The sequence below is a fragment of the Pleurodeles waltl genome, chromosome 3_1, assembly GCF_031143425.1.
Source record: "Pleurodeles waltl isolate 20211129_DDA chromosome 3_1, aPleWal1.hap1.20221129, whole genome shotgun sequence".
Taxonomy (NCBI): domain Eukaryota; kingdom Metazoa; phylum Chordata; class Amphibia; order Caudata; family Salamandridae; genus Pleurodeles; species Pleurodeles waltl.
In genome coordinates this window covers 1,304,207,516-1,304,279,604 of record NC_090440.1, presented here as the reverse complement: position 1 = coordinate 1,304,279,604, position 72,089 = coordinate 1,304,207,516, and the positions used below count along the sequence as shown (strand labels likewise).

General features: G+C 42.7%; 1 protein-coding gene across 1 annotated transcript; it reads left to right on the top strand.

The window, feature by feature from the left end:
• The first annotated feature begins 12,048 nt into the window (after nt 1–12,048).
• LOC138283574 (CD63 antigen-like) lies at nt 12,049–57,821 on the top strand. The gene is made up of 7 exons (XM_069221512.1): nt 12,049–12,177; nt 19,565–19,753; nt 23,394–23,468; nt 43,912–44,007; nt 44,766–44,921; nt 50,948–51,031; nt 57,627–57,821. The coding sequence occupies exons 1-7, from the start codon at nt 12,049–12,051 to the stop codon at nt 57,690–57,692; spliced, it is 795 nt and encodes a 264-aa protein (XP_069077613.1). The 3' UTR covers nt 57,693–57,821.
• The last annotated feature ends 14,268 nt before the right edge of the window (nt 57,822–72,089 follow it).

The window sequence follows — 72,089 nt, the reverse complement described above, 5'->3', positions numbered from 1 at the left end:
TTTTTCTTTCTTTCCCTCAACTATGCACATGGTGTCTTTCTTTAATTTTACTTGACCTACGCACTCAGCCCGACTTGTTTCTCTAGTGGCTAGGTAGAGGTACTGAGTTCTTGGCTTTGGTATCAGCTCATTTGTACCTATGATGGCGAGGAAGACAGGTGAGGGGATAATGACAGTTACTTAACCCCTTCGCTGCTAGGCCTTTTCCCCCTCAGGTACCAGGACTTTTTTGGGCTATTTGGGGCAGTTCGCGCTTAGGCCCTCATAACCTTCTGTCCACATAAGCTATCTATGCCAAATGTGCGTCCTTTTTTTCCAAAATCCTGGGTATTCTAGAGGTACCCAGAGTTTGTGGGTTCCCCTGAAAGAGACTAAGAAATTAGCCAAAATACAACGAAAATGTTGTTTAAAAAAAAAAAAATGGAAAAAGGTGCTGCAGAAGAAGGATTGTGGTTTTGTCTCTGAAAATGGCATCAACAAAGAGTTTGCGGTGCTAAAATCACCATCATCCTAGCTTTCAGGAACAGGCAGACTTGAATCAGAAAAACAAATTTTTCAACACAATTTTGGCATTTTACTGACACATACCCCATTTTTACAATTTTTTGTGTGCCTTCAGCCTCCTTCCAATTAGTGACAGAAATTGGTGTAAAATGGATCCCAGAAAGCTAAACATTTCTAAAAAGAAGACAAAATTCTGAATTTAGCAAGGGGTAATTTGTGTAGATTCTACAAGGTTTTCCTACAGAAAATAACAGCTGAAATAAAAAAATATTGAAATTGAGGTGAAAAAAAACAAAAAAACATCTCCACGTTTTACTCTGTAACTTTTTCCTGTCATGTCAGATTTTTTAAAGCAATATACCGTTACGTCTGCTGGACTTTTCTGGTTGCGGGGATATATAGTTTCATCAAGAACCCTAGGTACCCAGAGCCAATAAATGAGCTGCACCTTGCAATGGGTTTTCATTCTATACTGGGTATACAGCAATTCATTTGCAGAATTATAAACAGTGAAAAATAGGTATCAAGAATACCTTTGTATTTCTGAAATGGGGACAAGATAAGGTGTTGAGAAGCAGTGGTTATTTGCACATCTCTGAATTCCAGGGTGCCCAAACTAGCATGTGAATTACAGGTCATTTCTCAAATAGACGTCTTTTTTACACACTGTCTTATATTTGGAAGGAAAAAATACAGGGAAAGACAAGTGGCAATAACACTTGTTTTGCTATTCTGTGTTCTCCCAAGTCTCCCAATAAAAATGGCACCACACTTGCGTGGGTAGGTGACAGGAAACGCAACATGGACCCATCACATTTTTACATTGAAATCGGACATATTTTTTGCAAAGACCATAGCTGTAGATTTTGGCCTCTCGCTCATCCGGCACCTAGGGAAACCTACCAAACCTGTGCATTTTTTAAAACTAGACATGTAGGGGAATCCAGGATTGGGTGACTTGTGGGGCTCTCACCATGTTCTGTTACCCAGAATCCTTTGCAAACCTCAAAATGTGGCCAAAAAAACACTTTTTTCTCACATTTTGGTGACAGAAAGTTCTGGAATCTGAGAGGAGCCACAAATTTACCTTCCACTCAGTGTTCCCCCTAGTCTCCCGATAAAAATGGTGCCTCACTTGTGTGGGTAGACCTAGTGCCCATGACAGGAAATGCCCCAAAACATAACATGGGCACATCACATTTTCCCAAAGAAAACAGAGCTGTTTTTTGGAAAGTGCCTAGATCTGGGTTTTGGCCTCTAGCTTACCCACCACGTAAGGAAATCTACCAAACCTGTGCATTTTTTAAAACTAGACACCCAGGGGAACCCAAGATGGGGTAACTTGCGGGTCTCTCACCAGGTTCTGTTACCCAGAATCCTTTGCAAGCCTCACAATTTGGCCCAAAAAACACTTTTTCCTTACATTTTGGTGACAGAAAGTTCTGGAATATGAGAGGAGCCACACATTTCCTTCTACCCAGCATTGCCACAAGTCTCCCGATAAAAATGGTACCTCACTTGTGTGGGTAGGCCTAGCGCCCGCAACAAAAAATCTCCCAAAACACAACGTGGACCCATCACATTTTCCCAAAGAAAACAGAGCTGTTGTTTGGAAAGTGCCTAGCTGTGAATTTTGGCCTGTAGCTCAGCTGGCACCTAAGGGAACCTACCAAACCTGTGCATTTTTGAAAACTAGACACCTAGGGGAATCCAAGATGGGGTGACTTGTGGGGCTCTGACCAGGTTCTGTTACCCAGAATCCTTTGCAAACCTCAAAATGTGGCCAAAAAAACTCTTTTTCCTCACATTTTGGTGACAGAAAGTTCTGGAATCTAAGAGGAGCCACAAATTGTCTTCCACCCAGCGTTCCCCCAAGTCTCCCGTTAAAAATTGTACCTCACTTGTGTGGGTAGGCCTAGTGCCCCGAAAGTAAAAGCCCCAAAACACTATCTGGACACATCAAATTTATCAAATACAAAACTACCTGTTTTTGCGGGGGCACCTGCGTTTTTGGTCCTGGGCTTAGCAGCCATACAGGGAAATGAAGTGAAGAGGCAAAGTCAGCAGCTTACTTGCGAGCGGTGAAACCATTTATTCAAGAACGCTTCTCAAACTCGGTGCTCTCTCTCTCAGTCAGCAAGCAACTGCCAGGAGAGAGAACACTGGTTACACATTCTAGCACGTTCGGCTCGAGGCTAACACTACAGAGCAGCCTCGAGCCACATTACAACACATCCCTCTCTGTTAACAACACAGAAAGGAAAACAGTTTAAAATAAATCTAAATTCATTTCACAATAAAAAAATTAAAAAATTAAACATTATGGAAAACAAGTTAAAACAAGAACTCTCTAAAAAAACAAAACTTTTAATATCACATTAAAATAAAGATTTATACATCACGTTACAGAATCATTCAGAAACGTGGGTGGTCCCCTGAATCAAGGAGTCCTAGCATTCACACCACAAGGGGTTGCTCCCGTGGAACCCAAACGAACAGATGAGTCGACATCCCCACAACCCACATTAGCATCACCACTTCCCCTACTAGCCTGATCACTGTCACCACCACGAATCCCACGAGGACCTACAGCATCTTCATCCCTCATCAACATATAACCACTACAATTATTACGTCTCTCACCATTCCTCCCACTCCACTCAGAAGCAAATTTGGCAACACGCCTGAAATTCCAGCGTTGACCATTTGCAAGCAACACATACCACTTGTGAACTTCCTGAACCCTGAAAGGACCTAGAAACTTGCACAAACCTTTTTTAACTCTTCCTGATTTAATTTTCACCCAATCACCTGGCTTAGTTCTCATATTAATATGCACTGTTTCACTTACCAGATCCTCATTGAATACACCACATCTTCCCATCAATTTCTCCATCCATGACGGTTTGAGTTTACAAATGGGTTTCCTACCTCTCATAACCTCAAACAGTACCCTACCAGAAATTAGATTCTCTGTGGTTCGATACGCCCAAACCAATTTCTAAATCACTGATTCCACATCCAAACCATTAACCGTTGCTAACTGTAGCCCACCTTTGATCATACGATTAGCTCGTTCCACAGTTCCATTGGCACGAGGATTGTACAACGCCGTACGCACATGCTTTACACAACATGAGTCTAAAAAGACTTTCATATCATCAGATGTCAACTGCGTACTATTATCAGAAATCAGAACTATGGGAAACCCTTCCTCAGTAAAAAATATCTCTAAAGACGTTTATGGTCGCAGACGTCGTGACCTAAGACATAAATTTGACAATTAGCCATTTAAAATGTACATCTACCATGACCAGGGCAAAACTTCTACCTCTGCCTGTACCTGACAAAGGTCCGATTAAATCCAAGCAAACACTATGCCACGGCTTACCCGGATCAGTTATGCTACCCCCATCAGACTATCCTCCCACTTTTAAACGTTTCTCACTCTGTATACACACGGAACACCTCTCAACCCATCTCACAACATCATCATCCATGCCAGGCCACCAAAACTCCAGTCTCAGTCTTCTTTTGGTAATCGTCTATCCCAGGTGACCCTCATGGGCAATATCAAACAACCTTTTATGTACACCCACAGGTGGAACAATTTTTTCTCCACACAAAATCATCCTACCATCAATTTCTGATAGCTCATCCAAACCTTTGTTGTAAGGTCGTACAGAAACTGGAAGAGTGCTGTCTCTCCTCCACCCCTCCTTTATCAAATTTATAACCCTCTTTAAAACCTCATCATCTTTCATCGCCAAATCCCAGTCAGTTTCATTCACCACTCCTTTACTCCAATGCGTGACTTCACACACAGATGCTACTGCTCCCTCTGGTTCGCTCTCTAACACATTATCCTCATCTACCAATTGCCAATCAAGAGCCAGACGAGAAAGGCAATCAGCCTGTACATTCTTCCAACCAGGAATGAACTAAATTTTGTAATTAAATTCTTGTAGACGTGAAGCCAATCTGGCCAGTCTTGCTGACCCTTTGCCAGTCCCACCAGGTGAAAGGATTTTTAATAAAGGCTTATGATCAGTTTGCAGCATGATATTACTGCCCCAGATATACGTGAGAAAATATTCCACACCCCACGCTGTAGCTAAAGTCTCACGTTCAATGACTGCATAATGTCTCTCTGCAGTTGTCAAGGTCTGTGAAGCAAAGGCAACAGTTTTCTCCACAGCCCCATGCATCTGGGACATGACAGCTCCAATACCCATAGCACTTGCATCAACAGTTATAATTGTTTTTGCCCTTGTGTCAAAAGATACCATGATGTCAGCATTACACACTTCTTCTTTTATCAGTAGGAAACATTGTCGTTGTGCCTTTCCCCATACAAAATTTGCTCCTTTGCGTAAGAGTACCATTAGGCCTTCTGTTTTGCTGGCAAGGTTCTTCACAAATTTGGAGTAATATTTGATTAAGCCCAAAAAGGATTGCAGTTGGTCTTTGTCCTTAGGAGCAGGAGCAGACCTAATGGCATCTAACAAGTCTTTTTTTGGTTTTATACCATCCTGCGACAAGGAATGACCAAGATACTCTACTTCCTTCCTCAGGAACTGACATTTTTCCTGACGTAAAGTTAGTCCAGACTCCAACAATCTGTCCAACAACATTTTCAAGGTGACATTATGATTCTCAGTGGTATCACCAAAAACAAGAATATCGTCTTGAAAAAACAATATATTATCCAAACCCTTGAAACTATGGCTCATCATCCTCTGAAAAACGCTGGCAGCGGATGCCATGCCGAAAGGCATCCGGGTAAACTGATATGTGCCTTCCACAGAGATGAATACCGTGAGAGCTTTAGATGCCGGGTGAAGTTTTATTTGATGATATGCATGTTTAAGATCTAACTTTGAAAACTATTTAGCATCTTTAATAAGCAAGATTAACTTGTTAATATTTGGGAAAGGGAAATAGTCAGTTACAATATTTTGATTCAACCCCCCAAATCTACAAAAAAACTAAATTTCCCATCTTTATTCTTCGAAATAACAACAGGCAACAACCACTCTGAGGCCTCCACAGGTTTGATGACTCCACTGTCTAGCATTTCTTTGAGAAGTTGTTTGACTCCCCCCTGACCAACACTGGCACTTGCCTGACCTTGTGCTGAATGGGAAAAGCCCCCAGCTTCAATTTAATTTCATGCACATAGCCTTTCAAGTCACCCATTTCCTCCCTAAACACATCCTTAGCTCCATTCAAAACATCCGTTAGTGAAACATCATCAATAACTGCGACCTGACTAGAAACACACGGATTGATGACAATACAAAGATCGTATTGATGTTGCCAACCCAAAATAGGGGGACCAGATTCCGACCACATAAACTTTGCCTAACACCTTCCTTCCTTTAAATGCTTTCTCAGTGAGCATATAACCAAAAATGTCAATTTGTTCACCCTGATAACCCCCAGGATTGACGTCCTTTAGCAATAATCTAGTTGAAGGCCACTTCTGAAGGAACAAATCTTTAGGATCAATAGTGTATAAGGAGCCAGAATCTACCATTAGCTCCACTGGCATATTCTTTATAATACATTCTGCCTTAGGCCTCTGCATACTCCTCACTCGTACCACAGCATTATCAGACACCCATAAAACCCTCTCAATTCTGTCGCCCATGAACATGTCACCTACTGCGTCTACAACCATGGCCAATTTCCCTTTAACATGTTCTCTCTCCTTACAAACTCTTGCAAAATGCCCTTTGCGCCCACATCTCCAACACTCTTTTCCCAGTGCAAAACAATTCTTAGATTCAGAACTGTGATACCTACTACCACACTTGGTACACATCTTGCTGTTAACCCTACTACTGTTGAGAGAGGTATTAATGAATCTTCCCCACGATGATTTATTCATGACAGCTACATCACGCTCAATCAGTGATACGTCCTCGGAACCCTTAACCTCTCTCCTCTCCATTTGTTTCATACAAAATTCTGACTCCTCAACCACCTTTGCAATCTCTATAGAATCCTTCAACTTAGGGCCCTTCACTGCCCACAACCTTTTCTGCATTTTCTTACTCCTACACTGTACTATGAGTTGGTCTCTGATTAACTCCTCGGTAATCGCTCCGAACCTGCATTTAACAGAAAGCTCTCTTAAATGAGCAACAACTTCATCTACAGATTCACCCTCTCTCTTGGGTTGTGTGTGAAACTTAAACCTTTGCATGACCACATTCTCAGTCTTGGCAAACCTCAGTTCCAATCTCCGCCTAGCCTCTAAAAATACATCAATAGGCTGCCCAGCATGATCAACAGCCTTTGGCAAATACTTGAACACATGCTGACCTTCATTGCCTAAAGAACTAAGTAAAATGGCTTTTTTCCTATTGGAGGGGAAACCTAAGCCATCTAGAGCTTCAAGGTAGTTATCAAATATGTCTATCCACTCCTCCCATTGTATTGGTGGTCTCCCAGGTTGTACCAAAAAATGAGGTGGAGAATATACTGCAGTGGTCGCAATATCCATAGTTTACTATGATACAATTGATAAACAAACTTGTTGTTGTTTCTTTTTTTAAATGTACGAATGCATATATATATATATATTTATATATATAAATATTTCTCTCTTTGAACTACCAAGAAAGAAAAAAAAGGAGAGTAAGTTTATATATATACATTTCCAGTTTACATTCCATTATACAGAAGATAAGAAAAAAAAAAGAAAAAATGTTCCTCTTTTTTTTTGAAGTTCAGGTGTGCCTATCACCGCAGAAGGCACATTAATTAATATGCTCAGTTCAAACAGTCCATCACAAAATAGAAGAAAAGAAAAAAAACTAAAATTCTCCCTCTCGTTTTTTTTTAAAGTTTAGGTGTGCCTATCACCGCAGAAGGCACATTAATTAGTATGCTCAGTACGTACAGTCCATCAATACAGCTCGTTTATTTCCCACTCAAATGCCATGTTGCCAAATGAGAGTTTTCCCAACTCTCCAAAATGCCCCCTAAAGACGTGAACAAACGTGCGCCTGACTCACTAAGATGGCCGCCAAAATCCCAATAATGTGCGCCTGACGTCAGCACACCAACGCTTGGCATCAGCGTTGCTAGGAGATACAGCCAGGAGAGAAGCAGCGGCACAACAGCGCGCGCCAAGGAAACAGCTGATAACGAAATAACGAAGAACTCACAGCCGATCAAAGTCCAAATTAGACCAGGTAAGTGCAAATGTTTAAACAAATGTTTCTCAAGGTGCCGATCGCAGAACAGCACAATGCGTCTTATGCCGAAACAGGAAGCCGTGGATCCGAAGCATCCGTTTTGAGAGTGACATTACTTGCTGACGCTCGTCGCCAAAATGAATTGAAGAGGCAAAGTCAGCAGCTTACTTGTGAGCGGTGAAACCATTTATTCAAGAACGCTTCTCAAACGCGGTGCTCTCTCTCCCAGTCAGCAAGCAACTGCCAGGAGAGAGTTCACTGGTTACACACTCTAGCACGTTCCGCTCAAGGCTAACACTGCAGAGCAGCCTCGAGCCACATTACAAAAGGAAAGCTACCAAACCCAGACATTTCTGAAAACTAGACACCTGAGGGAGTCCAAGGAGGTGTGACTGCTTGGATCCCACAGTGTTTTCTTACCCAGAATCCTCAGCAAACCTCAAATTTAGCTGAAAAATCACATTTTTCCAACATTTCTGTGTGGGATCACCTCACCCAGACAAATTTCCTACCACCCAACGCTCCCCTCAATCTCACGGTAAAAATTATACCTCACTTGTGTAGGTGGGCCAAGTGCCTGTGACAGGGAAGAGCCAAAAACATGTCAAAATTGAGGGGGAACTAAAGCGGGTCCAAAATGGCATTTTGAAAAAAAACATTTTTAGGCTGACAAGTGGGTCAGAATTTTTATCGGTTAGATGAGACAATGCTGGGTGGTAGGAATTTTGTGGATTCCTGCAGATTCCGGAAGGTTATCACACATGACCAGTAGAAATTTGGCAGCTTCTCTAATTACTCTGGACAATAATTGGTAACGGTGCCTATTATGGCACTGGACATTTTCAACCACAGGATTTTAAAACTGGCGAGGACTGGTATTTAACATACGGCAATGAATTGCAGTTTTATACTAGTGAGCTCAAGATGTCACATGTCAGGTGAGAGTACTTTACCCAGTCCTAATTTTTGACTTATAATTAAACTCAAAACACAACTACAACTGGCACAGCACAAAGAAAAATCTGGAGTAGTCCTTCTACTCACACTTGAAAAGGAAGGTTGTCTAACAGAACCACACATGGCAGAACCACACATGGCCTAACAACAAGGTCGGAACCACAACGCGACTTAACCATGCATGCCTTTGCCATGCATGCCTTTTTAACGAATTTTGATGTAAAGGCATGCTTAGTAAAGGTATATTTGGAAACGTCATGCGTGGTTGTGTGATACAAATCACCCCAACCCCCTCGCCCCACCCTAAACACTACCCTGTCCTTAAAACTACCCCACCCTGTCCTAAAAACTACCCCCACCCTAAACACTAAAAGCTACAATGCCCTGTTCTAAAACATCCCCCATCAAGTCCTAAAAACTACCCGACCTCCTCCCCGCCCTAAACCCTACCCTGCCCTAACATTACTCCACCCTGTCCTAAAAACTACCATAATCCCCGACCCCTGCTCTGAACCCTAAAACCTACTCCGCCCTGTCCTAAAAACTAACCCGCCCCACCCTAAAACCTAAAAGCTACCCTTCCCTGTCCTAAAACCTACACTGCCCTGTCCTAAAAACTACTCGACCTCCGCCCTAAACCTTAAGACATACCCTGTCCTAAAAATAACCCCATCCTGTCCAGGAAACTACCTGACCCCCCACCCCTGCCCTAAATCCTACCTTGCCCTAAACCCTAGATGTTTCCCTGTCCTGTCCCAAAACTACCCCACCCTGTCCTTAAAACTACATGACCACCCATCCCCATCTAAAATCTTGCCCTGCCCTGCCCTGTCCTAAAAACGACCCCAACCCCTTCGCCCCACCCTAAAACCTGAAAGCTATCCTGCCCTGTCCTAAAACCTACCCCCTCCATCCTAAAAACTACCCGACCCCCGCCTTAAACCTTAAAACTTACCCTCTCCTAAAAACTACCCCACCCTGTCCTCAAAACAACCCAGACCCCCACCCTGAACCCCAAGACCAACCCTACCCTGTCCTGAAAACGACTCCAACCCCCAGGCCCTAAACCCTAATATCTACTCTGTCCTAAAAACTCCCCCACCCTATCCTAAAAACTATCCCAACCCAATGCCCCCACCCTGAGCCCTAAAACTTGCCCCACCCTGTCCTAAAAACAACCCGACCCACTGCCCTGAACCCTAAAACCTTCCCTGCCCTGTCCTAAAAACTACCCTGACACCCCACCCTAAAACCCACCCTGTCTAAAAACTCCCCCACTCTGTCGTAAAAACTACCCCAACTCCCTGCTCCAAACCCTAAAACCTACCCCACCCTGTCCTAAAAACTACCCAACCCCTACCCCTGCCCTGAACCCTAAAACCTACCCTGCCCGGTCCTAAAAACTACCATGACCCCTGACCTGAAAACTAAAACCTACCCCGCCCTAACCCCTAAAACCTACCCTTCCCTGTCCCAAAAACTACCCTGACCCCACACCCCACTCTAAACCGTAAAACCTAGCCTACTTTGTCCTAAAAACTATCCCGCCCTGTCCTAAAAACTACCTAGAGCCCTGAACCCTAAAACCTACCCCCCCCTGTCCTACACACTCCCCCACCCTGAACCCCAATAACTATCCAGCCTGTCCTAAAAGCTACCCTGAACCCCGCCCCTCCCTAAATCCTAAAAGCTGCCCTACCCTGTCTTAAAACCTACCCTAAAAACTGCCCCAACTCCCTACCCTAAAACCTATCCATCCTGTCCCTAAAACTACCCACCCCTCCACCCTTACCCTAAAACCTTCCATCTCCTAAAAACTACCCCACCCGGTCTTAAAACTACCCCGCCCCTGCCCTAAACCCTAAAACCTACCCTGCTGTGTCCCAAACACAATCCCACCCTGTCCTAATAACAACCAGGACCCCCACCCGGAACCCTAAAACCTACCCTACCCTGTCCTAAAAACTACCTGACCCCCTGCCCCACCGTAAACCCTAAAACCTACTCTGCCCGGTCCTAAAATCTACCTGACCCCGCCCTGTCCGAAACCCTAAAACCTACCCTGTCCTGTCCTAAAATCTACCCTGCTCAGTCACAAAAACTAACCTGAACCCCCTCTCCCTAAACCCTAAAACCTACCCTGTCCTATAAACGACATAGCTGCCAAATTTTCTAAGCGCATGAATGATGAGTTGCTCCAGTAGTTTTTTTTCTTTGAATTCTGGTACTTGTAGTCTTGATTTATACCAGCATTAACAAGACTACAAAACATAGCTTTCAAAGAAAAAACCTGGACTGGAGCACCACCCCACAAACGGACCTGGAAAACTTGGCACGAGTGAAAAAATAATTATGGCCATTCCTCGAAAAAAATTGATTTTCTCTATGCCCTCATCTGCCCCATTCCGAAGGCTAACTCAGTGCTCCACTTTCAGGCTGCGTCCAACAAAAATAAACGAGACTACTTTCAGTCCTGCCAGTTTCGCTGTTGCACCTTTATGCACAATTTACAATGCTGTGTGTAAGAATGCGATCTACAGGAATGGAGTGACGTACTTTTCATGCCATTCTCTGAGAATAGGGTGACTGGAAGACCCCATGCCATTGACACACCTCTTTTCCAGGGTTTTGATTTAACATATCAGTGCATTTTAAGAGTTGTAGTCTTGGTTCATTTTAATTGATGTGGAAAAGCAAAGTCCTCGAATGGGAAAGAGGTGACCTGATGACATGGAGCCTTATGATCACCATATCTGACAAAGCATGCTGTACCAATATACTGCTAAATAAATGCATTGTGTTCCATGGACAGGTCGGCTCACGTAAAGCGATTATGTCATATGCAACACTCCGGTGCTCTCAGAGATCCCAGGTCCTTCCATGAGTAGCTCATGTCAGTCACAATTGTTTTCTGTGCAATCTGGTATTTGTAGTCGTTAATTGATAAAGCCATCAATAAGACTACAACTATCAGAATTTAAAAAAAGAAATTTGGAATGGATGCGTCCCACTGGGAGGGACCTCGGAAACCTGCCTGCTCTCGGCCATTTCATATAAGGGTTTTGAGCTTATGTTCATTTTCAGAGTTAAACGTAAAACTAAAAGTCCGAGAAAGCTACCTGCTATTGGCTAAAAAGCTGACCGTGCACTTAACGAATGGAGGCTCTTAGTAGCTGTGAGACAGGGCCGAAAAGAACATGATATTGGCCTGGAAAAACATTTACTTCACTTTTAAGTTAATTTGATGGCATGTCCTAGTTGAGCAACCAAAGGCGCACCTTAAATGAAAAAATCCAATGTACCAGGTGGGATTACATCTGTGTTTATATGCCATCCAAAATCTATAAAAGGGAGGAGGGGAAGTCTGTTTTCCTTCTCGATGCTTAAAGGAACAAGTTCAGATGCAGTAAACGTTAACCGGATCCAGGAGCAAACTAACGCAATGGTATCAAAGGGCAGGCTGCTTGCCACTAAAGTTGGCTTGTTGCTTGTCACCTTGTTCTACTTGGTGAGGGTGTCTCTAACATTTTAATACGTTTTTTCACGTTGTGCTAGATGATTTTGTCGAAAGTTAATTTGCATTTTGGGCATGCATCAGCTAATGGTAGAATATAGCATTGTTTGCGAATTAAGCGGATGCTCAAAAGAGGAAAGTAGCGGAATTTCCCAGCTTATCGCCTTCTCCTCCCTCTAAAAAATAAACAGTTTAAAATGTGATCGCTTACGCTGGCGCTGAATGTTTTTTTTTAAATATTTTTGAAGTGGCGGGTGACTGCTACTGATATATTTCAAAGCAGAGCAGTGTTAAACGGTTATATTGTCCCACCCAGCTTGGTTATATGGTGTGTATGAAAGCGTCGCGCTACTCGTCCTTTCAGTTATCTTGGTGCTAACTTAACCATGCTGTTTAGGCGCTGGAAGTAGGGGTGTTGTGTGGGGGAAAGGGGGCTGCACCACCCTATGGACAATCATGCTGAAGTTCGGAAGGTGAATGAGCAATAAAGATTCCTTTAATCTTCGTTTTCCTCATGCCCCATGCCCTGCACCTTCAGAGACAGAGGTCAAACGAGTGGCTATGTCTTCTGACAAATTGCCAATTAGTCTTTTATCGTGGAGATTGGTATTTACTTTTCATTCTCTGACTTCTAAATTAGAGGACTTTGCAAATTGAACTATCTGACAGGGAAATTAAAAGGAAAGGCTGTAGATTTTTTTTTCTTCTAACGCATAACATTTAAATACCTGTAAATTAACTGAACAAATATTTCAGGGTATATCAGTAGTTAGGTGGGCACAAGTAAAGCACATTTTTGCTATTAGAAGTGTCATGCAGAGTTTTTAACCAGATTGAAACAAAGCTAGACACTTGCTGAAACCAGTTTTCACACATCTTTTGTGCGCCATATATTTTTAACAGTAAAATTGAATATCAGTTCATATTGTGTTGCTATTTCAATGGAAAATGAGTGGGCAGAAAATAGCAGTGCAATACCACAAGTTGTTACAAGTTGGCTCATTTGCTTTATTTGTTCTTTCTGCAACTTTTGGATTTTTCACAATCCCTATGATTTCAGTGATGTAACACTAGTGGCAGCATCCCCATGTGAAAATTGTTCCAGCACCAAAGTCATGCTGCCAAATAGAAAATCTCCAAACTTTGTAATAGATTAAATTTGCTCTTCTTTATTCAGTTCATTCTCATTTAAACCACCAAACGTGTTTCACTCTCACAGGAGGATCATCAGGACTCTCGGACTCATCAGTTTGCATACTCATTACACAGCCAATAGTCTGCTTGAAAAACTCCTCCTGGCTAAAGACCTTATTAACAAACACACTCTTTGTGTCAGTTACCAAATGGGCAGATCATGAAACCTCAGTGTCATGGCCTCCACTATGTACAGCATCCATTGCACCGAATACATTTCAAACTGCTGTTTAGTCTACAACATATTTCTCGCTGGCCTAACTTGCTGTGTTCTTCTAGCAGCTCGGTCACGGCAGGTCTGGTCTTTAAACATTTTTATGGTCCCAGTTTCAATTTCCAGTGGGTCCACACAGCCTTTTATCATTGTTTAGTTGATAAAAATGAGTACTAATAAACATGCTACTCCGAGACAAGATGTCTTCTGGGTGAATGTTCACTCCATGAATACAAGTTGTGATCATTCAGACCTTCAGCCAATTTTTTCGAAATTTGACTGAAATCGATGATGCAGCATGTGTTGTGAAGGTTTTGGTAGTCCTCCAAGTAGTCGTCTTCACTGCAGCACGACCACGCAGATGGGGAAACAGCTTCTCTGTCATAGTGTGAGGCTGTTTTCCGCTACAGAAGTCTCATTGCACTTGAGTGACCCCACGTACTGGGTGACACGGAGGACCTTTCACTAACGTCTGACAGTACAGACGGTCCTTTGAAAAGCATGGTCAGATGCAGTCCCCTTGATTCTGTGACCAGTCAAACAACGCTTTTCCATGATGTTTTAGATGATCCCATTAAGAGACACGTATGATCTGGACTCTTCTTAAGGACCTGCTTCCTTTCAAAGAGTTTGTTCTCATGTTACCACTAGAATGAACATGCTTACTTTGAGGACCAGCCAAGATAACAAAATCCTAATAAAAGGCAGAAGTGATGCGATAGTTAATGTGTGTCAATTCAGTAAATAACTTAACAAGTCACATTTTACCAATGGAATGGGACCTATAATAACAGTATACTGCGACTTCAGAAAAAGTAGCAATGGCTTTGCCTGATCAACCCACACTAAAATGTTTGACAAAATAAATCTCTGCCTAGAATTCCCTAGGGGTGTGGAGGCACCTTTTTCTTTGTATTTCAATTATTTATATTTTTATATTGGCATAAACCTTACATTCAGAGGAATGCTATACTATTAATCATGTGTACAAAACATGTTACGAATTTTTTAGATGGCATCAATTTCCGGAAAATGTATGAGCTTGCAAGATAAAATGCTGGAGAATCGTTAAAAAAAGATTCTCATCCCGACAAAGAATGTATGAAAATAGTTTAAGCTCCTAACAGCTAACCACATGCCTAAAAGACGAGTGCTGGTGACAGGCAAGATATACCAAAACTAATCTGGCTTTTATGAGATAATAGGGGCCACTGATATTCCAGGATCTTCTGGGTTTGGACCGATTTATTTTGTGAGGCTAGTTAAGGTCAACTCAGTAAATTAATGAAATCGGATTGTGGAGACCATGGGATGATAATGGGGAAGTGTGCTAAGCATCTGGTTTTAATGGACTATCAAAAGACTGGATTCACCCCACACCAACCCTTCGCCCACACAAATGACAAAAAAAAAATCAGTGAACAATGCTCATCCATATTCAAAATAGAGCATGTCAAAAGATAACTAAAGTGATAAACACAAGAGCTATGGTGTAGCTCTAATCATCTACCAGTGGCTGGTGTGGTAAAGAATGGGAGCCCAAAATAACACAAGATAACCAGAAGATGAAATTAAAAGTGGGTGGTATTAAGCCAGTTGTGTCTCACCTCCCCAAGTAAGTGAGTGAGCATCCACCTACAGGAAGACCACTGTGCTCTGTCTGCTCTTATTACTGGTGAGGTCGTGGTCCTCCTTAAGATGTTATTTGGGAACAGGAGAAAATGGGTAGGTCCTCTCCTTTCACCACCCCTCACTGCAATGTAGGTGGTGGCGTCTCCCGAAGCTGATTTTCTGTGTTGTATTGAAAATCTAACTGGCGATAGAATATTTGATATCCATTGTGTTGAGTCATCTATTCACCGCAAGGAAGGCGCGTCTTGCATATTATACCACAGATATGAAGTCGGGGAAAAGAGTAGGAAGTGTTCAGGTATTCACATTTGTCTTAGTTTCTTAACCAGATGTAGCACTGCCTCGATTGCTGTAAATATAAACTGAGCAATGATGGCTTTAGATGCTGTGGTGTGGGAGTCAGTAATGCACACGTTCTGCAACTGGAAGTTCAGGAAACTTCAACGTGCTGTATGGTTCTGACAACAGATTCTCAATGAATTGCTCACCTTTCCTCATATCATTAAGATGCTGCACCTGGAGCGTGTTTCAAGGTCTTTAGTATTGGCTTTCCTCGCAGCAAGAATCTTTTTCATACACAGCATAGCTTATGATTTTGTGGTCCCATGGATGTCCCAATTCTCGTCTTGTGGGAGAAGAGACCATATCACAGGTTCACAGCTGCTAAATCAGGGTGCCCGCCTTAGTGCTAGTGTGTATGGTCCGGCTCCCTGGGTGCATCAGAAATTGCAGTCTGCCCTGGTCCCACCAACACAGTTGGGGTGCCAGATAACCAGCTGCATCCTATTTGAGGAGAGCAGTAGCCCACCACTGAGAACTGGGAGAGGATGCATTCAATGGAGGGGGTGCCAATCAGTACACACAGGCTAGAGATGACAAGAGTCGGCATGTTGGCCACCCCTCAAATCAAGGGATTCAAGATAGCTGCAAATGGTGCACAGGGTCACAGAAGTTCTGCGGTCACAGCAGCAATCAGAAATGTGGCCAAACACGCCCCTGCTGAAGATCAGCCCTCACCTATGTGGTTCACACTTGGAATTAGCAGCCAGAAGGTCAAAAGACTGCAGTTCATGAAACTGCATTACTGCATTTGGTCAGGGCCTGCTTACCAGGTCAGATAGTAGCACCAGAGTTCTGGAGAATTTCCAGAAGTGAACACTGCTGCAGAGGCCCTCAATGTTGGCGAGATGTTGAAGGATTCCCAGCAGAGTTTAAGTGCTTAAGTGTCTAACTCTGTGTTTAAGTAGCCCTCTTGTTTGTCAAACACCGCACCCCTGTACCTTCTGATCTGTATGTTCCAAGCTTTGCCAATAATTAATAGTTTGCATGACTAGAGGCCCGGTTTCTTTAGCTGTACTGTTACCATTGAGTAGTATGTTTTTTTGTATTAACTTAAGCTTTTTGAATCGCCATTTATTAGGTAACTATTTGCATAGTTTTCAGAACATTTTCAAAAGAGTTAAGACACATGTTCTGTCTAGACATTCTCAACTTCATTTCAAATGTGAGAATTGTGTCCTCTATAGCTAGACTCTGTTTGCAACATCACTTTTAGAGTGATTGGCTACCAAAGACTGATCTCGATGGCCTGATTCTGTGGTGTTAACATCTTTTCTCCAAATAATTTGTTTTAAGATTCAAGTGAACATTCAACCATCTAACTTTGCAGTTGAGTTCAGTCTGTAAATCATTGCATTTGCGCTTCTACCTCATTGGATTAGGATTCTAACCATGGTAACATAGGGCAAAGAAAACCGAGACCCTATTGTTCACATGCCACGTTACCTCATTTGAACACTGCAAAGCAATACAAATGTTATCTGGTGGCTCATACTAGGCATTTCTATATAGCTGGTTCTCCCGTAGCCATGAGTTTAGATTATGATGCAACTAAGTATTTGGAGTTGCTGCTGAGTAATCTGGCTGGGTGAAGGACTCTTGCAAGCAGTCGAGCAAGAAAAGATCCAAGGAGGAGTCTGAATAAAGGTAAAGGTCCTTTGGAGCAAAGGTGCTGCTGCTTGCCTTTTACCAGTAAGTGCAGTTCACTTTAGTCCGCTCCACAGTACATATTCTACTGCAGCATGCTTGTGAAGAGGCTGTGTGAGAAAAATAACTCTAAAGACATGGACTTCTGAAGAAACCTTCAAGTCCATAGGAGTGACGGCACAGCATGCCCACCTCAAGGGACAAGCAAAAGAAAGATCAAGATACTTGGACCCTGGAACATCATAGTGAGAGAGGCTGGGCTCAGTCTGCACCAAGCCATCAAGTGCTTTTCGCTCTAAGGTGGTAAGTCTAGTCCTCCATGAACAGGTGATGAACATCTTTCTAAGATGGTGTGATTCATATCACAATTTCAAGATCTTCACATAAAATAGGTTTGCATACAATGACTCTAAAAGTTATTTTGCATGGACCCAGTCCATCTAGATGTTGGACCACCCTATTGAAGAAGTACATGATGACATCTTACACCAGATCATTTGTCTTGGGAAATTTCAGTCCTTCAGCTCACCAGCCATACTTTATTCCATCTAGGGGTTTAGAAAGGGGGTTAAAAAGTGAACCGCTCAAGACCAACTATTTTGAGATCTGGGCCCCTTTATCACCAACTCCTCACTATTACACCATCCTTTCATTTTATTGCAAGCAGACACTTGATCTATGGTTAAAGTATGCCAACCACAGTACAGGCTTCGACCAATCACCTTCACCAAGCTTCACCACATAGTTGTTGTTGTGTTAAGTGAATTTGTAGAGCGCAACTTATCATCCATGAGGATCAGGTGCTACAGCAGTGGTGTAGGCCCAGTGGAACTCCTAGTTGAACAGCATGTCAGTTTCTTTCAGAAGTGGAGTAGAGAGGTGGAGGTCCTGATGCATTGGGGACAGTCATTCCAGGTCTTGGCGATGATGTAGGAAAAGAATTGGCCTCCTGTTTTGCTTCTGCAAATGAGGGATACGTGTGAGGAAGAGAGGCTAAGTAGCGTTGTCTGGATAGTAGAAGAAAAGACAGTGGATGAGATAGGCAGGTCTGGCGTTGTGGCTGCTTTGTAAGTGTGGATGAGCAGGTTGGTTGGGTCCGAGGGTGAGAGTCCAGTTTGCTTCCTTTATCTTTTTCTAGCTGCGTCTGAAGTTGGTGTCTTGCTTTGATATTGTGGAAAGGGGTGTGTTGATGTGAAAGTGTAGAGTGGAGCTGTCAGTCCAGGTGAGCTGGGTTGAGGTGGCTGAAGGTAGCTTTGTTGCTAGCTGTAAAGATCGGGTCGAGGGTGTGGTCTGTGTTGTCTGGCCTTGGATGCATTGGGTGAGTTCGAGGAGTACGATGTCGGCGCTCTAGAAGGGTAGTGGAGTTGGGGTCTGTTGGGTTGTCGAGGTGAAAGTTGAGGTCACCGAGCAATAAGAAGTTTTTGAAGCAGATGGTGTTGGAGGCAATGAAGTTGGTGAAAAGGTTGCTGAAGGTGGTGTGCACGGTCATAGAGGTCAGTAGGCATGGGTGCCTTTGGTGGTGGTGCTGTACTGACTTGTAGTCAGAAGTGGATGTGCTCCATGAATGCCATGTGTTTGTCAGTAGAGGTGGTGCAGATGATTGCCTCTCTTTGGATGATGGTGAGGCCACCTCTGGCATTGTGGGACTTGTCCTGCCAGTCTTTCTGTAGCCCGACAGGGTGCCATGGTGATGGCTGAGGTGGATGAGGGCTTGAGTAAAATTTCTGTGAGAAAAACAATGTCGGGATTGCATGTCGATGAGGTCCCACACGTTGGTGGTGTTTTTGCAGAGAGATCTGGTGTTGAGTAGCATGCATGTAAGGCAGAATGAGGCGTGTGTGGTGAATGGTGTAGATGAGTTACTGGACAAGTGGCATTGAGCGCATGGGAATCATCCTGCCATGGAGTGAGGTTTGGTGCTATTTCTATTTAACGGAAATTGAGAGCAAGAACTGTGACTTGATGGACTAAGTTTTCTTTTGGGGTGTTGGAGTGACTTTAAGCTGAATCCTCAAGTGAATTATTTTTAATTATTTGTGAAATTTAGCTTCCTGTTGTGTTTAACATTGCCCATTATTTAGGAATGTACAATAGAAAACGGTATGGTAAAAGGCCACACTAGATTCTCCATCTGCACCACAGTTTTGAGCCACTCCTAAAAGTGTTTTGCCCTGCCCTATTTTTAGGTTTTGGGTGTATTTTCACCTGAATAAATGATCAATAATATGTATTCTCTTAAATGATTCATGCAGTGGCTGCTTAACGCTAATGTTTTTCTAACTGGAAGATTGTCTACAAAGATTTACTTTACATGTTTTGCTCTTAATTATATTCAACTTGTATCATGTGATCTAGGTGACTGGCATTGTGTTGATGGGTCTAGGAGTGGTCAGCCAAATTAAACTATTCGATATTAATATAGTCATGGATGATGGGTGGTCAGGGGCCCCTCTGGCCCTCTCTGCTGTGGGCTTCCTGATTTTCACGATGTCAACTTTCGGAGCAGTGGCCATTTTCAAAGAACATCAAGGAATGATACGGGCGGTAAGGTCAATATTTGTTTTCTTCTGCTATAATGAAGTGAGTCGTACATGTCTTTATTATTTTGCGCTTCAATTTGTAAATTCCAATTTCTGACTTGGAGTATATAGAGAGTCATCCAGAATTAAATGAAAATGTCCTTTCTAAGGGCGTACTGCAACTTGCTTTTGCCCATTTTAAAGGTAAATTCCGCCCCCCCCCCCCCCCCCAACCACTACATCGATGCCCCTACATCAATGTAACAACTACATTAGCAGCCATAATGGAGATTACTATTGACTTGGATGGGTAAAACTATCATTTTTTAGGGCAATTTGAGTTGAAATACTTTAATAACATTAAGACGGATGAGGTAAACAAATGTATAATGTTTAACAATTTTAAATTGGGTTACAGCATTTGGGTTGGGTTAAGGATAATTAAAATTCTATTAAAATTAGAAAACTGGCTAGCGTGTTGGTCACAGTAAGAAAAAATTATTTAAGATAAGATTTGGGGTTTCTAATATGATTGGGATAAAAAAAATCAATGCCAAGTAATGTGTTGTAGATATTGTTGGTATAAGAATAATGTTAAATATAACTAATTACATTTAACTTAATGGAGGGGCTATGGGTAGTATTAGAGATAGGTTAGGACAAATTCATGTAATTAACTTTACTAGGAATTAAGGATTTTGATTACTTTTAGACATAGGTTATATAATAGATATACATTTATCCAAAATTCTTTATTTCAAATATGTAGATGTTGTACACTGATTGTGGTGTGGTTGAGGCAGAAACTAAATACAGAAAAAACTTATATGTAGCAGCATTGATGTAGTTGTACCTTGCAATAGTAATAAGCCTGTTGCAGTCAGATTCATCTCAGTGGTGGATCTCGCCACAAATGAATACTGCTATTACAAATTATTTGGTTCAAATGAATAAAAATAAGATTTAATGCACATTGAGTTAGTGCCTTTCCCTTAATGATAAAAATAATTAAAAATGCATTGTTGAAGGAAATAACCTAATATTGCAGTACCTGGAGAATGAGATAACAGGACCATGTTATTTTTGTGGGGTAAAAATAACAGATTACTCTCTGGATGGAAAATGCTATTTGTATTTCGAAAATTAGATTTTGTACTCTAACCACTCCAATGAAGGCATTGTACACAAAGTATTCCCTCATGTGAAATAATATAAATCACATGTTGTGTTAAAAGCAGACTAGCACACCACTGGAATAAGATACTAAGGAATGCTGGACTTTATCAGCTTATGTATCCCATCACTGCTGCAATATTTACATTTTACCTGGATGGGCCTAAGTTAATTTACTTACTCATCCCTCGTATATGGTACCTGGAGTATCCAGTGCCTCTCAGTTATTATCCCTCATGGGCTGCAACACTTATTGTTCCACCCTGAGTGTGCCAAAGAAACCCGTCTCCCTACCTGCCATTGCACACTAGTGGATCAGGTTTAAACTACTAACTTGCAGTTTAAACTAATGACAGTCCAGACCTTCCCTTTTAATATGTTACCCCTACGGTAGGCCTGTTGAGCCCTAAAGTCGGATGCTCTATATTAAAAAGTATGATTTTTAGTTTTATGTCCTAATACTAAAAATAAAAACCAAATTGATTATACTGTAAAGACTAGTATACCTCTTGGTAAGTACAGGGTTAAACACAGACAACTCAGCTGTGCTAACGTCGCATTGGGATTACTAAAGTTGGTACTTATAGGTATCAAAAGAATTGTTACATAAAATGCGACTTTGAGGCCCAAGTCAAATTTAATATTTCTTTTGAGTATAAGAAACCTTTACAAAGTTGCCACTCTGTTGCCCCTGGTTTACAGTGGCCATTTACAGTTGCTGACCATGAGGCAGCCTCTTGTCCTCTTGGGAAGAGGTGTCGCCAACTCCAGGAAAGGACACAATAGAGGCCTGCCATCTGAAGAGGTGTCATTTCTCCCTTGCAGGAAACTGCACTGGATGTGAGCTCAAAAGGCAAGCATCAAAAGGGAAGCTGCCATTGAAGGGCATATGGTGGAGACACACGAGGGACTGAACTTTTTTTGTTCTGGTAGGCAGGTTAGCATTGGGGGCAGAGGAAAAAAAGTTGCCAAATCAGTTTTCCTCTAGACATGGAGCCCTCACCTAACCATACCTCTAGGGTGGGCTATCAAGCTCCAGATACCGAGAGAAGGGTTCTGCCATCTTGGGAGTGGGCAGAATATTGCACTTTGGGATGGGTAGATGCCTCACACTGCAGGAAGTTGTCATGAGGCAGAAGGGGACCTCGTAGCCGATTGGGTAGTTGATGCATCCCACAAGGGCTAGTTGTGGGCATGAAAGTGGTACCCCTGGAACCCAGTCCTCTGATCATGTCTGTCCTGGAAAGAGGACCTAAGCAGTTCCTTGCTGTTTCCCAGAACTGTCAAATGGAGGCTGCACCAAAGACCGTATTGCACCTGCTGCTCTCAGGCCACCAAAAGAGGACTCTGCAAGCTCAAACACTCAAAAATTGCACCAGAGTCTGCTGGACCCAGGAAAGTCATCAAAGTGCAGTTTGGTCACAGAAGATGGACACTAGCCACAGTCAAGGGAATCGCTGGTCTCCTGTGACAGGAGACCAGCAGACTAGTGGCAAGTGGCTTTTGGATGGAATTCACTGGAATTTGAGGGACATCGCCCTCTTTGGCCACAGTCACTCCACCATGTTTGTGGACCAAGGAGTGCCCCACAAAACCCCGTCAACCAGATCAGCACCCTCCGCATCCTTTTGATCAGGACCACTTGACTATGGTGGCTTACCCACAGACCTTGGAATTGGCCTGGAGATGGCTTTGGCTGCAAGATAACTGTCCTACTAAGCAATATTGGCCACCCCAGACTTGCTACCTATCGGAGTTGGTCACCCAAGGCGAGCTGGAGTAGTTGAACACATTTTTACAAAACTTTCAAAGTAACCGCTAACCAACTTAGTTGCCAATGTTCATTAGCATTTTGAGTTAAAAGCATTGCTTTAGTTTGCTTAATTTATACTATGAAATCCTCAAGTGGATTTTGTTAAGTTTAGTGTCTAAAAATTAAGAAAATAACTATTTTAATAAATTCGTTTTTAATATTCTATGCCACCTTTTTGGTACTTTTAAATGCATTCCATTTGTTCTTTTGTTCGAGCCTAAAAGCTCGAAGCCACAGTACCCCAGGAATGAGCTGAAATTTCACAACCACACCATATAATAAACCACTTTCCTCATAACCTCCATATGAGGAAATTGTGCTTTGTCATAGCAAAAACAATGACCAATAACAAAACTGTAGACATGATTTTATACATACTCCAAAATCCTAAATCATTTAAAATTATATTTAAAACAAGCAAATGCCTTATGGTACAGGTGTGCCCTATTAGATAGTTTCAGTATTAAAAAAATAAAATGCTGATCCAAATTAGCTTGTTATTCTACATGTAGCAGTTCGCTCCCAATATTAAGTAGAAATTGGCTGATGTGACTTTAGAGCTAAAGAATGATTAAATGTTGCTTAGGTTTATCTTGCATTTTTTTGCTTTACTGTTGTCTTTATCAAGTATTAATGTTTTTAACTATTACCAGAAATTAATTTTGTTTCTTTATACTAGTTCACTGTGATGCTGGCCATTGTTTTCTTGACTGAAATTCTTGTTGGTTTATCAGCCTTTGTTTTAAGAGATAAGGTAAGTACATTATGCCATGTATTTTTTGTTTTTTTAAACTGTCATTGTGCACTTTTCTGGGTGAGATGGCTACAATTTCATGAGTGGTGAACCTAGAGGGAGGGAGAAAGAAATGATTGTTAATTCACTCTACGGTAAAGGTTCAATATGTACCAGTTGTATGACTGTAGAACGATCTTGCTTTTTTTAGGTCAGTGGGAGACTGTTTGGTGTTTCGCTTGTGTGCCTGGATTAGGATCACAAGCATTCTTGATCTTCCTGTAGAAAGTTTTCTAGACTCTTAATTTTTCAATAATATTACTTAAGCTACCGCTGTTGTGTTCTGCGCAGCTGACTGTTTACTGCCCTGGCTTGGTGTCCTATTTCAGGCTGCACCATAATTACTGCTACAGATGAATAATGTTCCTTTTATCAAATATATCTGGAAAATGGTGCAGTAAAATAAATAATTGTGGCCACATTTTAAACAATAATACTCTGCGAGGAGTGTGGGAAAATCTTCCCAATTTGCAGAAGCAGCAGGCCTGTTTACTCAGTTTTTGTGCCATATGGTGCTGATATTAGAAAGGTTTCTAAGGCTGTCTTTACCTCCCAGTTTAGCCTGTGTGAAAGGCAAGGCATGGTTCCTAAACTGAAACATGTCAAGGGATTTGTTGTGGTTCGATATCTTAAATTCTTTTTACAATATTACCACAATCCACTACTGTGTCTAGAATTTAGGATGCTGGACGATAAATTCGATTGCCTCATTCTTTTCTTTTTACATACACCACTGTGTGACTCCTACCTTTGTGATAGCCATGCCTGTCGCCGAGGGAAGGTTGCTGGGTCTGTAGGATTAGTAGTGAGACTGTTGGATTGGCTCACTGAGTTGAAGGATTGGTGTTGAAATTAGGAATGGACTGCTGGTCTCAGAATTTAATCCTTGGGTCTGTGGTTGGCAGTAAGTTTGCACTCTGTCCAAGCAGGACTCACTCTAGTCAGGGCACGGCAGATACACACTTACATTAACCCCTGCTCGCCCCCTTGGTACCTTGGCACAAGCAGTCAGGTTTGTCTCAAAGGCAATATGTAAAGTATTTGCACCAAAACGCACACTGGAATACAGTTTAAATACTACAAAATGGACACCACACCAGTGTAGGAAAATAGCCAATATTTATCTAAATCGCACAGGAACAAAATGACAAAGATCATAGATACACAAGTCAAGTTATGAATTTTTAAAGTAAAAAGAGTCTTACTCCATAGAAAACAATGGCAGCGTTGTTACACAAAGTACCTGGTTCGCGTCAAAAATAAAGCTGCACAGGCGAGCAAGTGTTGGAAAAGTCGGCAATGCATTGACTTCTTACTCGCAAGTCAGGCCGTGCGTTCTTTCTTTGCCAGTTGGGTAGGCGATATGTCACTTTTCTCTCCCGCAAGAGAGTGATGCATTGATTTCCGGATGGGGCACCTCAGATCCGGGCAGGTTCACGATGATTCTGACCTCCAGCGATGATGCGTGTGAAAACCAGCTGCACAGTGATTGAAAAAATGTGCTACAAGGGGTTCTGTCATTTTTACCTCCGCATTGCAGGTGGTGTCTAAATGTTCCCTGCATGACTTCCTGTGCAAGGATTTCAGTCCTTTTTTCTACCAGCTTCACTGTTCAAGGGCCTAGGGACAGGATGGGGCACCACTTGGCAGGGCAGGAGCCTCAGCAGAGCGTCCAGATGCTGCCAGAGGAAGTCTTTGATGGCCCTGAGACTTCAAAACAGGAGGCAAGCTCAGTCTAAGCTTTTGGAGACACTTCACAAGCAGGAATTTACCACAAAATCCAGTCTTTGTCTGCTTTCAGGCAAAAGTAGCAACTGCAGGCTAACCCAGCAAAGCACACTCACCCGGGCAATACTCCTCCTCCAGCTCTTCTTCTTGGCAGAGGTTCCTCTTGGGTTCAGAAGTAATCTGAAAATCTGGGGGTTTGGGTCCATTACTTATACCCCTTCATGCCTTTTAAGTAGGCAAACTTCAAAGGAAAGTCTGTTGTTCACAAGATCTTGCCTTGCCCAAGCCTGGCTCCAGACTCACACCAGGGAGTTGGAGACTACATTGTGTGATGGCAGGCATAGGCGTAAGTGACCACTCCTCCCTCCTCTGTAGCCCAGATGGCCCCTCTAGACAGGATTTGTGTCACTGTCTAGATCAGTGGTCTTCAAACTTTTTAATGCCGCGCCCCCCCAATTGAAAAATAAAAATCATTGGGCCCCCCCTCAGAATTTTTCACATTTATTTTAGAAAGATGGCAATGTTTAAATAGGTCTAAACCTACTTAAACATTGCAGTTAAGTATTGTTACCTTTTTAAAACTGCAATAACATGCTTTTGCTTAAAACAAAGGCATGTTATCTATATAATATTTCTTTTGGCCGGAGTTTGGCGCCCCCCCTGGGATCACTTGTGGCCCCCCAAAGGGGGCCCGCCCCCCAGTTTGAAGACGTCTGGTCTAGAGGGATTCGCAAACAGCCCGACTGTCAGACCCAGACAGGGAATACTCAAGCAGGCAGAGTCACAAAATAGTTTAAGCAAGAAAATGCCCACTTTCTAAAAGTGCCATTTTCAAACTGACAATCTAAAAACCAACTTTACCAAAAGATGTATTTTTAAATTGTGAGTTCAGAAACTACACTTAAAAGATATTTAAAGGCTGCCCTCATGTTAATCTGAGAGAGGTAGGCCTTGCAACAGTAAAAACTGAATTTGGCAGTATTTCACTGTTAAGACATGTAAAACACATCAGTACATGTCCCAACTTTAACATACAGTGCATCCTGCCCATGGGGCTACCTAGGGCCTACCTTAGGGATGCCTTACATGTATAAAAAGGGAAGGTTTAGGCTTGGAAAATGGGTACGCTTGCCAAGCTGAATTGACAGTTTAAAAACTGCACACACACACACTCTGCAGTGGCAGGTCTAAGCCATGTTTTCAGTGCTACCCCTGTGGGTTGCACAACCAGTGCTGAAGGCCCGCTAGTAGCATTTGGTTTACTGGCCCTGGGCACCTCTAGGGCACATAACTAGGGACTCACTAGTAAATCAGTTGTGCCAATCATGTAAAAGCCAATAACGCATACATTTTGCACAGGAAGCACTTGCACTGTAGCACTGGTCAGCAGTGGTAAAGTGCCCAGAGTAACAAAACCAGCAAAAACAGATTCCAGCACACAGTCAAAACATGGGCAGCAGAGGCAAAAAAGACAGGGAGACCACGCCAAGGATGCCAGGTCTAACACCTGCCCCCATCCCCCCCCAGCCGAAAGTTGAGAGAATTACCCAACCTCATGGGAGTTTTCATCACTAAGGCAGAATACTCTGGACAAACCATCAGCATTGGCATGTTCTGTTCCAGGGCAATGTTCTTCTGTAAAATCCATTCTCTGTAGGAAGATAGACCACCTCAACAGGTTTGGGTTCTCACCCCTCATCTGAATTAGCCATCTGAGGGGCCTGTGGTCTGTGTGAACCCAGAAGTGAGTCCCAAAAAAGTATGGCCTTAGCTTCTTCAGCACTAAGGCCACAGCAAAAGCTTCACCCTCAATTGCACTCCACCTATGTTCCTGGGGAAGTAACCTCCTACTAATGAAGGCTAAAGGCTGGTCTAGGCCCTCTTCATTTAGCTGTGCTAGTACTGCTCCCACACCATGCTCTGAAGAATCAGTCTGCATGACACATTCCTTAGAGAAGTCAGGTGCCTTCAGCATGGGTGCCATGCACATGCCTACCTTCAGGGCATCAAAAGCTGTTTGACAATCCTCAGTCCACATCACTTTCTTTCATGTTGCTTGGAAGTTAACTCAGTTAAGGGAGCATAGAGGTCTCACCTTGCAACTGCCCACCTGGTGTCCCAAAAAGACAACAGAACCCTGCCCTACTTGGCACTTGCTAGCCTTCAGAGTGAAGCCTGCCATCTGCTGGGCCTCTACCCCTTAATAGAGGTGCTGCAAGTGTTCCTCCCAAGTGGAGCTGAACACAAACGTGTCATCTGGATAGGCTGCACTGAAATTCTTCAATCCAGCCAACACTTGGTTAACCAGCCTCTGAAAGGTGGCAGGGGCATTTATCAGCCCAAAGGGCATCACCCTAAACTGGTGGTGCCCATCTGGAGTAGAAAACACACACCTCACCTTAACCCCCGCAGTCAGAGCAATCTGCCAATATCCACAGGTCCTATCAAAAGTACTTAGATATTTGGCAGCCCCTAACCGATCAATGAGCTCATCAGCTTGGGGGATGGGGGTACGCATCAGTATTCATGACTGCATTGAGTCCCCGGTAATCCACACAGAACCTGAGTTCTGGAGTGGCACCAGGAGCAGCAGCTTTTGGGACTAAAACCACAGGGCTACTGGAAAACTCAACCTCAAGAGCTAATATTTTGGATAACTCATGCTTAATGCTGGCTCTGTCAGTCACCCTGTAAATTTTATGCTTCACAGGTGGACTGTCCCCAGTGTCCACATCATTGGTGCACAGATGAGTGACCCCTGGGGTCAAGGAGAACAAGGAGGCAAACTATCCCAGCACCTGGCGACAGTTCCTCTGTTGCTCTGAGGTCAGTGAGTGGGAGAGGCTCACACCCTCTGTGGACCCATCCTTCTGGGAAGACAGGAGGTCAGGAAGCGTCTCACTCTCTTCCTCCACCCTCATCTGTTGCTAGGAGCATGGTCCACTGAGATGTCTCAAAGTGAGGCTTGAGACGGTTCATGTGCAGGACCCTTAAAGGGTTCCTTGGATTCTGCAAGCTCACCAGATAGGTGACATCACTCTTGCGCTCCACCATCTTAAAAGGCCCAGGCCACTTATCTTTCAGTGCGAGGCTCCACTGGGGCCATTACCCACACTTTCTGGCTAGGCTGAAACTCAGGCCTTAGTGGCATTCTGGCCATACCACGGGTTCATAACTCTGGCTTGCTTCCAGGTTCTCTTGAGCGAGCTTCCTGAAGCGGGCAGTCTGGTTCCTAAAAGCCAGCATGTAACTGAATATATCCTGGGGGTGCTTATTGGAGGCCTTCTCCAATCCTTCACTAAAATGACATAAATATAGCTGCACGGGTGAGTGTGCATTTTAAAAACTCAGCGATGGGTTGATTCCTCCAGTAGACTTGTTAAAGGGGATAACACTGAACTCAACTCTTTAAAATTGCACTCTCTCAACAGCTTCTCTTACTAGACATGGTGCATCTAGAAGAAAAGGCTGTTCTTCCTGGGTAGTCAAGATTGCTTTGCATTTTAAGAGCCATTCTGAGATTCTGATGGGCTACCAGTTAAGGTATAGCCTTATTCCACATGAAAATGTGTCATTTCTTAAGTGTTAAGAGCCAGAAGAACCATTTTGTGGGAAGCAGAAGATCTGACAATGTGTTACTTAGTCAATGCTGCATTTGTTTTCCAAACATTGCACAGTCCGGTGTATACTATAATACTGCAAGGCGTACTCTGTGTTAGACCTGGCATCCTTGGCTTTACACCTGATATCCTTGGCATGGTGTCCCCTGTCTTTTTTTTTTGTGCCTCTGCTTCCCATGTTTTGAATGTTTGTTACTCTGGGCACTTTACCACTGCTGACCAAATCTAAAGTGCAAGTGCTTCCTGTGTAAAATTTGTGTTATTGGCTTTTCCATGCTTGGCACATTTGATTTACCAGTAAGCCCCTATTACAGGGCACTATTTGTGCCCAGGACCTGTAAATCAAATGCTACTAGCAGGCCTGCAAAACTGATTGTGACACCCACATGAGGAGCCCTGTAAACATGTCTCAGACCTGCCACTGCAGTGTCTGTGTGGGCATTTTTAAACTGCCTCTTCGACCCGGCAAGTGTATCCACTTGCTAGGCCCAAAACCTCCCTTTTACTACATGTAAGGCATCCCTAAAGTAGGCCCAAGGCAGCCTCATGGGCAGGGTGCTGTGTTTATAAAAGGTAGGCCATGTACTGGGGTGTTTTACATGTCCTGATAGTGAAATATTGCTAAATTGATATATCTTTTTTTTTTTACTATTGCAAGGCAATCTGTCCCATAGGATAATATGGGGATTGCCTTGAAATATCTTAAGTGTAATTTTTCCATTGGGAGCAGATAGAGATTTGGAGGTTGGGGTCTCTGAACTTCTAATTTTAAAATATAAGCTTTAATGAGGTTGGTTTTTGAATTGTACGTTTGAAAATGCCACTTTTAGAAAGTGGCCATTTTCTTGCTTAACCATTCTGTGCCTCTGCCTGTCCTTAGAATACACATCTGGGTCAGGATGACAGTTGGGCTGTTTGGGAATTCACTTTAGTCTGTCACACAAGGAGCAGGGGTGTGCCCTGCATTCCCTGATGGGTCTTCCTGAGCTAGAGTGGTGGGAGGAGCTGACACTTGGACCTGACTAGGGCTGTGCCTGTCCTCACAAAGCAGTCCCCAACCCCCTGTAGTGTGTCTGGGGGTTATCCCAGGGAAAGGCAGGGTCTTGTGCTCTACAAGGACATCTCTCTGAAGTTTGCTTACTTCGATGACAGAAATAGGTATAAGTACTGGACCTCTGACTCCACAGTGTTAGAATCCTTCTGGACTGATGACATTCTGCCAGGAAGAACAGCTGGATGCTTAGGAGGGAATGCCACTCTGTCTGTTGCTTTGTTGTGCGGCTGCTGCTTTCTGCTTCTGTCCTGGGAGTGAACAGACTATACTTTGTTTTCTACATCCTACTTCCAAAGGTTCTCAAAGGGCTTGGACTGAGCATACCTCCTGTTAAGAAGTCTCAGGGACATCAGACTTCATCTGCCAGTGCCTGGACACTTCTGATGAGTCCTGACTTGCCAAGTGGTGCCAAATTAAGTGGGAAGTGGTTTCCTGAGGAAGAAAGTCTGCTCATTGGCTCGCCACGGCTGAAGAATCGACGCAGATCCTGCCTTGCGGTGGAAGGATTGATGCGGCGCCTGTAGTACCAATGCAGCGCCTGTTCCACTATGGCTCTATCACTCCTGTGCATCTGGATTTTCCCAGGCATTGTCCCTGGGCATAATTTTCGCATTAACTCTCCACTGCAGCAAGTAACAGAGGCTGCGTGACCGGAAACAGATGCATCACCTCTCCTGCTAATAAAGAACCGAAGCATCACCTCTTCTGCGAGGACAGAATCGACACATCACCAGTCCTGTGCATTAATGAACCGATGCATCACTTTGTTTTCCGATGCCTCACCTCTTCTGTGCCCTGCGTTGTCTTTGGCACTTCCCAGGTACTGTGTTAAAAAGCGGCAAACATTGATTCGCCTGGATTAAGACACTTTGCAGCTTTTCAAAAGTTATATCTTTGCTTGCGTATGTTGGATGTTTGTAAATTTGGTCTTCAGATAAATATTGGTTATTTTTCTAAAGTGGTGTGAAGTCCTTTTGTAGTGTTTTAACGGTTACTGTTTGTGTGTGTTCATACAAATACTTTACACATGCCTCTGAGATAAGCCGGACTGCTTGTGCCAAGCTACCAATGGGATGAGAAGGGTTTATCTTAGCTGTGTGGCTCCCTTATCCTGACTAGAGTGAGGGTCCCTACTTGGACCAGGTGCAAACCACTGCCAACCAGAGACCCCATTTCTAACAGTATATTTGTGTGTTTGAGTTGTTGTATGTTTGTTTACATGTGATTGAGCTACTTGTCTGCTGGAGTGGGTGCCTGCAAAGATGTGAGTGTGCTTGGGATTGGTGTGGGAGCTAGGATTTAGAATGCGGAAGGAACCTGAGGTAAGGCGGGAGAGTGGGCAGAATGAGAGGCTGGGGTGAGTGAGGAGGCTATTTTTGAGGGCGCTCTCTACATGCCAGCCATTGAACTGTGAATGGCATCTGGAAATTCAACCATTTGTTTCATTTGGCAGCTTAGCCCCTGGATGACATTCACTATCGCAGCCTGGCCTACAGAGATGCTGCGTAAGAGGTAAGTTGCCTCCTCACTATGTGCTGCAGGGGTGTAGGAAAGTACCATATTTCTTGGCATGTTACCCCCAGTTTCTACCTGTAAGTCAGTGTGGTTTTTACTGTCTCACTGGGATCCTGCTAGCCAGGTCCCTAGTGCTCAGTTTGTGGCCTATATGTGTTGTCAGTATGCTTGACTGTCACTGGAGTCCTGCTAACCAGAACTCCAGTGCTTATGCTCTCTCTGTGTACCAAATTTGTCACTATAGTTTAGTGACTTCATCTACCAATTCTAATTGGCACATTGGTCCCCCCTTATAAGTCCATAGTATATGGTACCTAGATGCACAGGGCATTGGGGTTCCAGGAGATCCTTATGGGCTGCAGAATTTCCTTGGCCACCTATAAGGAGCTCATAGAAACACTCCTTCGGGACTGCCAGTGCAGCCTGAGTGAAATAGTGCACAGACTATTTCACAGCCATTTTCACTGCACCAGGTAACTTATAAGTCATCTATATGTCTAACCTTTAGTTACTGAAGGCTAGGTGCAAAGTTACTGTGTGAGGGCACCCTTGTGCTAGCAAAGGTACCCCCACAGTGTCCCGGGCCAATTCCCCGGACTTTGTGAGTGCGGGGACACCATTATAAGCGGCACTACATATGTCAATACATATATGTAGCCTCACAATGGTAACTCTGAATATGGCCATGCGAGGTGTCTAAGAAGGTGAAATTGAACCCCCAATCCAAATCTGGTATTGGGGGGCCAATTCCGTGCACCCTGGGGGCTCCACTATGGACCCCCCGTACTGCCAAACCAGCTCTCTGAGGTTTCCACTGCTGCCTTCTCAGACAGGTTTCTGCCCTCCTGGGGATTGAGCAGCTCAACCCAGGAAGGCAGAACAATGCATTTCCTTTAGGAGAGGGGTGTTACACCCTCTCCCATTGGAAATAGGTGTTACAGGCATGGGAGGGGTATCCAGGGGTAACCTCCCAGAGCCTCTGGAAATGCTTTGAAGGGCACAAACTGAGCCCTCTTTGCATAATCCAGTCCACACTGGTTCAGGGACCCCCCCAGTCCCTGCTCTGACGCGACAAAGGAAAGGGGAGTGACCACTCCCCTGTCCATCACCACCCCAGGGGTGGGGCCCAGAGCCGCTCTAGAGTGTCCCTGGCATTGGCCATCTTGGATTCCAAGGTGTGGGGACCCTCTGGGAGCATCTGAGTGGCCAGTGCCAGCAGGTGATGTCAGAACCCTCCTGATAGGTGCATAACTTGGTAGGTAGCCAATCACCCCTCTCAGGGATATTTAGGGTCTCTCCTCTGGATGTTCCCTCAGATTTGGTTTGCAAGACTCCCCCAGGACTCCTCTGCATCCTCTGCTTCAGCTTCTGACCATGGGATCAACCGCAGACTGCTCCAGGAACCGCTGTAACTGCAATAAAGTATCCAGGAAGGCTACTGTGACCTGCAACTGCAACAGTTTCCAGGTTGTGCATGCTCTCATGACTGCCTGTCTTCACCCTGCACCAGAAGAACCGAAGGAATCTCCTGTGGAGTGACTGAGTCACTTCCCTGCTTCAGCAGGCACCTCTCTATGACACGCCCGGTACTCTGGAACTCCTCTCCTGTCGACGAGCGTGATCCCTAGAACACAGGTGGTAGACTGAAGTGATAGTGACTGTCCAAAGGTCCACCTGTCCTAATTTGGTGGAGGTAAGAGCTTGCTTCCCTGTGCCAGACAGTACCCCTGTGCATTGTGTCCTCTGCAGCTCCTTGGGCTTCTGTGCATTTCTTCCAAAAGTTCTTTGTGCACAGCATGGCCCAGGTCCCTAGCACTCTATCCTGTGACGCACAGCTCTGAGCTGTTCTCTGGCTGCGTGGGATCCTTCTGTGTATTGCTGCGATAACCACACTTTGCAACTCCTTTATCCCTGTGTCTTGGGACTCCCGTGGGTGCTACCTGGTTTTCGGAGGGCTCTCTGAAATGCTGAGAGCCCCTCTGTCTTCTCAATATGACTTGATACCCCCAGGTCCCTCCTGGGTTCGGGCAGCTCCTCTTTGACGCAAAACACATTCTTGTGTGAACCAAGGCTTGTTGGCGGCATCCAATGACTCGACGTGGGACATCTCTTGCACCAAGCAGGAACCCGCAGCTATCTTCTTTGGTGGATTTCTGTACTTTTCTTCCAACTGGAGAATCCACTTTTGCACTTTCTTCCAGGTGGGCAGGGGCTCCTGTTCTTCTTGGACTCTTCATCGACTTCTGGATTTGGTCTCCTCTCTCCACAGGTCTTCAGGTCCAGGAATCCATTGTTGGTTGCTTGCAGTCTTGCTTGGTTCTTGCATAATCCTTCATTACAACTTGTAGTGTGTTCTGAGGAAACTTGCTGTACTTTACTCCTGTTTTCCTGGGCTCTGGGATGGGGTACTTCACTTACCGGTGGTGTTTTTTTTTGTTGTTTTTTTTTTAAACACTCTGTGGCCCTCTACACACTACATATGCCTAGGGGGGAATCCGACTTTCACATTCCACTATTTTAGTATAAGGTTTGTGTTGCCCCTAGGCCCATTGCAATCTATTGTGTTTTTCACTGTTTGCACTATTCTAGGATTGTTTACTTACCTGATTTTGGTTGGTGTATATATTGTGTATAATACTTACATCCAGAAGGAGTATTACCTCGAAGATATTCTTGGCCTTGTGTCACCAAAATAAAGCACCTTTATTTTTGATTACACAGAGTATTGTCTTTTATTGTATATAAGTACTGTGTGACTATAGTGGTATTGCAAGAGCTTTGCATTTCTCCTAGTTCAGCCTTGGCTGCTCTGCTACAGCTACCTCTAGACAGCCTAAGCTGCTAGACAGTGCCTACATTTCACTAATATGGGATAACTGGACCTGGTATAAGATCTACGTACCTTAGGTACCCACTACAACCCAGGCCAGGCTCCTACAAGGGGTAACAGGGGGGTGGGGTTCCTGTGGCAAAAGAGACCCCAGCACTTTTAGGAGTCTGGGTTTGGCCATCTGGAGGGGGAGCAGGAGGAAGAGTGGAGATGTGTTTCTGGGTGGTGGACAAGGATAAGGCATCAACAGCTTCAGTAGGGTCCACCACCAATAGACACTGGTCACTTGCGGAGGCCTCTGATATTACAGCCTCCATTTCAGTCCCCTCACCCTCCATGCCACTGTGTCCATCGGTGTCCTATGTTTCTTCACCTGATACAAAGTGGCCAGCTGCTTCCCATTTTCAATTTAACTATATTTTTAACAATGTCAAAATGTAAAAATAATATTCTGGCTTTCAGGTTATTCAAATATTGGTACAACATTACAGTTAAACATAACTCACATTGATTCATATGAAATAAAAAATAATTTAAAAAAACCATAGTTTTTAAAGTTTTATCTTTGATGCATTTAAAATATTTTAAATGAGCACGTTTTTGTGACTTATTTTGATTTTTGAAGACTGGATATTCCAATATATATTTGATGGAATTTCCCTTCATCAAATTCCAAGTGCATAATAAAACATTGCCCCTGGAATAGATAAGACAAAATGTTTTGATTAACAGACCTTGCCATGTGCAAAAGTACCTTTAAGGAATCTTGTTGTTGTTGTTGGTGTTTTTTTTTTTTTGTTTTTTTTGTTTTTTTTCTTGTTTTTTTTTTTAATCTGGATGTAACAAAGGACATTAATGAGTTTTTGCATATGCCACCCTGTCACAAATGTGTTCACATTTCTATTTTTTTCTTTTTAAAAGTAATGCTTCTAGAATACATTTTTCTAAATGCACATTTGTGAATAAATAATACCTCATGCCAAATTGCCATATTCAACATAAATGTTTTTATTTTTTATTAACATTTTTAATATATTCAATTTTTTTTACTATTTCGTCTGATGTATTTGGTCATTTTGGCTCACATGTTTAATATTGATTGTTCAAAATACTAATTCACAATTGTGAAGTGAATTCGGACACATCCACTGTATCATGAATGCATTTTATGCTTTGTCACTTGTAATTTAGGGAACATAACCTTCACAACTGTGGCGAAATATCACACCTGACACAAAAAACCTTTGCCTTGTTTGGTACAACTGTGCCTTATAAAATGAAATAAAATTGTTACATTTATTTTAAGCAGACATGTTTTTGCTTAAAACAGTCATTTATAGGTGATCAAAAATATAATGATATCCTTATTAACTTCTTTTCAACTTTTTTAACATAATACACCTTCTGGAAAATGTATACCTTCAAGAACACTTGTGTGTTGGTCACATGTCACCCTTAATGTTAAAGCCAAATTGTGTTGCTGTTATCAAAATTAGTTATTTAGCATGAAAAATCGAAAGTACCCCCCTTCATATTGCGGTCTGTCCTTCAACTGCTAATCAAGGTGAGGATAGGCCACCCCAAGAATGTGAGCTATTTAGGGAGGAGGTGTGGCAGGGTGCGGTACACAAGCTTGGTATGTTGGGAGGACTGGCTGAGCTGGACTTCCGCTGACTTTTTGGTCCAGCGTTTTAGGTTTTCACATCGCTTCTGGCAGTGGATGGTTTGCCACTTGTGGACCCCCAGGGTCCGCACCATATTCCGATGGCCTTAGAGATCTCCTTCTGATGGGAGTTTACCTACACAGATACAAAAAAGGAAAGAACAAAACATTTGAGTGACATCTTTTTGGGATTTTGATGTAACACATTTTTGAGATCAGTCACATTTCTTAAACAATAAAACAGCATAGTTTTTTTTTCTCTTTCTTTTTAAAATGTTATTTCAATGTTACCAATTAAAAAAAGTAGTAGTAAAATGTGGTGTAACCTTATCTCTTATGTCTGCATTTTAAAAATCCAGGCCAGTGACATCTAAACTGTCATTTGTCAATTTTTTTATATTTTTTATCTGTTATGTCTGTCAAAATGCTCATTCATTATATTATAAATATATGTTTGTGTTTGAATCAACATTGTATTTGTTGGGAAATCAAAAATATTTTTTAAAGCTACAAAAATATATATTGAAATACACACTATAAAATATATAACTTCACAGCACATATTAATGTTGTGGCGTTGTATATATAAAATGTGTTTAAAAATACACTCCATGATTTCCTATCTAATTAAAAACAGACAAACTTCAATCGCTACACTTCATTCAGGAACTAAACTTTACATTCTGCCTGTATGTAAATAAATAAATAAAAGTTACTCATAATTAGCCATTTTAAACATGTACCTGTTCCTCTGGTGAGCCATACAGCTCACTGTACAGTGACAGGACCTCATCTCCAGCTCGTCTGGGAACAACTTTGGGGCCCTGTCTCCTGACTTACCAGGCATTGTAGCTGTCAGAGGCATTTAACAGCAGCAAAGTTGAGGTGGTGTTGGCATTGGCACTGCTAGGAAGCAAGTGTTTTTTTTTTTTGTTGTTTATGCTGTGTACATGTATACGATGAGTGAGACTGTCAATGGAAATACACATCCATTGGTGTTCATACATTGCTTTCATACACTTTAGCCTTGTCAGCCATGAAGTTTCACACCCACAACATGGTCAACTTCTCTTTACTTGCAAATGTCCTGACTGTGAGGTCAGGAGTCTGCCATTTTAGATTGTTAAATAGTGTAGTTGTGAATGTTAAGTGCGTCACCACCACTCAAAATGGTGGCTTTTTTTTTATAAATATACTTTTTGTTATTCCAAAAATGTAGTGTGTTACTGTGGTAAAATGTGATATTTGCGCAGTTTTTTTATACTTCCGTTGATGGAATTTTAGGTAAATAAATAATTTTATTATGGCTGAATATTTTTGAAATCTCTTTACATATTCTTTAAAAAAAATCAAAAATAGACGTGTAAAAAAATATAATCCCAAATGGTGTGTCAAATATTTTTAAAAAACACTCTTTGAAACCTACATTTTGTATTTTATTTAAAAAAGATGTCTTCTAAAATGTAAGCAATTTTCACCTTTTAAATGCAGACCTAGGAACCCAGGGAGAGTGAGAAGATTACTGCCTCAAGTCACGAGGCTGTTTCCACACCTTGTCACCATGGAAGAATGGGATATTATCTAAAGAATCAATCCGATTAAATAGGCAAACTATTGTTGATTTGTCATCAGCTGGAGCCACATCTTCTGCCTCACAATATGAATCCCACATCAATAACACCAATAGTGAATATAATAGCAGTACTTCATTTTTGGACTGGGTCATTCCAATACACTGTTACAGTATCTTGGGGGAGGAAATGTCCCAACCAACTTTCAGTGATGTGCTGCAAGCAATACTTCAACGATGAGACACATCAATGGCTTCATACAGTTTCCCCACAAATGAGGATTTTTGGCAATGTGAAGGGAGATTTTTATGCTTTGGGTTCACCTATCACATGTGACTGGAGCAATTGATGGCACATATTGCCTTGGTGCCGCCACACAACAGAGAAGCAGTTGAAAAAACTTCTGTTCAATGTGCAAGTTGCATGCTTACATGATTTGTACATCACTAGCGTTTGCGCATTTTCCAAGATCAACACATGATTAATTTTTTTATTTTTTTTTGTATTCTGGAACAGTGATATAGCTCTGCAAATGTCACAACTTGGACCTGAGAGGGCCTGGCTTGTTGGTAAGTACAGACTGTCAATATAATCTTTTCTTAAATTCAGGTTTAATGATCAACATTTCATTTTTGCCTCCTATTCTATTTTCTTCAAACAGGAGGCTCAGCGTACCCTAACCAACGGTGGTGGTTAGTGCTGTTGAGGAATCCAACAATGCCAGGGTTAGTCTGCTTCAATAAGGCCAATGGAAGAACACAGAGGCCAGTGGGGTGTGCTCCTAAAGGCCAGATTTTGATGTCTGGGTAAGACTGATGGAGCCCTCTGCTTACCCAAAGAGGTGGGCGCAGTGATTATGGCATGTTACATAACATAGCACTGCGACAGAACATCCCATACATTGAAGAGGAAGGAAACTATGATGAGCCACCAGGCAAGGGTGTTGTAGTGCCAATTGAAGACTATAGTGGTGAGGAGGAAGGAATAGACTTGCTTCAAGAGCTTATTGACAACTTCTTCACATGAGTGTAAGTATACATTTACAAATTACTTTCTATTTTAAAGCAACTTTTTATTATAATGAGCCTAAAATTGTGTTAGACATTTATCTAGAAAGGGTAAGTTAAGGAAGATCCAGTGCAAGTATGTTTGATGCAAGTTTTAACACATTGATTACTGTTTCTTTACATGGTTTTTTTTTGTGTTTATAAAATGTCTTTCAAATGTTTGATTTGTAATGTGTCTATTTTGTAATAAAATGTATATTTGTTATTAATCTTTTATAGGTTTCTCCACCGTGTCATCTTCATTTGGACATTATAAAGTTATGAAATTTCCAGTTACATGCTGCTGTTGAGAAGTACTAAGGGAACATGGTTTGAGCCTGGGAAAGAGACAGACCGACAGACACACACTGGATGTACATGTATTGTAAGAAGAACACATGCACACTGAATTGATTTTTTTAACATTACATTAAACTTGTTTTCTGTTGACTGTTGCCACTAAGAAAATATGTGCTGCTTAAAGTGCTCTGACCACATGTTAGGCAAGCCAACACATAAATCTCTTTTCACATATTGGCTACATTATCATGAGATGTCTCATCATTGAAGAAAAAACGTTTGTAAGACACCATTGAAAGTAGTGTGTGACATTCCACCAGATAGTGCAACAGTGTATTGAAATGATCCTGTGGCCACAAAATGGAGTTCTACTATTTTCACTATTGGTGTTATTGATGTGGGATCCTATTGTGAGGCATACGATCTGGCTCCAGATGATGACTTAACGCAATAATAGTTTGCCTGTTAAATCAGAGTTTCATTATATCCCATTTTCCATAGTGGCAAGGCAGGTAACTGTATAAGAAACTGTAGCCTGAAGTGTTGGATTATGCATGGTTTCTAATGTTTTTGAAAAAATGTAAAACCATTTCTTTATTCCAATTTAATAAGGTAATACGTTTTGATGTGTAGTTTTTGTATTTTTTAAAAACATGAGTAAAGCGTTACTTATGTGCAATTGATTTATACATAATCTTTGTAATTGTAACTTTTGGAAATGTATGAGGAAACATGCAAGTTGGAACTAAGAGCGATGTGAGAAGAATTACAATAGAGGTCTTTGAATGTGTAATGTTTTGCTTTTAATCAATAAAACAATATACAATAAAAAAAACGTACGGAAAAAAAGCAAACAAATTATGAAAATAAGTTCTACTGGAAGAAACGTATTGAATAGTCAACATTGTTTGAAGTCCAATATACAAAATACAACTGGCATCAAAAGGGTAAATGTGTCAGAAAATAGTCCAGAGTGAATGGGAGTCACACACTGGAGGACATTAAGTTCTACATCTGTTGGTGGTGGTGGTAGAGGTCTTGTCATCCTCTCCTGCTGGTCTAGATGAATGTCCCCTCCTGAGTGGGACTGGTGGATCTATAGTTGGGTGCAGGTGTTTACTGTTGTGGCAGGGCCTCCGTGTCTGTGGCTGAGGCAGATGTTGTCGGACGGCAGAGGGGGGAAGATGTTGCTGGAAAACCCTACACATATGGTCAAAACAATCCTGCAGCTCCCCAGTCAGGTAGCCCAATTTTGAGTTTAGATGTCCTATCTGGAAATTGTTCCCTCAAACTCATCTCCCAGACCTCTCTGAGGTCCTGGTTCATCTAGTCTTGGGACTGATTGATAACTCCCAAGAATTGGTCAGTGGTAGCCTGGGTGACAGTGAAACCAGTGGCCTCACTTTGCTGCCCCACAGATTCCCTCCCATGGACCATGCACCCACTACCCTGTGTCTTTGACCCAGTGTACCCCTCCCCATTAGGTCCTGGATGAACTGGAGGTGGTGGTGCTGTTGGATCAAGAGCAGCCCAGCCTTTGGGGGTTGGGGGGGGGGGGGGGGGACAAGTTTGGGTTGATCGGCACAGGTAGTGAGGGTACACATGGACTGGGGTGTTTGTAACAACTGGGTGGTGGTGTTGGGGGGCGGAGTGACACTCACTGGAGCTGTCGGCCCCGGCAGACCAGATGGACCAGGCTGCTTCTCATCATTCAGACTTGCAGGAGTGGGATCCTAACTGAAGGCTTGTTTCTGGTCTGGAGTGGAGGTATCCTCAGGTGTTGTGGCAGATGGTAGGCCATGTACTCTGGGTGTTGGACCTATGAGTAATTACAAAAACAAAAATCTTTAAAATTCTGAATTTTCAACACAACGTAATGTGATAATAAACCATTCAAATGCCAAGCAGGGTAATATTCGGAAATGTAAACACTTTTCAGGGATAATCAGCATTAGTCATCATATAAAAATAGCAAAGTACGTTTCTTTAAAAACAAAAACTTATATTCAGCATACAACATTATATACATTAAAAATCTTAAATTAACAAACTTTGATTTGTGAGGTAGATAACATCTAGTCGGTGAAATAAGAAAATAACAGACAAAATTAAACCTTTTTGATAAATACATAACAATAACATGTGAAAATATGTAAAATAAGAGTGCAGTATTTGAACAAAACTGAAATAAGGCATTATGGTAGTTGTAGTCAAGTCAATTAAACATTAACAATACTTGGCAAACTAAGTTACATACCTAGTAAAATTATGCAGTAGAAATAAACAGACTTTTAAAATATAGGACACATATTAGAAAATTATTAGGCATAGAAACACTTACATGCACCATAACATAATGTAAAATGTGATGGCAATTGAAACCTGTAATCTTTAACTCAACCGAATACACTCATACAAACAAGCAAGTGGACAAATAAATGTAAAACCTGGAGCAAAAATCCCATATTGACAAAACATTTTAACTATTAATTATAGGAGAGAAACCACAATAATGCTACAAATTCCCACTATAAAGCAGACCTTATTTATAGGTTTATGTGTATGGAAAAGGTGAAAAACCCATTATTAAAAGCAAAAATGACATTTAGGTTTACTGACCGATTCAAAAGTATAATTTACCAGTCTCCACCCTAGCACGGATTCCTATCAAGCCTCAGGATGTTCGATCTGCAAGACTGTCTCTTCCCAGGAATATAGTTAGAAAGGGGTGCTGGGAGAGCAACCATAAGTCCTCTGGACCTCCAGGTGATGCTTGAAGGCCAGGGAATGCACTCTCACTCGCAGGTCATTCCACTGCTTTCTAATTTCCTCCTCTGTGTGTAGGTTGTTTGCTACAGCATTCACTCTGTCAACTATTCTGGACAACATTTCCCTTTTCTGTGTTATGGTTGTATTTTGTACAATTGTGGCTCTACTCTATTAATTTCACCCACCCTGACTGACCGTTCTCCCTCAGTGAAACGGGGATTTCTCCTCCCTGCTATTGTAATTTATTTAATTAAATGTATTTGTATTAACCCACATTTAAAAGAAAGAAAAATGAACAATAAACAGAGGGAGCACATTTTGCCTGAATTCTGTCAAATCTTCTCCAGGAAAATGTTGTAACATGGTGGAATGGCAAAGGATCATGGTCTGAAATGCAGTGTGTGTTTTATAGTGTGGTATGCAGGTGAAAACAATGAGCCAAAACGCATCGGATGTGTGATGCTAGCATCCATCCAAAAACCACAGGCATAGTACAATGTTAAATGTGTATCGCAACGGAGTTCCGCTGTCTGGAATCTGCTGCTAGGACAATACCAGCACAAATACGAAATCTAAATATGCTCAGTGCAAACATGCCACCCCCACAGCAACAGAGTAATGTTAGGGAGCAAAGGAGTCTGCTACATGTTTGGTGGTAAGCCACTTACGTGAATGAAAACGCTCAGTCAATGCAGATGGAGGATCACCCGGCACACATCTGAAGTGGGTGGGTTTGAATCAGTCAGCTTGACGGAGTACTAATAAACTCTGACAAGGAGGGATAACAGGTCCCTAGGATCTTCATTTTTTTTTCTTGAGGCGTGAGGTCTGTGTTTTGTGTCCCCTAATGCTAGGCGCAACAAATAATTTTCTCTGAGGCCAGTCAATCCGAGCCTTTGGAAAAGCAGCCTCTACTTCTGGTCTGAATGTCCAAAACCAATAAAAGGAGAACAAATCTCCCACATCAATAAGATTGTAAACTGTTTCAAACTCACCTGGTACTTATTTTTTTTAAACCGGTTTTCTCAAACTTCTGTACAAATTCACAGCAAAATAACAAAGATACATATTTTAGGTAAATTTCTAATTTCCAGCAACTCTGGTGTAAACACTTTCAGCAGTTTTGACTAGGATTACCTCTTTTCTGACATACCTTAAATTTTTTCCCTGCGACAGACCTGCATAAAATGTGTACAGCAAGCAGTTAACTGACTATTCCATGTACGTCAAGTACACAACGAATATCCTACATTTCAAAAGAGATACCCGTGTTGGCAAAATAGTACCTGTGGCCGATAAGTAGTCTTCATTTTTTTTTTTAAAGGCCCTGGCACAAACCCCTAAAAGCATGTTTTATCATCTGGTCTGATCCTGGCCCTAATAAATCCAGGATGGGCTCAAACTTGACAGAGGCAGCACTTTGACATAATCCTAACGGGGTTTTGAAGGTTAAAAATACCCAAGGATCAAAGTTTTTCCATTAGTATGGTTTGCAAGCAATGTATGTGGATATTTATAGATATCACTGCCCATATATCCCAGAATAAAAAATAAGTTACGGCTACCTTTTCCCAGCACTGGGGTCTCATTTGGGTTGTGGGATATTTGTTGTGTATTTGATCTATTAAGGGAGAAAGTATCTTATACCCCTATTTAAAAACTCCTCCAAACACTTTTTTTTGGTTTTGAATGTTTAGTTTAAGTGGTTACTAAACATTTTGCTGATCTAGCTATATGAGCCTGTTCTAGGCAAATCAAAAATGCCTTTAATGAAAAAATTTAACCGAACCATAACTAAACAGTAGCCACTATTTTAAATGTTATCTATGTTCAGCTGTGCACAGTGTATTGGATCACTGTTACCATTGTTTGGTGTGGCGAAGAGGCCATGACACTCAAGAGGCAAATACCAATCGATACCAGGTTGCACTCTGCATATATGGTATATTCCATGGCATGTTTGTGTTTTTATTTTAGCAAAAGGTACAGCACCAGTAACCAATGGGTTAAATTAGTCCAATCGAACATTAGGAGAGCTGTTTACCCCTGTGAAACTGTTTTTCTAATGTCAATTTTGCTGTACTGTGATAGTAACCTCAAATTTTACCTTTGCATTCTAGAAATAATTGTGTGGATTAGTGTTTAATAGTACAGTTGGTCTAAATAAAGTGTTATTGGGCCACATTTACTTTCACTGGCATGGCATAACTTGCACACTGTGACGAAAATTGAAAATCAGTTGACGCAACTGGTGGTTTATAATTGTATGGCATGTTAATGCACTAATTGCTTTTTTCTTTCCTAATAGCTGCGCAAAAAAGTCTTGAAAAAATTCCAAAAGATAATCAACAATTATGGTGTTGATGAATATATAACTGAAGGAGTTGATGTTCTGCAGCAAAAGGTTGGTATGTTCATGATGGGTTTCTGTTTTCAAACTGGTTTGCCCCCATAAGAAAAGGTCTGCAAGTATTTGTTTTTCTTCATCATTTTAATAAGTAATTAAGTAAAAGTAAATTCGCCAAGGATGAGACCTTCAAAGTTAGTCTTTCAGGTGGCATAATTTTTGTTTTACCCTTTTTGGTTACACTTGGGTGTAATGTGTTGGTCCTTGCATATACCGTTATAAGATGTTTGTCAACATTAATAAAAGGAAACCCAAACCGGGAGTTTGAAATAAAACAATACTGTGTTTTCAATTAGAAAAACAGTTGCAGGGAGCCACTTAATATAATCGACCATTGGTAATTGCAAGTAAAGGTGAGGGTGCATCTTCAGACTCGTGTAATATGCAGTGTGTACGGACCAGGGTTGGTTGCATGCAAATGCTTCCAAGTAATAAATTGAGGTCGCAGTTGAGTTGGATATGAGACGGTGTGAGGAAGCGAGTACACCCACTGTTCGGAAGTCTGCAATCGACCACTTCCGTTTGCAATACACAGATGAAAGGTGCTCGATAGGGTTATTTCCAAACGAGGGGATGGGGGATAAGCAATAAAACCACTACCGTGGAATTCTCCGTTTTTGGTTGGAGTACAGCAGAGAATTAGCTCTTGAATATAATCCCAATCTAATAAACCAATTTAAATACTTAATATAACAACGAAAAGGCTTCCATTTGACTACAGAAACCCTTACCACTCTTTCTATTGTCCAATCTAGTTTCAGTGTTGTGGCGCCCAGAATTCTTCGGACTGGACTTCAAGCCCCTTTACAATGTCTAGTGGTTCTATTCCATCCAGCTGTTGCAAGAATAATCAGATCACCTGCGACACCACAGTGAAGGAAAATGGAGACTTTTCAAACATATACACACAGGTTTGTCCGTGCCAGCTATGGCTAAATGCAGTTATATTACGCTTAAGATGTAGACAGCATATACTATGAATTTGTTCTGGTTTGTGTGGTCTGATTTAGGACTGGGTGCTAATGGACATCCCCTGAACCTTTTTTACAACTGTTGAACCAAACATTTTATTCTGGTGTGCTTATCCTTCATTTCAGCAAAGCTTCGAAATTTGAAACAAGAGCTAGGATACATGTTTGAAAGTTGTCATGTGAAATAATACTGAATATCAACTACACCAATTCCTGCGACAAGCAGCATGAATGAGATGTTTTAGAGCCTCAAGTGAATAATGAAATGGGTAAATCTGATTTGTGGAGGAAATGCTAAATCTGGCAAAGAATCTACCAGTGGAATTCAGCCGTCATAGTCCTAGCATCCTGGAGAAAATTCCACTGGTAGCTTTGTCACCTCTGCCCCTCTTAGTTGATGACTGTAAACGTGTGTATGGGTCACGTGCTCCATCTGAGTCATCCACCACAAGGAATACAGACAAGCACTGCAGCCTCCACACAATGTATATGATCAGAAGTGACCGAAGCTAGATGCAGGGTAGGGTGACGGACCCTTTGCTGTTACCCTCTCGTGTGTGGCTCACGTAACAGAAAAATGGCAGCGTTCTGTTCTGGCTGGCACCTTTGTTAACGTGTCCCGACCTAGCTAAAGCTTACACGGGGACTAGTTTTAGGCCAATGAACCTTTTGACCCTGATTGGGGTCTCCTTAAGGCGAGATTGCTAATTGGCATTTCAATCAATAGATCATTCACTTCCTTAGTATTCACAATAACTAATCGATTCGCCTTACCAATACCCTCCAATAAGACTGAAACACCATGACCTTTCAGCCAATAAATGATCACGCAAAGCAAATAAAGGTTAAGATATTTATTCCCTAATAGTTACAATTCTAAGGTCATGTTTATCAGTCTCAATATTAATAAGCACATCAAAAGCATTATAATATGGCAACTTGAATAAGACTTTATCAAAGCAAAAATGAGGAACATCAGAACAAAGCACAATGTCAACATGAATCAACTTTAGCAGAGTATCATTAGTACAGTTTTCAACAAAGCAAAGATTCAGTCATTTGTCTATTTGCACCCAATATTAGTGAATTCCTCAACTAACCTCTAATTAGCATCAGCATGTTGGGCTTCATGCAAAACAATTTAGCAACACAAATTTAGAAAACATCTAAATATGGTCTCTGTCAAAAGAGCAGTTGGTACCTAGAAAGAAAAGGCAAACAGACAATTACAATTTATCATCAGATAGTTACCCCTCCAAATGGGTAGGCAGACAGTATCAGTCTTTGTCCTCAGGACAGCAGTCGATTCGACATCAGCCAGGATAGAACAGAAAATCTCGGCAAGTTACAAAAAAAAAACTCTTCCCTCATAAGGAGGAGAAGTGCTTTTTAGGGCAAGGAAAGGATGAGGATGGTTCAGGGTATCAGAACAACAAAGTCTTAAGGCAGAATATCAGAGTAACAGCAAGGGTGTCCCTATAATGGCTGATTTCTCCTCATGCCACATTGTTATATTGAATCTTGTCGGACAAGTCTCTAATTTCCAATTGGGCAATATTTGGTGCATCGTTATCTCTGTCCAATAATCCGTTGATCACCTTATTAGAATTTTCACCTAAGACGGTTCTCATGCAGTTTATTGGTTCCTGTGATTGACGTCTTCAGCGGGTAGAATGTCAGTTAAGGAAAAGTTACACTTGTCGCTCCAGTCAGTAGTTCCATTCTCTTTATCAGTTTAGGCGACATTGTACCTGTTGTGAATTACACTGTTGCATTCAGCAAGAATGTCTCCTTGAGCAAGTCGGGTCCTGTAGGAGGCTGGACTGGCTTGTAGTGAGTACCAAGGGGTACTTACACCTTGCACCAGGCCCAGGTATCCCTTATTAGTGTATAGGGGTGTCTAGCAGCTTAGGCTGATAGAAAAGGTAGCTTAGCAGGGCAGCTTAGGCTGAACTAGGAGACGAGTGAAGCTCCTACAGTACCACTAGTGTCATATGCACAATATCATAAGAAAACACAATACACAGATATACTAAAAATAAAGGTACTTTATTTTTATGACAATGTGCCAAAAGTATCTCAGTGAGTACCCTCAGTATGAGGATAGCAAATATACACAAGATATATGTACACAATACCAAAATATGCAGTAATAGCAATAGAAAACAGTGCAAACAATGTATAGTCACAATAGAATGCAATGGGGGCACATAGGGATAGGGGCAACACAAACCATATACTCTAGAAGTGGAATGCGAACCACGAATGGACCCCAAACCTATGTGACCTTGTAGAGGGTTGCTGGGACTGTAAGAAAACCGTGAGGGTTAGAAAAATAGCCCACCCCAAGACCCTGAAAAGTGGGTGCAAAGTGCACCTAAGTTCTCCAAAGAGCACAGAAGTCGTGATAGCGGAATTCTGCAGGAAAGACCAACACCAGCAATGCAACAACAATGGATTTCCAGACGAGGGTACCTGTGGAACAAGGGGACCAATTCCAAAAGTCAAGATCAAGTCGGGAGTGGGTAAATGCCCAGGAAATGCCAGCTGTGGCTGCAAAGAAGCTGCCTCCGGATGGTAGAAGCTGAGGATTCTGCATGAACGACAAGGGCTAGAAACTTCCCCTTTGGAGGATGGATGTCCCACATCGTAAAGAGTCGTACAGAAGTGTTTTCCCGCAGAAAGACCGCAAACAAGCCTTGCTAGCTGCAAGGGTCGCGGTTAGGGTTTTTGGATGCTGCTGTGGCCCAGGAGGGACCAGGATGTCACCAATTGCGTGAGGGGACAGAGGGGGCGTCCAGCAAGACAAAGAGCCCACTCAGAAGCAAGCAGCACCCGCAGAAGGGCCGGAACAGGCACTACGAAGTGGAGTGAATCGGTGCTCACCCGAAGTTGCACAAGAGTCCCACGCCGCCGGAGGACAACTCAGGAGGTCGTGCAATGCAGGTTAGAGTGCCGGGGACCCAGGCTTGGCTGTACATGAAGGAAATCCTCGGTGAGTGCACAGGAGCTGGAGTAGCTTCAAAACACGCAGTTCCCAGCAATGCAGTCTAGCGTGGGGAGGCAAGGACTTACCTCCACCAAACTTGGACTGAAGAGTCACTGGACTGTGGGAGTCACTTGGACAGAGTTGCTGAGTTCAAGGGACCTCGCTCGTCGTGCTGAGGAGACCCAGAGGACCGGTGATGCAGTTCTTTGGTGCCTGCGGTTGCAGGGGGAAGATTCCGTCGACCCACTGGAGATTTCTTCAGAGCTTCTAGTGCAGAGAGGAGGTAGACTACCCCCACAGCATGCACCACCAGGAAAACAGTCGAGAAGGCGGCAGGATCAGCGTTACAATGTTGCAGTAGTCGTCTTTGCTACTTTGTTGCAGTTTTGCAGGCTTCCAGCGCGGTCAGCAGTCGATTCCTTGGCAGAAGGTGAAGAGAGATGCAGAGGAACTCTGATGAGCTCTTGCATTCGTTATCTAAGGAATTCCCCAAAGCAGAGACCCTAAATAGCCAGAAAAGGAGGTTTGGCTACCTAGGAGAGAGGATAGGCTAGCAACACCTGAAGGAGCCTATCAGTAGGAGTCTCTGACGTCACCTGCTGGCCCTGGTCACTCAGAGCAGTCCAGTGTGCCAGCAGCACCTCTGTTTCCAAGATGGCAGAGGTCTGGAGCACACTGGAGGAGCTCTGGGCACCTCCCAGGGGATTTGCAGGTCAGGGGAGTGGTCACTCCCTTTTCCTTTGTCCAGTTTCGCGCCAGAGCAGGGCTGAGGGATCCCTGAACCGATGTAGACTGGCTTATGCAGAGATGGGCACCATCTGTGCCCATCAAAGCATTTCCAGAGGCTGGGGGAGGCTACTCCTCCCCAGCCCTGACACCTTATTCCAAAGGGAGAGGGTGTAACACCCTCTCTCTGAGGAAGTCCTTTGTTCTGCCTTCCTGGACCAAGCCTGGCTGGACCCCAGGAGGGCAGAAACCTGTCTGAGGGGTTGGCAGCAGCAGCAGCAGCAGCTGCAGTGAAACCCCGGGAAAGGCAGTTTGGCAGTATCCGGGTCTGTGCTACAGACCCGGGGAATCATGGGATTGTGTCCCCAATACCAGGATGGCATTGGTGGGGCAATTCCATGATCTTAGACATGTTACATGGCCATATTCGGAGTTACCATTGTGAAGCTATACATAGGTAGTGACCTATGTATAGTGCACGCGTGTAATGGTGTCCCCGCACTCACAAAGTCCGGGGAATTGGCCCTGAACAATGTGGGGGCACCTTGGCTAGTACCAGGGTGCCCACACACTAAGTAACTTAGCACCCAACCTTTACCAGGTAAAGGTTAGACATATAGGTGACTTATAAGTTACTTAAGTGCAGTGTAAAATGGCTGTGAAATAACGTGGACGTTATTTCACTCAGGCTGCAGTGGCAGGCCTGTGTAAGAATTGTCAGAGCTCCCTATGGGTGGCAAAAGAAATGCTGCAGCCCATAGGGATCTCCTGGAACCCCAGTACTCTGGGTACCGCAGTACCATATACTAGGGAATTATAAGGGTGTTCCAGTATGCCAATGTAAATTGGTAAAATTGGTCACTAGCCTGTTAGTGGCAATTTGGAAAGAAATGAGAGAGCATAACCACTGAGGTTCTGATTAGCACAGCCTCAGTGAGACAGTCATAACACAGGTAACACATACAGGGCACACTTATGAGCACTGGGGCCCTGGCTGGCAGGGTCCCTGTGACACATACAACTAAAACAACATATATACAGTGAAATATGGGGGTAACATGCCAGGCAAGATGGTACTTTCCTACAGGTCCCATGAGAAAGAATTTACTACGGTTAGACACACATCTCTAGCTTCTTGAAAAGTACAGTTTCACGTCCTTCAGGAAGACAGCACATTGCACGTTAGAAAAACACAGTTAATATGAGACCAGGCCGCTAGGCCGAGACCCTTGTAACTAAGGCCTAGTGATTAATTTAGCAAACCTTAATACAAAATTAATAGTGCTAATGCAGAATCATACAGGAGTACATTGTTAATTCATTATTAATCAGTTTCATTAATCATTGTATACATTGGTGGCCACTCCCTGTGACCACATTTCAAACGTGTACATTACACTAAAACATTTTCTATGCAGCTTCATTATACATTATTTGCAAGCTTTCCATGTTAATAATGATTACAAAAATTACACTCCCAACACCTTCTGACAGGTTTCCTGTGTGAGCATTCCTTTGCTGGATGCCTGCCACTTCGCCTGCTTCAGCCAATGCAGACTTGTTTATACTGTTAACGTTTATTTTTTAAGTGAGATTTTATTTTTAGAGCAACTTTACATTGCTGTCACCTTCAGGTGTCTGCTCTTCATTTAAAACGCCTTAGACTCTAAATGAGCTATTTAATAAACCACTCCTTTAGTCCCCCAAGCCTTTAACCCTTTTAGCGATTAGTTACATTTGTATGTCTAGAGCTTCTATATCCACCCTGTAATTTTTAGAGGTATTTTAGTTGATCAATTTTTACTATTTTGCATTCCTTTGGCTTGGACCGCAAATGGATTTATTACTGTACATCATGGAAGTGTGCTATTTGAATCGAGCATCTGTTTTAGGACTTGGTCTTGATTGGCCTCACCAAATGGTCAAGAATATCATGGAGAGCCCCAACAGGGTTTGTGATAGCTCAAACTGCTGAGTAACCCTAACTTATTTCTCTCCTCTCCAATTACTTTCTCGCAATGTTTGAATGTTTGTACTTTAATATGACATGCTGGTGAACACTTCATGTTTCTGATCAGAGAATGTGCCTCTATTAAATAAATTTAAAAGAAAACTAATCTTAACCAGTGACTGCTATTAGTATAATCCTGTGGAAATCTATGCTGAACGGAAGCCATGCTTGTAATGTCCTTGAATAATGCATTGTACTCAGTGTAAGATTAAACGCTGACCAATGATATTTATCTTCCAGGGATGTGTTAGCAAGCTGAAGTTCTGGATTGTACAGCACGTTGGCTTTGTTGGACCAACTGGGATTGGCATTGGGATAGTGCAGGTACTAGAGTTAAATTGTTTAAACTAATTCCATTCTATTGTTAAATTTTGGTGCATAGAGTTGCAGGCGCTAGGTGGCTTTGGGATAGGATAGGTTCATCATTGACAAATACTGTTTACAGCAATGTCAATCTGCCCCAGTGGCTGCCTACCTAAATGATGGCTCGAAGATTGTTACATATTTTGTGTTCAGACTGTCCCTATGAGGCACTGTTAGTAATGATGCCTCTACTACTTACCTGTAATTTTCACCACTCCTCATAAGTCCTAGTCTTCTCAGTTGAGGCATTACACACTGAAATTTACTTCACCCAACAAACAGGATTTACCTACCCTAGACTTTTTTTTTATATATATATTTTTTTTGTAATCCAAATAAATCTACTCACAGCTTTTAGTGTTTCACACCATGGTCCTACAAATAGATATCAGTCTTAAGGTGTCCTCTATCAACAACCAACATTGGTGCCCTGATGGCCATCCCATCGAAAGGTGGGAATCAAGGACATGGATTAGGAAAACTTTGACTTGAGTAATGAAGATAACTGGTATGTAATTGGGGCAATACCTTCTCTTCTAGCTTTCTTGTTCCAGGCCATATGGAATAAGAATGTACCAAAACAGAACAAGACTAACCACACATAGTTGACAGAAATTGGAGACACTTCAGAAGTAAACACATGGTAACAAGAGACAGTTGACAGGTCAAAACCAATCTACTACATACAGTAGGACATGAATGTGTGTGGTGATGTCCCTGGGACCGCTTTGGTTACATCCTTTACGAAGATACTCCAGGAGGTGAGCAAACTTATGTCAAGTTATTCAGTCCCCCAGAGATGAGTGGTCCCTGAGTCATGGTATGTCAGAAAGTGACAATTGGACATAGTGATGCAAAGTTGTCATGGAGGGACAGTCACCCTTCGCAACATCAAAGTGTCAAACGTCATTTGGCAGAAAACAAATGGCCATGCCCAGTGGGTGCTCTCATTCTCTACAGCTATGAAAGAGTCCTGATAGAAGAGCAGCAACATTAGCACAATGTGGAAACGGCCACAATTACCACAGGAAAGACATTGGGCCTCGATCTGGAAACCGGCAAAGTGCACACTACAACAATTTGCCTAATTCTCACAGCAGATGCCTTGAGGAAACTACCACCAAAACCCCTCCTTGGCCGACCACTTGAAGGCTATAGATACCAAAGGATCAAAATAATTCCCCACAATCATGTGACCAAAGGCAAGTCCCAGAAGCCAACATGTCCTACTCCACAGGAACCCATCATAAAGCTATCAGGTATTCAGATAGGAGGGAAACAGGTGGCAAGCACTCTCTTTGATGATCATCAGGACTTGAAGAACAGCAGCCCTTGAGATAGTATGAGACGCGACGTGTCCAGATTGATGAGTCTGTCCTTCGATAACCTTACAGATGTGATGCACATTCACATGGACAAACTTCAGTATACCCTGGTGTTGGAAATGGCCCTTTCTGCAGGGTCATCCCCAAACGTTTTGCCTTCCTTCCTTTGCTGAATTTGTTTTTGTTGGCCTTAGGACTTTGTGCACTTTAGCACTGCTAAGCAGTTCTAAAATGCATGTGCTCTCTACTTAAAACACAGTGGAATTGGTGTATACCCAATTGACTTAAGTAAATTAAATAAGTCCCTAGTAAAGTGCACTACATATGCCCAGGGTCTGTAAATTAAATGTTACTGGTAGACCTGCAGTACTGATTTTGGCACCCATTTAAGTAGCCCTTTAAACATGTCTCAGGCTTGCCATTGCAGAGCCTGTGTGCATTTTTAAACTGCCATTTCAACCTGGCATAACCCTTTTGCCAGGCCCAAACTTTCCTTTTTAGTATGTCACACCTAAGGTAGGCCATAGACCGCCCAGAGGGCAGGGTGCAATGTATATAAAAAGTAGGACATGTTTTTCTAAGGTATAAAAGTACTGGTAGAGGAAAACTGTTACATTCAGTTTCCACTACTGCAGGGACAGCCTCTCCCATCAGATAACATTGGAGTTGCCTTAATATATTTTAAAGTATAGCTTCCAAATGGGAAGAAGTAACTGATCCATGTTTGGTGTTTCTGGAATCCTAAATTGAAATCCTAAATTATGGTGAAGTCAAATTTTAAATTACATTTCTGAAAATGACACTTTCAGAAGTTTGGCATTTTCTTGCTTTAGCCATTTGGTGACTGCAGCTAGTATCTGTCACGTGACTGGGTGCATTTGGCAGTTGGGCTTTGGGTATTCCTTCTAGATAACCACACCTAAACTCGTACTGTGTGTGGCTTAATGGATCATTACTGACAGGATGGGAGGGAAGAGCTGGACCCAGCCTCCCTTATATGTGAAAAGGTGGTATCCTGTTTCCCTGCAAAGGGTGCATACCCCCTTTAGTTGGTCTGGAGCCAGGACAGGGGAGGCAGGGCATCTTTGCACCTGAAAGGCATGCTTCTAGATGTTCTCCCCACTTCAAAGGCACAAATATGTATAAAGGGACCTCAGACACCACCACTTCAGTACACATCTGGAGCTTTGGATACTCTGCCAGGAAGGACTGCTGTACTGCTGAAGGATTGGGACTTGGGTGGAATGCACTCTGCTGGACTCCTGCTTTGCTGTTCTGGCCTGTTGCCTACTGGCCTCTTGCCTGGTAATAGGAAGGACCTCACCTGTATCTCTTCAGGTCACAGTGACTCCAAGGGCTAGTTGGCTGGCCCCCTGATCTGAAGTCTCGGGACATAAGACTTCCAAACACTCGGCTTCTGCACCTGGACTCTGTGAGTCTGTCCTGCCAAGTAGTGACACCCCAGCCCTGAACCTTTGGAAGTGGGCCTAGGGTACTTACCAGTGGAACAGATGCATCTTCTTGGCTGAGCAATGCTTTGCCTAGCAGAACTGACCATCTCCTCTGCTGAATGGCACATCCTTGAACAGAACCAAAGTATCGACACTACTGCATGGATTGTGCCCAGCGCAATAAACTTGCATCTCTGCCCAATCTCACATCTTTTGTTGGAGGCAACACTTACCTGAAACAGGCCCTCGTACCTCATCGACAGCAGCCTAGATGATAATGCTGCATATCGCAGATTGACTCATCAGAACTGACCCATTGCCTTATCTGCACAACACATCCCTTCGCATTGCAAGCTCTGTCAACTGGATCCTCGTTGTTGATGCAACAGGACCTCGCACCTTAGCCTTGACGCATCCCAGAGCTTACCCATTGCATCAGTTGCGCAACACATCTTTGACTTGGATCCACGCAATGCTCTGAAACCATTAATTAAGGTACTTTGTTCTGCTGGCTTAACTGTCTCCCTTTCGCTGGCCCATGCTCCATCATGGTTGGCCTGAATATTTTACTTTGTCCTTCCTCGGTTGGCACTTTCTACTTTTAGGCACTATTCTACAGTTTATAATTCATAATTCAAGTTCTGCTGATTGGATTGTTGTTGTTTTGTTTTTGTTTTATTAGGCTAAGTTCTATTCTTCTAATGTGGCGTTGGTGTGGTGTTTTCACTGTTAGTTTGACGTGTTGCAGAAATACTTTACGAGTTAATTTGGGGTTTGCATGTGCCTTAACTTGACAAGATTTTTTGTTGTTGCTTGACCAGGACTCACACCCCAGTCAAGCAATAACCCAATTCCTCACACCCTGGAATGAGGTACTCAAAGATGCCAAAATCATAGATGAACCTGGGTGCCAAACAAACAGTCTATAAAATCCCAAAGAACCCTGTGAACTCCTGCAAGGGGATATGAATTGGTACATGCAGATATTCAGGAGATCCAGGAAGGCAAGGCAGTTCCCAGGGTTGATGAGTGGGAGGAACAATTACAAAAACACCAACATTAAAGCTACTGATAAAGTTGAAAAACAGGATGAGGCAAACCCCCCTGCAAACTCCACCCCCAATGCTTCTGTACTACAGGACGGAGTAACCACCCTACCTGTGGTCTGCTGCAGGCACTAAAAATCCTGCAGCCTTGCCCACCATGCCAGAGGCATGGTCATGCAAATTGTGTCCGGCAGCCTCACCCCACCAGTGCAGAACCCAAGCATCTTTGACGGGTAAATGCCTTAAGTGGAAAAAGGCGAGGAGATGGCCTCCTCACCCTAATTTATAATTCATTGCAGAACAGAATACTCTTGCAAAAGGTTTTAGACTAATATTCCTCTTTGCACCTTTCAAACTCCCACACCATTTGCCAGCCTATCCAGTGGTAATGGGATTCTTAAGGTGCAAAGAGTGTTAACGCTGAATTTTTACTAATGAATATTCATCTATTCTGAGTGTTGAATTTGGATAGAAAAGGAGTCAACATAGAGAAATAATGCACACGTTTGAAATTATCCCTACTGGAGTGGCCACCAATATTCACAAAGTGTACTTATTAATAGCTTAATGTAAAATGTTGAGCTTATGTTTGGATTAATGTAGTAGTATGTCATATTAAAGGTTATGTTTTAGCCTTATAAATAATAGGCCTTAACTTAGCAAGGTCTTGGGCCTAGCTGCATGACCTCATGTCAAGCTGCATTTCTTATGAGATTTATAAAATGGCTGCTTAGAGAATTAAATTGTGATTATTTTTTTTTCCACTGCATTGACCAGATGCTCGTAGCTGAATTTTTTTCCCCTGAGAACTGCTTGCTAGTATATGCTATGCTAATTAGGGGTACATTGTATAACTTAGTATGTGTAAAGGTGACCTTCCCAGGAGAAGACAGTGGATGCACTGACTGGAGTATAAGCTGATACAATATTGATACCTGACAAGCCCAACGACGGCAACAGGCGAATAGGAGCTAATCATCGGCATGTGAAACGTGGACTAGTAAAATTCTTAGATTTGGGGTTCTACTTTCATGGGACTAAATGTACACTACAATTCTTTGACCAATAGCAATGTGGGAATTAGTTTTAGGGAATCTAACTTAGCCAGACTGCACTGAGAAGAGATGCGCCATTATTTTCTTGACCATCCTGAGAGGAGACTTGCTTAATTTTCATTGACTTAGTTGCGTAGAAGCAATGCTCTATATGTCTATTCTTGAGACATTTCTTTCCTGAACTTAAATGCTGAATTCTGATGCCTTGCTGACCGCACTGATGTCCAATTGACAGAGGCTGTCACAGCTTGCTGAACCATATCGAGGCAAGGTATAAGACGATGTTACTGATTGTTATGGCTATTTGCTTTTGTCCCTAGGTACCAACTGCTAATTTTGATAGGGCCATAGCTAGATGTTTTTCCAATTTGTGTTGACTAAATTGTTTTGCATGAAGTCCAAACATGCTATTCTAATCTGAAGCTTCGTTAGGGTACTTACTGATAATGCTCGCTGCATGTAATAACAGTTGATGTCTTTTCTTTGCTGAATATAAATGTGTGCCATTTCTTTTGTGTAGTTATTCTTGCTATTGATTTGTACTGTAACCTTAGAATGTGTGGTGGTCCAGGCTTTGATTAAATTGTGGTTCTTTAGGAGATTTAGGAAGGCAGTATTTCTGTAAACTTACCATTTGATTTTGAGACTAGGGGCCAGATGTAGCAAAGGTTTTTTCCCATTCTGTGTCAATGGGAAAATGTGTTTGTACATATGGCCCTAAGTTACGTGATGTTAGCATTGTTAATATAGGGAAATAAACATTCTAGCTTTTACATAAAGGTGTGGTTATTCATGACAAAGGTCATGGTGTGTGGCAATTAATGACTCTTATGATTGTCGATGTTGTTGATTTGTATTGGTATGGGTCTCCTGATGGGAACTACTCTAAGCACTCTCCAGATTCATCGACCTGTAAAAGTGTCCCCTGATTAATGAATGCCAATTAACCAAATAAGTTCTGATGCGCTAACGAGAGATAGAGGGAGTAGTACTGTACTGGGGAATGTAACTGCTTCCCAGGACACGCTGCATGTAAAATAGTTTTAAGTAAAAGGTCTCTGAGGTGTACGGATAGAAAAGAGAAATGAGCAACCTGGAGCTGCTTTATAGATATTGCCCCAGGAGAACAGGGGTTTGCACCTGCTTCTTCCATCCCCCAAAGGCACTTAGAAGTGCAACCCCTTCTATAATGTGCTCTGGCACACATTAGGCACCTGTGCCATTATATTGAGCCATTCTCTCATTTACATGGGACCTGGCCTCCTGCAAATGGGGGAACCTTTCGACCCGTGATTTATTACAGAAGCTGGCACAGAGGCAAATAATTTGACGATATGGATAACAGAGCAAAGCAGATGTTTTGCACCTTGGGGATTCTCAATGACTTGATACAAAACCCTAGCTTTGCTGTTGTCTGTTACTCAGAGCACCTCAGTTAAAATATCTCCATTAATGGCTACCCAGCTATAATTTTACATATTGAGGTATACAATACAGTAGGGGCATGGCATTGTTGCATGTGGTGACCTCACAACTAGAAACGCTTGTGCCCTAATAAGGCTTATTTAAGCCTTTTTAGTAAATACTCATAACGTCTCCTCCTTTTCAAAGTATTAGAAAATGATGTGGACAAAATTAATTTACCTTTAAGGTGATCTGTTTTATTTTTATTCCTTCAGATATTTGGAATCATTGGCGGCTGTTGTCTAGTAAAGTTACTGAAAGGAAATTATACTGTCATGTGACCTCAGACATCAACTTATAAATTACTGCGACGGGATCCAGCGTTGTGCTGCCTACAGCAAACAAATATTTACCTTATCGGTATCGCTGTAATATTTAACATCTCTGGAAGGCTCATGTTAATTTGCGAACTCGAGAGAAATAAAAGCAGTAAAATAAGAGCAAAAGTTCTCGTGTAGGTATTTAACTCAAATGCAGTTTGGTTCTATGCACGTGAAACCTTAATACGAGGTAAGCCTGGATAACGGAGGTGAATGTTGAAGCAAAACAATGTTTCAATATTTTCGTTATTAGTAAATTAACTAGTGGCATCTATTTGTGACACGCAAAAGTCCAGTGATTCGCTTATTTTGTGCTGGGAAATGTGGGTGAAAAGCCATTAAAGGTCTGCCAAGACAATCCTGCACAGCAGAACAAATTTGTGAAAATCTGCCGATCCCACACAGAATGCAGAATGTCTTGACTGGCAGATTCGAATTGCTTAATGAAATAATTTGCCCACCTTTGCTCTGAGCACCACAGGTGTGTAGAGGTAGCATCTGTTCCCTCCGATTCGCATTGGACTGCCTTCTTTCCCGGAAGACTCAAGTCATCAACAAGTGAGCTGCGCGAACTTTCTGTGGCTGCCTTTCTCAAACACCTTTATTTGTGTCATGTTGTACCACCCTTTGAGGCCCCGGACTATGTAAAAAAAAAAAAACGCTTATGGCCCTAAATTTCGCGCATAACCGCTTCAACAACTCTCCAATGAATAACCACGGTATCGGATATGAAAAGAAGCAAAGTAGCAATACTACTTGAGTTTTTTTTTTCTTTTTTACTGTTTACGAGCACATAAACATTGGTTCTAACGATCTACCGATGATTACTGCCTCTGATGTGGACCAGTCTGTACCAGAACCCATGGTTCAGACGATTGAATCCTTGTAGTTCGGAGACTGCATCTCAGTCCTTTCAAGCTCGACAGTGCAAGCCCATACAATCAGGAAGCCTTATATATGTAGCGGTTATAGTGGCTCTAAGCATAAATACATTTTTCAACTTAAAAACTTAAAAATCCATAAAAAAATTCAGTAACTGGTTCAAAGCCTGCCAATGTAGTTAAAATACGTAACTGCCGAAAACTGTGACAGGTGTATTTAACTAATGCATTCGAAAAAAAGAAAATATTTGTGAAGTCATATTACTATTAAGTTGGGTAAAAGGCTCTTGTTTAATCGCCACATATCTGTGCCTAATAATCACGTTGCACATCATATTGTGTTAGTATTTGAGTAGCGCTCAGACTACCCTGGAGGCGCCAAATCACTTCTTGCCAGATGGCTAGCACGCACATCAGTTCGTTTTGCTTGAACAGAAAAGTTAGGTTGTAAAATCTTGCTTAAGTGCCATATGTTTTTGTGCTGTGCAGGAGTACTGAAGGGTTCTCTTATCGGGTTGTGGTGAACCTGTTTTTACTCTTAAACGGCGTGTGGTGGCCCGAAGAGGTCTCAGATAGTTGCGTGCACTTACATACGCACCGTTGTGCTTCCTTAGTAGAATATTGGTTGATTGGATGACGTATGTCGGACGAGACCTTTTGGTGTGGTGCCCGAGGTCAGAAGTGGAACTCCTGTTGTGGTACAATTGTAGCCACTTTTATTGTGGAGTGATGCCAAGACAAAGTGAGAGTTAATCGCTTATGCACATACCCTATGTCATACTGTTTGTGATTATTAATGTTATCGTCTGGTCTGACACCAGTTTGGCAATTTGGCACTAAGTCGGGAGACGACCGGGTGCTATCTGTTAGGGCAGAGCTCGGCCTATACCGCCTTCCTTCCGGAATTCAAAGTGGTCCAATATTTCATATCTTTCCTTCCAATGAATTTCAGAGTTTGGTTGCCTGATTAGAGGAAGAAGTGTGACATGCGTGAAACCTATTTATTTCTTCCCCAAAGCATGCCTTGGGAGATCAGGAGAGGTGTAGTTCCTAGACCGACTTTGGTGCTCCCCACAGGACTCCACTCAATTTAATAAGTCAAAGCTGACAATTTCAAATCACAAATGTGTAGAACACATTTGGTCCCACAAGAATAACAGCCATGAAGTTTTAAACATAAATGTTTTATTTTTAGAATTGCAGGCATATAGGAGTTAATTCAGTAGAATCAAAATCAATTAGTCAATGAAGCAGAGTGAAAAGCTCAGTTAAATTCCAGAACTAGTCAAGAAATCAGTAACTATCAGATCAACAAAATAAAGGAAATAAGATGAAAAAGCAATCCACCATAGATTCGCCCTTTAAAATGAGTGGAAAGGGGCACTCTCCACAGCAAGAAACCCCTTTTTAGAGGGTTTTAAACAAAGGAGTTTGTGTATTCACTACAGTAGTTAGTTATCCATCTGTTCTCAACTGTTGGAAATGGCATTTTCTGCAGGTTCACCCCAAAACCTTTGCCTTCCTCCTCCCCTTTTTGCTGAATTCATTGTTGTTGGCTTTAGGACTCTGGGCAGTTTACCAATGCTAACCAGTGCTAAAGTGCATGCACTCTTTCCCTAAAATATGGTAACATTGGCTTACCCAAAATTGGCATATTTAATTTACTTTTAAATCCCTAGTAAAGTGCACTACATGTGGCCAGGGCCTGTAACATAAATGCTACTAGTGGGCCTGCAGCACTGATTGTGCCACCCACTTAAGTAGCCCTTTACACATGTCTCAGGCCTGCCACAGCAGATCCTCTATGTGCTGTTTCACTGCCATTCGACTTGTCATTTAAAGCCTCTTACCAAGCCTTAATTTAGCTCCAGTATGTATTTTCCTCACTGCAAAGCAATAATCTCAGCAAAAGGGCTATATCAAGTGCTGCCTTCTTTTCTTTTGAAGGCCACAACGATTGGGTGGGGAGACTTGGGATGCCAGTCTTGAGTGCAAATTGTTAATGTGTGTATCACTGAAGTATCACTTGAATAAAAGATGGTCTGGTGCTATGAATTAACCAGTGGACAAAGTAGAATGACTTGAAGGAGCATCTGCAGATGAATAACCAATGCTGTACTTATAAGACTGTGAGTTCTTGTAGGCATGGGTGTAGTCATTGTCTGCCTGCTCTATTCTTTGTAATTGCCATAACTGGCTGAGTGATGTTTCCGAGGTGAATTCTGATTTATTCTGCGTCTGACTGTATTAGGGAGATGATGACTTGGACCATTTGTGGAAATCCTTTGAGGGGAATATGCATCACAAGAGTCACAGGGGAAGAAGGTGTTTCTGGAAACAGTCTTCACTTGCAGTAAAAGGTTAGATTAGCTGATCCTTTCTGTCATTGACCGGGGTGGCTCCTCCATTACAGCTGAGTAGTGCTGTCCCACTTAAATGCCCCAGATATTAAAAGTAAAATGGTAAGGAAGTTAATTCATTGTCATTTTTTTCATCAACCCGCCCAGAACCGAGTGTTAGGATGGGGAGGGGCTTGCTGAATGGCAGCATTGGTGGGCTGCCTGTGCAATAGTTTATAGTGAGCATGTCACTTTGGCTGGCCTTCTTGCGATGGCCAGCCTGACAGGTGCACTATAATCCACTCAACCCAACTGTCCTAGACTGCTGGTTTAAGAGCCTGCACAGCCCTCGATTCTCCTCGAGACCAAAGAGAGGCTGCTCCCTCCAATCCTGGTGCTGCGCCCATGCTGGTTAACAGCATGAGAGCAGCACCAGGATTGGTTAAGTGAGTGTTAGACCTGACATGCTTTAGGGTGGTCACCCCTAACTTTTTTGCCTGCCTCCTTCCACTTTTTGGACTCTGTTTTGGCTGGCTCTTAGACTCTAGCACTGGTCAGCAGTGGTAAAGTGCGCAAAGTGCATTTGCTCTCTCCCTTTAAACATGGTAACCTTGGATCATACCTGATTGGACTATTTAATTTACTTATAAGTCCCTAGTAATGTGCACTGTATGTGCCTAGGGCCTGTAGATTAAATGCTACTAGTGGGCCTGCAGCACTGGTTGTGCCACCCACTTAAGTAGCCCCTTTACCTTGTCTCAGGCCTGCCATTGCAAGGCCTGTGTGTGCAGTTTCACTGTCACTTCGACTTGGCATTTAAAAGTACTTGCCAAGCCTAAACCTCCCCTTTCTCCACATATAAGTCACCTCTAATGTGTGCCCTAGGTAACCCCTAGAGAAGGGTGCTGTGTGAGTGAAAGGCAGGACATGTACCTGTGTAGTTTACATGTCCTGGTAGTGTAAAACTCCTAAATTCGTTTTTGCACTACTGTGAGACCTGCTCCCTTCATAGGCTAACATTGGGGCTGCCCTCATACAGTACTGAAGTGGTAGCTGCTGATCTGAAAGGAGTAGGAAGGTCATATTTAGTATGGCCAGAATGGTAATACCAAATCCTGCTGACTGATGAAGTTGGATTTAATATTACTATTCTAGAAATGCCACTTTTAGAAAGTGAGAATTTCTTTGCACTTAAATCTTTCGGTGCCTTACAATCCACGTCTGGCTTGGCTTGGTTGACAGCTCCTTGTGCATTCACTCAGGCACACCCCAAACACAGGGTACTCAGCCTCACTTGCATACATCTGCATTTTGAATGGGTCTTCATGGGCTGGGGGGGTGGAGGGCCTGCTCTCACACAAAGGATTGCCACGCCCCCTACTGGGACCCTGGCAGACAGGATTGAACTGAAAGGGGACCTGGTGCACTTCTTAGCCACTCTTTGAAGTCTCCCCCACTTCAAAGGCACATTTGGGTATAAAACAGGGCCTCTGCCCTACCTCAAGAGACACTTGCTGGAGAAGAAACCTGAACCAGAACCTGCATCCTGCCAAGAAGAACTGCCTGGCTGCCTAAAGGGCTCACCTGACTGCTTTCTACAAAGGACTGCTGCCTTGCTGTTGCCCTGCTGCCTTGCTGAACTCTTATCTGGCTGTAAAAGGGCTCTCCAAGGGCTTGGATAGAGCTTGCCTCCTGTTCCCTGAAGTCTCAGGACCAAAAAGACGTATCTTTTTCATTTGGACTCTTCGTGCGCCGAAAATTTCGATGCACAGCTTGCTCCGCAGCGAGAAAATCGCTGCACACCGACGCTGATCGACGCGACGCCTTCAGGGCGACGGGAACTTCGACGCACGGCCTCGCAAGGACAACACTGCCCGACTTCCAGTGGGGAAATCGACGCAACGCCTGCCGTAAGAGCGAAACTTCGATGCACAGCCCCGCGGAACGATGAGCAGCCGGAAAACAAGCAGGAGAATCCACGCACAGACCCCCGGGACATCTGGTAATCCCTCGACCCACAGAAAGAGACTGTCCGCGCGCCAGAAAAAGACGCACGACTTCCCAGCGTGAAAAATAACGACGCAAGTCAGTGTGTGCTGGGGAGAAATCGACGCACACACCATTTTTCCACGTATCTCTTCTTCTGCGGCCCTTTGCGGAGATTTTCCACTCCAAACCAGGTACTTTGTGCTTGAAAGAGACTTTGTTTGCTTTTTAAAGACTTAAGACACTTTATATCACTTTTCAGTGATATCTCTACAATTTCACATTGCATCTTTATTCGTTTTTACCTGCAATTATCCAGATAAATATTATATATTTTTCTAAACACTGTGTGGTGTATTTTTGTGGTGTTATATGGTGTTATTGTATGATTTATTGCACAAATACTTTACACATTGCCTTCTTAGTTAAGCCTGACTGCTCGTGCCAAGCTACCAGAGGGTGGGCACAGGATAATTTTGGATTGTGTGTGACTTACCCTGACTAGAGTGAGGGTTCTAGCTTGGACAGAGGGTAACCTGACTGCCAACCAAATACCCCATTTCTAACAGTGAGTTAGCTAGGACCCTGGACATGAAGTGTTGAGAACAGGAGGACGTCTCTGCAGCAAGCATTCTAAGTAACTTTTAATTTATTTAATAGATGTTTTTATTTTCTTTCTGTTATGTATTTATTTTATGCACCCACCCATTAGCCCACCCCTCCAATCGTCGTACTTGGTCGGCCGCCGCTGGTCATTAATATAATTAGGAGGTGGCCATGTTCTTGAGGCCAGATGAGCATAGGTTGGCAAGTCTCCACTTTCCACAGATGTCAGTTTTGGATAAGTTGAGTTTCTGGTGGTCAATTAGCATTTTTTGTACCACAGTTTAGAGGCAATTGTCTAAAGCAGAGGACTACATTTTGATGGTTTTCTAGCTTCAGGATGACAACCACGGTTTCCTAGATGTAGATGGTTACATTGAAGAGCTTGAGACTGTCCAATAACATGAGGTAAGGCATGGAGACGAGTGGGAGAAGACCGATCTTTGCAACACGTAAGAATTGATGTTGAAGAGAGCTGAACAGCATAGTGGGAGTGACAAGATCCTTGACCTAATAGTGGTAGGAGACCATTTGTCTAGAATGGTTCCTTTAATGCTCATTTTTAGGTCTCAGTAGTGAGGTGGTGGTGGACAATATGAAAGGTGGCAGACTGGCTCAGAATTAATATTGCACAGCTGCTGCACTACTGGCACAGTGTCCTTCACCAAGCTCAAATTCTGTTTGACCAGACTGGTGGAGATCTGAAATATGGTTCCTTTGGTCCTGTCCCAATATTTCCCCTTAATAATAAGACATATGGGGGGGGGGGGCTTTTGAAAAGAATGTCCCAGTACAATTCCAACCTCCAATGGACTTTGCCATTTTAGACAGCATAGAAGAGGTTACAGATCTCAGTACACATGGGAAAAGGTCACTAGCCCCCATCCTCACCACAGCTAAACTGCACATATCAAGAAATTGGAAGACAGTGACACCACCTTCTTTATGTGAAAGGCCTGGCAAAGTGATCACATTGGCATCATATGGAAAGATGCACTACAAGATTAATTAAAAGAATTCAACCTTATCGCTCTCTGGCACTTGCCTAAGGTGCCCACAAAATGAGTACTGTCATTGTATTGCTGAAGAGACTTAAACTACCAGAGGGAGTGGACAGTAATTGCAAAAGGGCATGCCATGGTAGTACTTTCTAATAAGCCGTATACAGCTATCTTCAGCCCATGGTCAATGGTAGAACACTGAAGTCAGAGAAACTGTCACATCTATACTACAACCAAACCCTATGCAGTGATGAATCACTGAACATAATATGCAATGACTTCTACTTCGATCCTAATATGATTACCTATCCTGTAAAAACTATCTTTGAAAGAAGAATCCAAGCGAGAGGAATCATTTCTGCCATCCATCTGCACAGAATGTGACATCACTGGATTCCCCATTATTCTACTGCACAGGAAGTGACATCAATGAATATCTTGATCATCCATTTCACTCCCCTCCCTTCCCAGGTCCTACTTAATAGTTGCCACAGTGTTGACATGGAGGCGATGCATGCAGTGGGCGTATTGCTGACATAAGATGGCACCAAATGAAAGCCTGTTTGTCCCGGTCCGAGTCTGGACTGCATCCAGTGACATAAACCCAGGTCATCTCCCCTCCTGCTGCAAACCCCTTTGCACCCTCAAACCTGGCTACTGATCCATACACTGCTGCCTCGTAGCACCACACAATACTGAATGAGCATTCTCCTACTCTCCCTTGCACTTACCCACACCCAACACCTCACTCTGACACTCATACAATCTGGCAACCACCCAACCGCACTCCACACTTGCTCCTTAACACCCGCTCACTCGCCAAACACCCCACAGAGATTTTGGGTCTGCTTTACAATAATGCCCCTGACCTACTTTTTCTCATGGAAACCTTGCTGAACCCTGCATCAACAACTGACAGCACTGCTGCCATACCCGCCTTGCTACAAGATTGCTAGGAAGGGCAGACTTCACAAACCCGAATGTAGAATCACCATCATCCACAAGGAAGCCATCAGCTGCACAACATCCATGGACAAGTCATCCTCCAACATGGATCACTTGTCGTTCAAGCTCCACATTAAAACCAGCTTCACCCCAAGTAGCACTCCTCTATAGACCACTGGGAATGTGCACCAACCTCACTGACACCATCACAAACTTTGTTGCACTACTTGCTCTTGATGCTAGCAATTACATCCTACTTGGAGATCTAAACTTCCACCTGGAAGACAACACAGACCCCCAACTCAAGAGCACTCATTTAAGACCCTGGATGCATGGAGCTTACCCAACAAGCAAAGGGACGTACCCACATCCTCAGTCACTTCCTGGACCCTATTTTCACCAACATCCAAGTTAATGAGCACAAACCAGTGCAGCATCTCAGTCCCAGTCCAACGCACATGCACCACCGCTAGACCAGCCCACCAAAACTGCAACACTGCTCTCAACACCCACCAACTCAAACACAGCTACAGCCTTCCCTAAGTAATCAATAATTTCAACAATTGGATCATCTCTACCAACTCTCTGGCCCCCCTCGAACACAACAATACAACAAGATCCAGACCCCAGGCTAGTTGGTACACAGAGGAACTCTGACTGGTGAAACACCACTGCATTCAACTGGAGCTCAAATGGAGAATGAGCCAGGTCAATGCAGACAGGAACACATTCAAGTCTGATCTGATATACTACCATCAAATGATCCAGACCACTAAACGTGCTGCCTTCGAGGGTGTCAGCACAAGCTGAAGTAAACATCTTTGCCATTTTGAAAGATTTCGCCTCCCCATTGGCCAGCTTGAATGTGATCACTCCCTCGCAGCATCTCTGCAACAACCTTTCAATTCTTAAACAACTAAATTGCCCCAATTTGCAGCAACATCAGCCCATAACCAGACCGCACCATCTGCCTCCGATCTTATCCAAAAACCAATGATAACTGCATGGCCTGTCATCATCCCAGAAGAAACTGCCTTCATCATGAAGCCCATCCACTCAGGGGCCCCATCGAACCCCTTTCCCATACCACACCTATTCCAGAGAACTGCAACCCATCAACTCCCTACTCACACCCATTCTGAATGCCTTCATCTCTTCTGCGACTTTCCCAGATGCTTGGAAACACTCAACTTTTCTCCCACTGCTGAAGGAACCCACTGCAGATTCTTCAATACTTGCCAACTACAGACCAATCTCTCGGCTACCAATCCCAGACAAGATGTTAGAGAAAATCATCAACAGGGACTTCAGAGAATACCTCAATGACCACCAACTCCTCAACATCACTCAGTGTGGTCTCAGGCCCAATCATGGCACAGATCTGCCCTCATTGCTGCCACAGATGACATCCACATCTCTCTTGATAGAGGACACAGTGGTCCTCATCCAACTGGAGCATTTGAGTTTCCCACCCCATCCTCATCCAATGTCTACAAAACATTGGAATCCAAGGACATGCATTCCGATGGATCTGCTCCTTCCTGTCTGAAAGGACCCAGTCAGTCAGTCTGGCACCATACACCTTGGACACTTGTGACCTCATCTGCGGAGTTCTACAAGGATCCTCCCTGAGCCGGAACCTCTTCAACACGTACATGATCCTTCTAGCCAGCATCATCAGCTCTCATGATATAAATGTCCTCTCCTACGCTGACTACATGCAACTCATTCCCTCCCTCATGAACAAGACACCTAGTACCCGGATCAAGTTCAGTGCCTGCATTAGTGAAATTGCCCACTGGATGAAGACCAACTGTCGAAAGCGTAATGCCGATACCTGAAGCTTTGAATTGTGATCATGCTCCGTGCCCAATGCGTGTTTTGTCTCAGTGGTTAAGATTCTTTGCTTTCTGATATAAGTCCAATGTGTAGGTATCACTACCATTGCTACTCTTGTACACTGAGCTTGAGATTTGAACAATAAAAAGATTTCTATTAACAGAAATAAAGCTAAAGAGACATGTCCGCAATCGTGATCTTTGGGAAAAACACATCACCTTGGGACTCGACCTGGTAGCCAACCGAGCTAGAAATGACACTCAGCCCTACCACCCATGCCAAGGACCTCAGGATCGTCATTCACTTCAAACTTGACATGACCACCCAAGTCAATGCTTTCATCACCTCATACTTCCATACCATGAAGATGCAGAGGAAGATTCTCATATACTTCCCAATCAGCACCTGCAAAACCATCACACACCACCTGGTCTCAAGCGTTTTGGACTATGCGAACACCCTCTATTACTGGGAACAACAAAAAACTCACCAGAAGGTTATAGACCATTCAGAATCAAACTCTCAACCTCCCAGGCCACACTTGCATCACACCACACCTGAGGAAGCTCCACTGGCTCACCTTTAACAAACTAGCACAGTTCAAACTTCTTACCCACACTGCATAACACTGGTCCAGCATACCTCAACAATCTCACCTGCTTTCACATAACTTCCAGATGCTTCCGCTCATCTGGACTCCTATTTGTGCAAATCCCACCCATACGGAAAACCAGATCCAGTGGGTGAGCCTTCTCCTACATTGCTCCTAAAGTGTGGAATGACCTGCCGCTACTCAGAAGCCTCCTTCCTTCTTGAATTCCATTAGAATAGTAGTAGTCCTACTAGGCACTTTGTGTACCTTGACTCGCACCTTCTCAGCACCAGGATACCCTCCCAGGTGATAGTGTACTCAATAGATCTGCATTAAAAAACAGTCAGCTTACTTGTATTACTAGTTTTATGGTGACTTTTGTAGCTATTTGCTATTATCCAATTTAGCAGTTGTATTCATAGCTATTTGCTATAATCCAATGTATACTTTCATAAATATTCTATATTCATGGTCATGTTGGAAGCCACAAATATCTTAAATCAAAAAAATATGTCACAACTGTTTTTGCTATCTGTGTTCTTCAGTTGAACCTAGACTGAGGTCATGGCACAGTCTGCCAGGATGGAATCCAGTTTGGTGATCAAAGAGTAGATTTTCCTTGAGGGAGCTAGACATTAGTAAATGCTGCATGGGTTTGCAGAGGAATTACCTATTGGTGAGTAGGAAATAGTTGGCCCAGTCTTTTGGATGAAGGTTTAGCTTCTTCATGATAGGCTTGATGCAGTGAATAGGGTGGCGGTGAATAGAATGTAATTGAATGTTTAAAGTGGGTAATTAGATCACAGTTTTTTTTTTATATACAAGTCAAATTGCAGATCAGAGCAGTTTAGCACTATATAGGAAACCATGACTAGCAGAGCATACCCCTGCAAGCTATATCATTTCAACAAATCTGAAATGATAAACAGCCGAACAGAGATTCAAAATCAATAGGTAATCAAAAAGATCCTGGAATCTGAGTTTTATGGCAAAGACAGAGTTCAGGATTAAAGGTGGAAGAATTCATACAAGGGATGGACCTAACAGGATGTCAATATTTCTCATTATTTATTAAACTTTGTAGCTCTTTCTGATCTAAATGCAGCTATTTTAGATCTGATGAACAATGGATGTTGGGCCTGGCATTGTATTCGTTTTATAAGCTTTTTTTCAGCCATCAGATGAGAATGCCTTGGTGTTTTAGGGTATGTCTGTCCATAATTTGGCTCTGCTTAAGCATTTGCGCATTAGAGCCGTAAATAGTCAAGTATTTACAGCTCATATACCCTATACCTGGGTACTAGGTGGGCGTTTGTTGCACCTATCATATGTTCATCCAAGTTAATATTTGGGTAGCAGCTATAATTGCAATATGCTTAATAAGTGTTAATAATTTTGTGATTAATTTGAACTCTAGTGTTGTGAAAATGCCACTTCCTGTGATATTATAGTGGGTCAATGGGTGCATGATGTTATTTTAGCTACCCTTGTACTTATATGAATGTGCTACCGCTCAGAAAGGCAGTTGATCATTGCAAAGGGTCAAAGGCACAGTGCATGACTTATTGGAAGGGTATCTGGGAACTGAGGGCAAAAGTGGAATGTTATGTTTTAGTGATATTATTCAAAACCTGGAGGAAAGCAGCTGTGGTGAGGGCTGAGCTGGTGTCTCACATTAATGCTCCCTTTGAAAAATGTGTGATTGCAAGGGCCATCACTTCCACCCCAGACTAGGGGCATGCTGCCTTTAAAGTTTAGGGTACCTCCATGTTTTGAATAATACTCAGGTAGGCCTTGAGTATGTTGTATATGAGCCTCTCACTAGTAAGATAGGATAGGTTCCACCTCACACAAGAATTGATAGGGATCCGAGGCCCTGAAGAATGCCCTTGACCAGTAATGGCTTAGCATGAGGGCAGAAACATGTTGGCCTTAATGATTATAGTAACGGAATGAGTCATTATACAAAATAAATCCATTTATTTCCTGTTTTAATTTTGCAAACAGATACCACTATTAAAGGTGTGATTTACACTTGTTATCTGTTAGGTAATTTTATTTAGATGATTGGATCCCTGTATTATCCAGAAAAAACATATTTAAGAACCCCCCTCTGGGCTTATTTAACCCTGAGGTTGAGTCCGCCCAGGTGGTACTGTCCTACCTGGGTGGGGATAGGTGGTCAGTTATGAAGCATGACACTATTATGTGTGTGAGACCACCTATTCCATAAGGAGGAACCCCCAGTAAAGGTTCTAAATTAACAATCTTCATGAACTATCCCAAAAGATACTAACGGGATCACAGTAAAAGAGGGTATAACCAAAGGTTGGTACGGTCTTTCATCCCCTCCATACTTTTTGTATTCATGGTTACGACTTTAAGAGGTTCTCTCTTTCTGTGCAAGATTTCATTCAAATGAACCCTGCCTTGCTAAACTAAGGTTGAATTGTATCACACTGGGGAAGGTGGCAATGCAAATTTGGCATGTGCTCTCGAACTACAGAAGGGCACATGCTTAAAAAAAAAAAAATGAATACCTATCTCGCCTAATTGGAATATTTGAAGTAAAAATGCTTCCACTTGTCAATAGTGACATAAATGCTAGTGTAATGGGAGTTTGAGAGGTGTTAGGTCCAGAATCTGAAAATGCCTTGTTGTACTGTTGTATGCCAGGTGTGACCTATGAAGTCAGTTGGGAGGACAGTGGGCATTTAAATGGGAGCACCTTTTGCGACATGGCCCAAATGCCAACTTTTACAGAGGCAGTGAAAATGAATGGAATAAGGAAGTTGTTATCAGACAAAATGGTGACAGGGGCATCCACAGTAAATATGATAAAAAATAAACAAAGTTAAAGGGTTGGCTGCAGAAGCTGATCACAGCTTCAATCTAGATCATTGCCTGCCTCTCATACCTTCTGAACAAGCTGCTCTTCCCTGAACACAGAAGACTTTGTAGGAAGAACTGCACTATTTAGGAAAAACGTACAGGGATTGATGGAGAAGAGCAGAGACTTCATCCTTGGGACATTCACAACTATAGAACATGTGTTAGTGATTTTAATTTGGTGATAGGTCCCAGGACCCGCTGATGTCCTGAGTTATGCTCATGATTGTTAGAACAATCATCTACACTTACTATTTTTTTCTGATCCTAATATCTCTAGCAAGGTCAGCTTCATACCTTTTGCAAAGGATCTGTCAGAGGAACTTTGATTAAAATGCAGCATCCTTTGAACCATGCTCCAAAAAAGAGTGCAGGAATCTTTGATTGTTTGACTTTGTCAGGGATGTGAACAGCAATATAAATGATACATAGGGAGGCACTACATTCTATTAAATTGAAAACTGCTTTCGGCCTCGTAAGGAGTTTGGAAAGTGGTACACAACCCTTTGGGAACTGATTGGCAACACCTCGCCCTGAAATTGTCATTCTGGAGGTGGGTCTCAAGAAGGATGAAGAAAAATGTGGGATTTAATCTAGCGAGCAGGGACATTTACAAAGACGAGAGAATTGGTAATAAACACCTACAGCATAAGAGAGAAGCATGATTCATTAACAAAACATAAAATGGCCAACGTCTTCCGCTAGAGGGGTACTCCTTAAAAAAAGATTTTAAGTTGTTCAGTGTTTGAGGGGAGTGGGTCACCAAAGTGCTGCAAGTATTTGATTTTTTTTTTTTTTTGGTTGGTGGGGGGACATATCGCTTTGCATTAGAGCTCTTGTAATGATGCTGTACCCAATATACTGGACTGTACTTGCCACTAACGAGAGTGGTGTGAACGCACAAGCTAGGACTGTTATAACTTGAGAGATCTGATCGAGGTCCTAGCATAAAAACAAAGGGGATATATGTGAGTTAATTTTAAACTTATATTGAATGTATGGAAACCAAAAAGTAAAAAAAAATATTAAACTAAGACTAGGTAACGTGGAATGCATGGATCCTGTACAGGGCATTAAATGTGCCCACTAATGAGCAGGAACTTGGCACCTGGTGGAGAAATGAACAACTAACTGTGCACCAATTATCCAGGGGCACACAGGTAACAACACATTCTAGGGACGAGATTAGTTTAGTGTGATGACAGAAATGACTGATAAAGAAACTCATGGCTCAGTTTGTGGGAACCACACCTCTGGAAACCATGCCAGAAAGGAGTGTGGAC

Coding starts and splice junctions, on each gene's coding strand:
- LOC138283574 (XM_069221512.1), top strand. CDS start 12,049: ATGCTTAAAGGAACAAGTTCAGATGCAGTAAACGTTAACCGGATCCAG. Junction 23,469..43,911: donor CCTTTGTTTTAAGAGATAAG/GTAAGTACATTA, acceptor CTTTCCTAATAG/CTGCGCAAAAAAGTCTTGAA. Junction 44,922..50,947: donor TTTCAAACATATACACACAG/GTTTGTCCGTGC, acceptor TTTATCTTCCAG/GGATGTGTTAGCAAGCTGAA.